The 72,089-nt window shown below is 36.3% G+C and overlaps 2 protein-coding genes across 2 annotated transcripts; one reads left to right on the top strand and one right to left on the bottom strand.

The window, feature by feature from the left end:
• Positions 1-16,892: 16,892 nt before the first annotated feature.
• On the bottom strand, positions 16,893-45,281 carry LOC140171976 (translation initiation factor eIF2B subunit epsilon-like). Its single transcript, XM_072195324.1, is given in 16 exon segments — positions 16,893-19,434; positions 20,274-20,441; positions 21,159-21,239; positions 21,697-21,914; positions 25,657-25,782; positions 26,982-27,048; positions 27,050-27,188; positions 27,873-28,017; positions 28,509-28,609; positions 29,860-29,955; positions 31,435-31,520; positions 32,348-32,503; positions 34,290-34,461; positions 35,734-35,919; positions 36,378-36,502; positions 45,103-45,281. Coding segments are annotated over 16 exon segments (2,055 nt in total). The 5' UTR covers positions 45,229-45,281; the 3' UTR covers positions 16,893-19,371.
• A 111-nt stretch (positions 45,282-45,392) lies between these two features.
• Positions 45,393-63,215, top strand: LOC140171357 (TM2 domain-containing protein almondex-like). The gene is made up of 5 exons (XM_072194599.1): positions 45,393-45,512; positions 53,151-53,422; positions 55,106-55,286; positions 58,051-58,126; positions 59,471-63,215. The coding sequence occupies exons 1-5, from the start codon at positions 45,419-45,421 to the stop codon at positions 59,634-59,636; spliced, it is 789 nt and encodes a 262-aa protein (XP_072050700.1). The 5' UTR covers positions 45,393-45,418; the 3' UTR covers positions 59,637-63,215.
• The last annotated feature ends 8,874 nt before the right edge of the window (positions 63,216-72,089 follow it).

The following is a 72,089-nucleotide window of genomic DNA, read 5'->3' as shown; positions in this document are numbered from 1 at the left end:
AAATCTTTGATTTCAATGTGCCGTAGCTTTTACAGAACTTTGAAATCAAGAATTTTATCGAGATTTTAGTCCTCGTAAAGTTGGCCTAAAATCGAGATAAAATTGAAATTAAGAATTTAAATTGATTTCAATGTTCCGTAGCTTTTACATAAACTTTACGATGCCTAAAATCTTGAAAAATCCTTGATTTCAATGTGCCGTAGCTTTTACAGAACTTTGAAATCAAGAATTTTATCAAGATTTTAGGCATCGTAAAGCTATACCAGGCCTAAAGACTAAAATCTTGATAAAACTGAAATGAAGAATTTTAAATAACTTAATAGCCAGCCACCCAGCATTTCCACTGTGTATAGATTAAGGTTACCTACATGCTGATGCTACAGTCAATGTAGGCTAGTGTATAAATCACTGTAGAAGTCCAGATTTAAAATAAAATAAAAAATAAAAACACTCGAAAATGTCTCAAACGTGTTTATATTACTAAAATTTGTGAAATAGTATGGCTATTCTGACACAAAAACCTAAACGGTTTCATCAATCATACGTGTTTGTATGCACTGTGGTGGTCTTTACACTGCGCCGTAACTTCAAGGGCTGCTTGTGACATACATAACACGCGCTGTACGTGAGATGAATCTGAATTGCCCGATACTATAATGGCGATTTCATCCGTAAATACTGAACAAATCATGCCAAATTTATTCATCTTGGAAGTTCTGTCCCGGCGCACTTTTAGTATTATTGGAAAGTGTGTAGTGTTTTTTCCATTTCCATACCACACATTCATATTTCTTTGTGGTTTTTCTTTAAATTGATGAAATTCTGTACACTATTCTCGGTAAATTGAAAATGTTAATATTTATGCGCGCTATCGGCGGAAAACACGTCTGTCAGCGGTATGATTTCAACGCATACAATTAATAATTTGTTTAACTCTTAATATTTATTATGTAGCAATTTTACAGCAAAAATAAAGTTATTACTACATGAAAATTGAAACGTTAGGTAATTATTTATTTTATTCTTTGAGTTTGATGCATTTTTCCATCTGCAATTTTGTGCTTTCGTTCGTCTTTGCTTGCGCTATGGGAAGCCCTTGTTTACGTCATTTGTGTGACGTCACAGTAGTGCTTTCGCGAAATCCCTTACTGGAGGAAACAATTCACTCACCAATAAATCCAAATACTTTATTATCGAAAATGCGTGTATTGGCGATGCGTGTCCCCACCTGACCCCCTCAGATTTGCTTTATATTTTAGTCATATGTTGTACCTGTAAAAATATTAAAACCTGCAAATTTGAGGTCTGTAGCTCTTACGGATTTTCTGTGGCAGCCATTTAAAGTTGGAGTATGGGGGTCTAAATTTGGATTCAAAAGTTGCCCTTTAAATAAATGTCATCTTTGGGAGTCTGTGACTTCTTTACAAAATAGAGAGAGGTCTGAAACCTTGTATACACACTAACTGCATAACAATTTGTCAAAAAGTAATAAAAAAAAAATCTGTAATTACTTGCGTTGTGTCACGGGGTCATTAAATATGCAAGAAAAATGTAATGTTTTGTAAACTGGCAAGTTTAGCCCTCTAAATTCACATTTTTGTCAGATTAATTATTTTTGTTGTCACTGATGCTAAATATAGGATAAATACAATACATATCCAAAAATTGAGGTCACAACTCATTCACATTTGAACAGCGCCCTCACGAAGATGAAATTTATTGCAAATTCAACATTTTCAGGGGTCCAAAGTCGATGTGGTCCACCTTCAAAATTTATAAAACATTTTTTTTTATATGACTACTAGTCTAAAATTACAACTTTGCAAAGTCCCAGGAATTGTCTAGGTTGACTTCATATAAAGCGACAAGCCCAAAGTTGACCATTTTCTTATGATTGCATGTACTGCAAATGTGCGAATTTGGAAGGGTTAAAGTCAAATTGGCCCTAATATTGAAAATAAAATGGAAATTAAAGTAAATAGGGCCAATAACTACGCATCTAGTCATTTATTTTCAATATTGTGGCCATTTTGACTTTTAAACCTTCCGAATTCGGCACATTTGCAGTACATACAATCATAAGACAATGGTCAACTTTGGGCTTGTCGTTTTATATGAAGTCAACCTATAAAATTACTGGGATATAGCAAAGTTGTACTTAGTCATATAAAAGTGATGTTTTATGAATTTTGAAGGTTGACCACATTGACTTTGGGCCCCCTGAAAATGTTGAATTTGCAACTTAAATTTCATCTTGGCGAGGGCGCTGTTCGAAATGTAAATAAATTGTCACCTCTATGTCTTGGATATGCATTGTATTTGTCCTATATATCGCATCAGTGACAACAAAAAACAATTATTCTGACAACAAATGTAATTTAGGGGCTAAAACATTAATGTTTTGTATACTGGCAAGTTTTAGCCCCCTAAATTCACATGTGCGAATTCGGAAGGTTTAAAAGTCAAAATGGCCACAATATTGAAAATAAATGACTAGATGCGTAGTTATTGGCCCTATTTACTTTAATTTCCATTTTATTTTCAATATTGGGGCCAATTTGACTTAAAGCCTTCCAAATTCGGCACCTTTGCAGTACATGCAATCATAAGAAAATGGTCAACTTTGGGCTTGTCGTTTTATATGAAGTCAACCTAGACAATTACTGAGACTTTGCAAAGTTGTAATATAAGACTAGTAGTCATATAAAAAAATGTTTTATAAATTTTGAAGGTGGACCACATCGACTTTGGACCCCCTGAAAATGTTGAATTTGCAATAAATTTCATCTTCGTGAGGGCGCTGTTCGAAATGTAAATGAGTTGTGACCTCAATTGTTTGGATATGTATTGTATTTATCCTATATTTAGCATCAGTGACAACAAAAATAATTAATCTGACAAAAATGTGAATTTAGAGGGCTAAACTTGCCAGTTTACAAAACATTACATTTTTTCTTGCATATTTAATGACCCCGTTACACAACGCGCAATTACAGATTTTTTTTTTTTTTTACTTTTTGACAAATTGGGCATGCAGTTAGTGTGTATACAAGGTTTCAGACCTCTCTCTCTTTTTGTAAAGAAGTCACAGACTAGACATTTATTTAAAGGGCAACTTTTGAGTCCAAATTTAGACCCCCATACTTCAACTTTAAATGGCTGCCACAGAAAATCCGTAAGAGCTACAGACCTCAAATTTGCAGGTTTTTAATATTTTTACAGGTACAACATATGACTAAAATATAAAGCAAATCTGAGGGGTCAGGTGGGACCTCCTTGATATCATATGGACTTACCCATATGTTACTTCTACTATGTGTTCAGTGTAAGGGATTGAATGGCCAATCAGAATGAAACAGCAATCAAATGCATTGACCATTTCTTTTGTAACCACATGCCAATCATCTGATGCTTATCAGACCATGCAAACCGGCGAAAAGCTTGATATCCTGCCGGCCCTATGCTTGCGCGATTTAGGAAAGAATTACGTGGACGGTAATCATTGGAACATGTCAAAATTCTCAAACAACACACTTCTTCTGGGGCATCCGAAAAGGAAGGTCAAGATATTTGGAGAGCGGCCTTATGATCATACTTCTCTCGGGCTTGGATCAATAATTTAGGTATGATTGGTTAATTTTGAATTAATTAATTTTGAATTAACCAAGCCGCTTGGTGGGAATTCCCACCAAGGAGGCTATTTTGCTATTTTTTATGGCAAAATAATTTATTTTTATTTTAATCGGATCGGATCGTCATCTCGTATTTTTGATATTGATTTGCTGATAAGCACCTTTCATTTGTTTTAAACAACTTTCATCTTCATCATCGCCTGCGATTTACGGCCGACAAAATCTTGTTGTGAGTTTTGATGATGATCACAATTTTTAAGGCTTTAAGCTTCCATAAAACACAAGATCTTTCACACTTGCAAGCATTGCATGGGGAACCGCACTAGATCAAAACAAGAACTATCCATGCATGAAAGGGAGTGTTCCCACAGCCCAAGATTCGAACTCCCTGCAAGCACATCTTCTATCCCATCTACAACAACTAGATGCATCTCACCAGTCCCCTTACAAACATCTACCTCCTGTCCATCCCCAATACCAATAGATCACATGATGTTTGAGGTCAATGAGGAAGACATGGAAGACCTGCTGACGAAGACAGAAGAGCCAGAAGTCAACACCACTTCAACTTCTTCTTCAGCAACACCACCACCTCACATGCCTCAGCGTCCAAATCTACAGCCCCCCCCTTCCCCCTTACACTCGTTGGCCAATTCCAAGTTTGATATCCATCCCCACCTTGCCTGGGGAGATCCACCATCTCCGGGCAGGAGACGTCAGGGGAAGGATGCGGATGATGAGACGGATGACCGACGAGGCGGAATATAGTTTTAGCGAAGGGCCACCGAGTAGATTTGGACGAAATTTATACCGATTGGTAACAGAAAGAGCACAGCTGCCTGATGGGACTTTACTGGAGGTGGTGACGGAGGAGCCAGTACAGCCACAGCCAAACTTCCAAAATTTCATGGACTATTGGTATAATTAGGCCTAATTAAAAATATTTCTCCATGTGAATCCAATCAGTCACAGGTGAGAAGTCTGGATTTAATTTGGTCCAGGAGTGAGGGAATGGGCATCCTCAACCGCTTCCAACCGTCACCCTCTTTGTTTTGAATGCCAAAGGCGGTTTTGTAAATAATGATTGTTACCAGCTGTTGTTGTAGGTCTAGGCCAAATTCTATATTATAATTGAAAAATTAATTTACAAAAATTTTGTGATTTTATTTTGTATATATTTTGGAAATTGTATTGAATTATAAGTTTTGGAATGTGATTTTGAAATCAAAATTTGATGATACAATGAGTGAAAAAAAAGGCGAATAGATTGTATAGGCCTAGGCCGGATTGTCCATTAGGCTGTTCATAATTTTTGCACGTTTATTTATTCTTTAATTCAAATTTTTCAGGTTTGGGTATCTGCCACCGATTTATTTATTAGGCCCGCTTTATGCAGCGTTGTCATGTTTTCAAGTCAAAATTAATCCATCCAAATTCAAATTAAGGAAATTAGGCCAATAATAAATCAATTGCAAATTCGGACAATCATACAACAGTTGAATTATGGTGTGCTATATTACAACATTGTATGCTAATTCATGAATTATAATTATATATTAATGCAGAAAAGAAAAGGCCCATATATTATATATTCTATTCTTTCAATGTCATAAATGTACCAGGTTTTCACATGTAACATACATGTGTATGTTTTTTTGACAAGGAAAGGAAGAACCAAAAACAATTTTGGGGCCATTTTGTGACCAAAGAAGACAGTCGATTTACTTTCTACATATATGGAACTGCATAAACAACTTGACTTGATTTTGGTTCTCAAATTAGGTATGATCGGTTAATTTTAAATTAACCAAACCCCTTGGTGGGAACTCCCATCAAGGAGGTTATTTGCTATTTTTAATATATATAATTTTAAATAATTTATCTTTATTTTAATCGGTGATCGAATTGTTATCTCATAATTTTGCTATAGATTTGTATATCTATAAGCAACTTTCATTTATTTTAATTAACTTTTGTTTTGATCATTACCGGCAATTTGCCTGTGTTTTACGATGATAGCGTTTTGATTTTAAGCTTCCATAAAGAGTTCCTTCCAATACGAGATGAAATGCCATCACCGATAACATTTGTTTTATACATGTCCCTTCATATACTTAGGTTTTGCATCCATAATATATTGTTATAATAAGGTCTTTTAATGAACATGCAATTGCCGTATTTTTGTTTTGGAAACACTATTTGATGATTTCTCGATAGTGCACGTATACGATCTTTGACCGGGTGATAGGAAGGCGGCCAGGTCACAAAAATGGTTTTGTTTTTATATAGTCTTGCTATGGGCAGGTTTTACTTTCGGCTGAGTTCATTTTGCAGGTTGGTCTGAACCATGGCATGTTTTAAAAATGACGAATTCCAGTTTTCTTGAATTCTATATTCATTAGTCTGTGTACAAACTGAAAAATTTCAGGTTTTTAATTTTTTTACCAAATTTCTATCATTTTTAAATATGGTATTGCACCATTTTCCATCTGAAATCGTCCACATGGTCAATGGCGGGGAAATCTTGCCAATCTCATTGCTAAAGGGCGCATATGTTTGCCCCGCGCCGGACGCAAAATGCAAAAAGCCTAACCGCGTTTCCCGCGCACTACTAATAACACGCGTGCGTTTCACCCTGCCCTGTACCTCGTGCGAGACTTCAAAACAACATCTCTCACCAAAGACATGGCCGGCCGGGAAATTCATACGGCTTGATGAACAATATTTCTCTTTTTTATGGAAAATATTGCTTGGATTTTGGTAAAACATGCGGAAGTAGTATCTTAATTACGACTACTATAATATTTACAGTAATTTCTTGGCCAAACTGGAACACTATAAACGCTAGTGGCTCCGCGATAAACACATGCGAATATAGCGTGGTACAGAAGTAAGCATAGACGCGCCTTACATTGCGTACACGCTTAGTACGCTACATGGACGCAACGCGCATGTTCCAGTTTGGCCAAGAAATTACTGTAAATATTATAGCTGCGTGCATTGCAGGAATCAAGATGATCACATTTGAAAACAAGGGTTGTTTGATAGCGGTCTACTGCCACTTTTGATAGAAAACAGCAATTAAAACATGTTCATTTTCGTGCATGTTTTCAATTTTTCGTACAAGCCTTTTCCTCTGGGAGCCGTTTTTTTCATTTTTTTAAATTTCCGTCAAAAAACAAGAATTTACACCAGTATTTGACAGCCATAGCAGTCAAGTTAGCTCAATCGATAAGGCGTTCGACTGTGGTACGAGAGGTAGCGGGTTCGAACCCTGGCGGTGCCTATACGCTCACGTGGAAAAATTGAGTTGGCTTGAAATTCCCCTGGACAAGGAACTCACTGCTAATTTGTCTCGTTGTAACCCGTACGAAACTCGGGGAGCTGATCCTGGTTGCGATGGTTATTTGTGGAATGTCTAGGGTGTGCGCTCTTGAAGCAGCTAAGTCCCTGATTTGTTGTTTAATGGTTTGTGGAATGATGCGGGGCCGTAGTGGTCAGCGACAACCTGTAAAGTGTGCTGAGGCTTGTGGATCAACGTCTAGGCGTTGTGCCTGTGCGTAGCGCACTATAAATCACTGCGCTTTTTTTTTTTTTTTTTTTATTGCCTACATTAGGCTGAAACTGTCAAATTTCCACCATTTTTATCAAATATTTCTAAAAGATGGTCAAAATTCAAAAAAATAAAAAAACGGATCCCAGATTTTCATACCTAAGTTTTTGAAAATCAATAAGATGAATCTTTTTTACTGAAAATATAATTAGTTACGGTGTACATCAAATTTTGGGTCAAAATCACGCTTTTTGATGATTTTCTCCAAAAGTAAGCATAGTTACATAAATCTGATGTCACCGTTGGATTTGTCAGGTCATTTCCATTCTACTTTTATACACTTTAGATCAACAATTTAGAAGGTGCAAGACCAAAACGTTTTTCATAATTCCATGGTTCAGACCAACCTTAAGGTGAAAGCACCTATATTTAATCACTTTAAGGTGATGATTCTCCCAAAATTCTTAAGTCTCAAAAATTATATATAAAATGTGCACTTTGGATTATTGATTTTATTTTAATCATGAAATTGATAAATGGTTACCAATGACCGTGCCAAGTCGCTGTATATCATCTCGGTACATGTGCACCGGCAAATACAAAAACCTCATCATCAATTGTTTTACTATTTCATGTCATTTCAAATTAGCAAATTTGTGCATTTCAAAGAACGAAAACGTTTAGTTTGGGTCAAGTAGGATTGGGTCAAGTTTATCATAGCCAAAGACACAACTATCTAATGAAAATTAAAAAACTAAGACCTACCGGTTGTCCATTTATTTATTTAGATGAAACATAGATGAAACTACTTGCCTTGAGTTGCTGAATTTTCAGTGCAGTGGTTGTAGTCCTTGCCCCTATAATATACATATCTTACTTTTCACCAATGCGCTATAATTTTTGAGAAAAATGCAAAAATAGGCACAAAATTGACCAGAGGTGTAGTACCCCCTTAATGCAAATCACAGTCAACAAATGCTGGCTCATTGGTGGTGTAGGTGGATTCCATATCCCTACAGGTAACATTTTACTCCATGCTGGAACAAGAGATGGTTTCATTGATGATGCGCTGCTTTGTTTCCAATCAAAAACTGGGAGTGAAGATTACCACGATGAAATGAATAGTGATGTGTCAAATGGTTTCAAAGTCAACTTTTACCAAATATCCCCAATGATCTTACCAATTAACATTATCTCTGTTGTACGCGCTGTTTTCTTCCACCTCTGTGGTATTTCAAAATGTCATTTTAAAGTTGTACATCATTGCTCTTAATGCTTTCAGTGTTTACAAATTATTTTATGGTGCAAAATGTTAATACTCATAATTACCTTATGTGATGAGAAGTGAAAATGAAAAAAGTGATTTTACACTTTTCATTCAAATCTTGTATTTTTATATCGTATCAGTTAGTGGAGTGTGCCCTTAAGGCCAGAGTAATGGAAGACACATTCGTCCACGACCGAATTTGAGATTTTTGGATATTTATCAACACTAAGATGTATTCTATCACTTGAAACTGATAAAATACAACTTGCTAATATTTATACGTATTTTTGCTTGATTTATTTCACTCTTTTCAACTCTAAAAAGTCACATGGCTCAAGACAGCTTAGTAAATTGGCGGGAAATAATGAGTCAGAAATGCGCGAATGCGAAATATTGTGATTGCGATTCGCGTCAAGCGTGACAGCGTAACTTTATGTCCAACGCAGTCAAGACGATCGGTATGTTGTTAACGCCAGCAAATGTGGTGTAAACAAAACAAAAATTTGCAGTCAAAATGCCACTTAGATTTTTTAATTATTTTGAATTTTGGCGCACTGAAAGCAGACATTATAGATTCATTGGTGCAAAAAGATGCATATTAAGACCATGCACCAGATACAGCTTTTACAAGTGTGAAAGTCTTACCGTTTTAAAATTTAAGGACGTTTTGTGCATAATTTTGACATTTTTTTACTAAAACGTTGATTTCTCAGAGTTCACTTTTGACAATATTGCGCGATTTTTGTGACAAGATAACTCGAAAAATATGCAAGCAAATGGTAAACTTTTTGCACTATCCTTTAGAGTACATCAAAGTCTAGGGAAGGTTTTTTCATTTTTTCAAAATATTTGTTTTAAACAAAAATATACACCATTATGTGCAATTTTTAGCTTAATAGAGTGACAAAATGGGTTTTTACAAATTTTTTCAATATTTGAAAAAAGAGACAAATTTCAAAAAAAAATAAAAAACCTTCCCTAAGTTCATGTCTCTTCTTCATGAAAAGCTAACTGATTTTTTTTTACTCCGAACGGATTTTTTTCTAAGTTGTCACAAAAAAATTGGGGTAAAAAAGTGATTTTTTGTGATTTTTTCAAAAACTTGATATTTTTGAACAAATCTGACGTCATGGGATTCCTTGACTCATTTCCATTCCAAAATTAGTTTTTGATACTTTGGACATACAATTCAGAAATAATGAACCTCGAAAAGGTCCATGTTCTCTCCCATTACTCTGCCCTAAGTACGTTTCAAAACAAAGTGGCGTGATCACTTTGAAGCTTCGCGAACACAACACGTGCAGAAGCGCTATCTGTGGAAACTGAGATTCTAAAAACAATATTATTGGAGTCGAATTTGGGATTCGCCAGGAAGCGGGTGAAGTCAAATTTCACTCCGTTTTTTTGACCGTATTTGGCAATTCTTCGTATGATTTTATTATAAAATCAAAAACATCATTACTGAATGAATAAAAAGAACAAACTGGAGGCGATTGTTTGACGTGTTTGCTGAGAAACTTTTTCTAATACCGCTTGTAGAAAAAGGGGAATTCCCTCGCCAGGTCACCGCATCTTCTCACCTTACAATTTCATATTTAAATTGAACAATTCAATATATTTTTATTTTTGTTTAGAAAGTCTTTAATTTGTTTAATCATGTAATTTAATTATATAGATAGGGGTTACAACATTCACAGGCTCTGCTTATAGTTGTACTCCCCTATCTTGTTGTATTTTATGTGCCCAGGTCACAATAGAAGTGATCTAATATTTTGAAAGTGGTATTAGTTTATCCGTTCGTGGTGACTTTTGAAGGAGAGTGGGCATTATCAGCATGGTAACCACTACCGCTATATAAATCAACTACATTTGTTTATGATGACTTTCCAAAACTTCTTTTGTGATGACTTTCCGAAGATTTTAAATTCAAGGTAGGCCTAGGCCTATATTGGATAGCAATTTGAGTTTATTCATTTGTCATGAATTTCGATGGGGGGGGGGCATTATTACCATAGTAACCACAACTGCTATCTATATCTCAACAATGAAGCAATACTGAAAAAAACATAGACAACAGCTACTCTTAAATGTTTTATAATTTCATTCAACCTTATTATCATGTGTACTTGTAAAACATATACCGGACATTTAATTTCATTAATTTGCTTATCAGTTCAGAACTATAGCCCTCTGGGCCTAACTGTAATTCTGTCACTCATCATTGTATAATGAATTTTTATCATTTATTGTATATTATTCTTTGTATCTTCATTATGCATTATTCTTTGTATCATGCAATGAGTGAAAAGATAATAATAAATATATCATTAATATAATAAATCTTTCTACCAATCCATCATATTTCTTTCACTTTACACAGAATCATGCGTAAAATAACATATGATTCTGTTTGACAGAAAAAAACAAGACCGACTGTTGGATCTTGTATCCAAAAGATGCAGAGGGGAATTACGTGTACTGCACAAAAACTTCATGGAATTATGCTTCCAGGCCAAGTCTGGAATCATAGCATGCGTTCAAGGAGACAGAGAATCACGCTTAAGAAAATGTCACACATGCTATTTACATCGAAAAACAGACCAAGTTGGACTCCGAGATGTTTCAGACACACAGTATGTATCACATCTTTTAAATGCAAATACTTCATTTGTCAGGTGGTAGAAAACCAGGGTTACAATTTAAACACCAATAGATGAATCTTCACACCGTGAAGCGTGTCAAAATCTAGAACATTTGCAAGAATGTTAAAAGGCTGTGTGCATAGTGCTATGCATTCAATGTCATTGGGACATATAAGATCTATCATCACAGCCAATAAAAAACTAGGGGTAGGCAACAATACTAGGTCATGGGCATTCCATTCACTCATGAGACTTTATCAAAAGCGTCAGAATGCATCAGAGAGTGTTAAGAAATGCAAAATGAAAACGGATAACATACATGTATATTGAAAGACAGAAACAAGATTCACAGGACTTCAAGCTGCTGTATTCCAGAAGTTGAAGATGGAACATAAGAATTTGAACACCAACAGGTGCGAGTCTTCACACTGAACTACTCAGCCAAGTGTATTGAAATCTAGAACATTTGCAAGAACGTTCAAAGGCTGTGTGCATAGTGCTATGTACTCAATGTCATTAGGACATATAAGATCCATCATAACAGCCAATAATAAAAAAAAACTAGGGGTATACAACAATACTAGGTCATGGGCATTCCATTCACTGAAGATAAAATGTAAGTGTCAGAACGCATCTAAGAGTTTTAAGAAATACAAAATACAAAATGATAATAGTATATTGAAAGACAAAAACCAGGTTCAGAGGTCTTTGGACACGTTTCTGGCTGTTCTAATCCTGAAGTTGAAGATAAACATAAGAACTTAGTTTCCACCAGTTTATGGAGACAAGTGCCCAAGATAACATAAATGTGAAAGAGGCAAGTGTAACATTATTGATGCATATTATGTTACGTTTGTGTTTTAGTGTATGTAAACACCAGCAAAAGGGGTATACATATTATGAGAAATCTGTATGTAGCCATGAAGGTACATGAACCAAGGAGATCCACTGTTCTACTCCAGTTACTTAAGCTGCAGAGATGCAGGCAATCAAGCTTGAGCAGGAATTATGATTTTATGTTTAAATATTTATTTTATTCTATTCTTACATTTACTGTTATTATTTTATTAATTTTTATGATTTTTTCTATAGGTTGGGTAATTTGAAAAGAAACTTCATAAAAATAGTATAGCAGTTGCTATTTTAATACTATTTTAAAAATACTGAAGGCCCTAAAAGTGCCAATCTAGGCATGATAACAGTTGTATTAAGAAGCATATATGCCAAGCACTGCTTGGAGGCCAAAGCATGTTTCAAACACAAGAGAAGATGGCCCTTTCCTACATAAGCAAAATGAGGAAAATCTCCGTAAATCAGAAAATTGGGTCAACATTTGTATGATAGAAAATTTGTGATACTTTGAATATTTGGGTCAGTTGAAAAAGGATGACCTATTTCAGCATCATCAGTTCATGTTTTAAATCTACTATCCAGGCTGCTATCTATCCTAGACAGCATTACGTTGTACAGAGAGACTCTGGCCCAGCTCAGGGGACCGTGGTAGCAGGCAGGTGCAGTTTCATATATGCTCTCAACAATGTAATTCATCATCTACATTTAAATTCATGGAAATTAGTCCTGAGTTTGTTTTTGATCAGATACGCAATATGAAGATTGATAAATCAACTGGTCTAGATGAATTTAATGTCAAGCTGCTCAAATTAGCTGGACCTTACATTTCAAATTGTCTTGCATATATTTGTAATATATCTTTAAGTAAGTCTATTTTCCTGATCTATGGAAAAAAGCAAAAGTAACACCAATCTATAAATCAGGTGACAAAACTGATGTTGGAAATTATAGGCCCATTTCTGTTCTTCCAATTGTTTCCAAAATTATTGAGAGGGCCATTCATGATCAATTGTATATGTTTATGACTAATGCAGGTCTTCTCTCTGAAGATCAATCTGGTTTCCGTGCCAACCATTCAACTACCACAACTTTACTTAATGTAGAAGATTTTATACTTAAGAACATGGACAGTGGATTCGCTACTGGTGTTATATTTATTGATTTAAAGAAAGCTTTTGACACGGTCAATCATGAAATACTACTTAAAAAACTTGAAAAATATGGTGTTCAAGGCAAAGAGCTTCTGTGGTTTAAATCATATTTGTATAAAAGATCTCAAACAGTTAGTGTAAATTCTTCTTTATCTGACTTTGAAAATGTTAATATTGGAATTCGCAAGGATCAATCCTAGGTCCTTTGTTATTTATTATTTTTGTAAATTGTATGCCTAATGCTGTTAACTGTAAAACTATCATGTACGCAGATGACACAAGTTTAATGTGTAAAGGAAAGAATGTTTTGGAATTGCAAGCTAAATTAGAGTCAAGTCTTTGCAGTGTAGCAAATTGGTTTCATGCAAACAAACTTACTTTAAATGTTGATAAGACCAAGTTTAGGAAAAAAAAAAAAAATTGTTTTGTTGCCCTTGGTCGAAAATCATTCAAATCTCCGACCGGTATTTTTATTTTATTTTTATTTTTATTTCGTACATTTGTACATTTTCAAACTTTTACCTCTTTCTCAGTGGAAGAATAGTGTTTTACTCAGTTCAGAGCTCCATATATATCAAAATACATCAAGATTTCCAAAAATGCAAGACTGAAAATATGTTTCCAAGTCGTGAACTTTTTCACTTTCGCAAATTTGTTTACAAGCGCAAATCACGACGTTGTCAGGTCTGAGAAGGAGACTTCCGGCCCGGTCTGTGGATTCGCCGTGCACTCGACACAAATAGAAATGTTCTAAAATATCGGTAATTTTTTTGTTACGTAAAAATGTATTGTGATATTGGTGAATATTTATTCAAGAAAATATACGTGAATTTTATTAAATAAAATTCATCAAAAAATCAAACAATTTCATTTAAACTTTGCCCACGAACTATACGTTCTACGAACAAGGTATGCATGCTGTCACTCAGAACCGTGCGTATAGGCAGCTCGTAGGAATCGGGCATGCTGATCAAAATGGACGGCTACGCTGTTTGTTTGACAGCCTCCGTAGGCCAGAAAGTGCACTTTAGTCGAGTGGCGAGTATTTCTTTGGATGATGATTTCGATGCTCTGTTCCATATCCAAAAGGGAGACATTCCCTGCCTTCTTTTGTCCGAGGTAAAACTTCGCTTTCGCTGTTTACTGTATGTTCTCATTTGATATTGTCTTCATATATTTTGTGTACAAAAAATACATTTGAGCAGTGCAGTAATTCAATCTTAAAAAAAAAAAAAAAAACAAAAAAAAAAAACCGACCGCCCGACCCAAAATTCCAATTTTTCCACTTGAGGGCAACACAACAATTTTTTTTTTTTGGCCTTATGGTCTTTGGTACCAACCAAATGCTTGAAAAGTTTAATGATATAAATCTAACATATGAGGATACTTTTATTATTGAACATGTTCACGAGTTTAAATATCTTGGAGTAAAACTTGATTCTAAACTTTCTTGGTCAGCTCATGTAGATTATTTATGTAAAAATGTTTCTAAAAAAATTGGTGTCATTAGGCGTGTTAAATACTTCCTGCCTCGTCAAACCATTGTTATGTTATCAAATGCACTTGTTATGCCTCAATTTGATTATGGTAGTTCTGTATGGAGTAATTTTTCTTGTGAATCTCAAGCAAGGCTGCAAGTGTTACAAAATCAGCTAGCCAGGACAATTTTATCTGCTGATATTAGAACACCAATAAGTAACTTAATGAGTGCACTACAGTGGATAAAACTAAATGATAGATGGAATAATCAACTTCTTATTTTAGTTTTTAAGTGTTTAAGAAACCTGGGTCCATCTTATCTATCATCTAAATTTGAATTTGTTCATGATAGTCATATGCATATTACCAGGAATCATTCATCAAATACTCTTGTTGTACCAAAATGTAATTCAAATTCAGGCAAGCGTACATTCCATGCCAGAGCTGTTAATACTTGGAATGAAATTGCACCTCAAATCCGCAAAGAATTAAATAATATGTCTTTGTATCAATTTAAAGCGCGAACAAATACTTCTGCTAAATAATTTGGGATTTCTATTCCCTTATAAATTGTACTTTTTATAAGGACATTTTAGCTTTAGCTTGTATTTTGTATAATCTTTGCCATATGAGTTCAATACTATTTATTATGTTATTGATTTACCATGTGTAAGATGTAAATTTACTATGTATCAATATGTATTACAGTATTTTATAATTGTATGAGGGCCTGCTTGGAAAGCAGTGCTTGACACTGAAGTGGAATTACCCTCAATAAAGAAAGATTATTATTATTATATTATATCATATGACGTGCCATTTGATCTCGAAACACAGACTATCAGCTGATTCACAGCTGATTAAACAGTGGATTTCTATCTGCAATCTCAATTACTGTAGTTATGTGACTGCAAAACGGGTGCTAATTGGGTCAACTAAAACACTGATCTGTCAATTGAAATTACCTGTCGATTGTGCAGGGGGTAATTTTGTAATATTGTATATTTTACCTTCTAAATCATCAAAAAAATGACAATGTGCTGCTGTTGTGTAGTAATGTGCGTGATTAATTGCAATCGGCGCTCAAACTAGTAGGCCTACGCGGTGCGACGCGCTATGTCCGCAGATTTGCGTAGCGCCATGATTGCAAATGTATTTTATTATTGGAATTCACTTTTGAATGTGACGGGAAAGTAACAAACACGCCTCTTCAATAATGTCCGACCGTGATGTCGTAAAACTAGAAATTCAGGAATTGGAGAGGGAGGATGGAGACATGAATAAAGGACTCTAAGAATTATTGTAAAATCTACGCTTGATTGTGTGATTTTTGATGTCTAAGACTAGAAAAAAACTATAACATACTAAGAGAAAGGCCAGCAAGAACGTAACATGGTGGCAGCGGTGGGAGTGTCATGTAGTAATGTGCGTGATTAATTGCAATCGGCGCTCAAACTAGTAGGCCTACACGGTGCAGCGCGCTATGTCCGCAGATTTGCGTAGCGCCATGATTGCGAATATATTTTATTATTGGAATTCACTTTTGAATGTGACGGGAAAGTAACAAACACGCCTCTTCAATAATGTCCGACCGTGATGTCGTAAAACTAGAAATTCAGGAAGAGGAGGAGGATGGAGACATGAATAAAGGACTCTAAGAATTATTGTAAAATCTACGCTTGATTGTGTGATTTTTGATGTCTAAGGCTAGAGAAAAACTATAACATACTAAGAGAAAGGCCTGCAAGAACGTAACATGGTGGCAGCGGTGGGAGTGTCATGTAGTAATGTGCGTGATTAATTGCAATCGGCGCTCAAACTAGTAGGCATACGCGGTGCGGCGCGCTATGTCCGCAGATTTGCGTAGTGCCATGATTGCGAATGTGTTTTATTATTGGAATTCACTTTTGAATGTGACGGCAAAGTAACAAACACGCCTCTTCAATAATGTCCGACAGTGATGTCTTAAAACTATAGAAATTCGGGAAGAGGAGACGGAGGATGGAGACATGAATAAAGGACTCTAAGAATTATTGTAAAATCTACGCTTGATTGTGTGATTTTTGATGTCTAAGACTAGAGAAAAACTATAACATACTAAGAGAAAGGCCGGCAAGAACGTAACAGCTGCAGTTGGGTGCCCATAAACATTTTCAAATTTGACCAACTAAAACGTTACAAGTCACCAGATAATATATTTATGGAATAAGATTAAAAAATGGACTCAAATTTCCGCTGTATTTGTCTAAATTGCAATTTTCAGCAAGTTCAGACTTGCAAACTTAGCAAAATATCACAAAAATGAGACAATTAGTTACTAGATATATGTCTATATTAATATAACTGTTTCATCGTTTTTTGTTCTCAATTAAATTTTTCATGGTGGACCAAGAAATTTTGGTCAAAAAAGCCATTTTTTGAGATATTTTTAAAAATTGTACTTTTTGACCCGAAACTGATGTTCTAAATGGATATACGAGCTCATTTCCTTTCAGCAAATGTATACTGTTATATATACTTTCCATTACTAGTTTTTGAGATGAATAATAATCGATAAATAGTGATCCTGCAAGTTACCTTGAATTATTCAGTCATGCCTTATGAACTTTCATGACTGTATGTACAAGATTTGTACGAACAGTAGCAACCGACATAAATCTGCAGAATCTTGTAATCCTAAAGTGTTATTCCATTTTAGGTTAGAGTATTTTTCAAAGACCTTGACACTGCCCGATTTGGCACTGTTTACAGAAAGTAGAATTCTGATCATGTAATCATGCTGCGTAGCATCGCGTGACGCAGTTCTTTATATGCGATCGCCGATGATCAGGACAAGCGGTTGGCCAGGGTGGAAGGTCTTTTCAAAAATACTGTAGCATTGTCATAATGCATTTTGATGATTTAATAAAAAAAGTCATATGTCACTCTATTCTTGGTTGATGTTTTCTTGACCCTGTTATTTATTACATTATTTTGATATTCTTTGTAGATGAATATTAAATTCTAGTTTATTATTATCAATTCAAGTGACCAAAGATCTGTATCTTCTAAATCAATGAGATGAAATCTATGGCTTCCATTTCATGCATTCCTTGAAGAATGTTTTATCATTGTATGTGAGTGAACAAATACTGTATTTACTATATTAAATTCCCCTTCTATTCAATGCCCCCATCTTTTTTCAAAGAAAAAATGACCAAAATGCAGAAATTTCCATGCCACAGCATGTAAGCATCGTAAGTAAGCTTAAAATTAGCATGTCAAAGTGCATGGACAAATCCTATTCTAACCTACATTTTCATCCAATTCAATGCCACATTATAGTAGAATGTTCATATATTTAAGTAAATAAATCACATTCATGCATATGAAAAATGCAATTATAGATCTAATTTTGAGTTTTTTCATTGAAAATTCACTTCTAATAAATGCAATGTCCCCGAGGTGTTTAATCGAGTAACTACAGCATTAAAAGGAAGAACTTCTGCAAGTTCCTATATTAATGTTCTAGTCTCTCTATGTGCTTCATTCACATCACACAAATGGTGGAGGAGACAAAGAGACTTACAAAACCGATGGTTCAATTTCATCACTCAAGTGGGAGTGTCCATACCATGATTGAATTACTGGACTCCCACTTCTCCCATCTATGCTGTGTCATGTTGCCTTTTGCTTCATTTTAACACTGACAGTCAAAATTGTGAATTAAAATGCAATATGGAAAACATCTCATGATCAGTAAATACATTGATTTACAGCAAGGCTATCTCCAAAAGTGAAATCCAAATAATGCTGTTGTTGACATGTCGACATAAATTTGAAGATGCTGACAAACAAACAAAGTTGGGTTGACTACAAAGTGCCCAAAACTCTCAGGCTGCAGTGCTGCCTGGTATTTTTTTCCAACTTTTACTGCTAATGATCACTAGAATGAGTGCGATATTACACATGGTAGGCATAGACGACAGATAATTTTGTTTATTTTGTAATTAATGTGAACAAATTTGAGTAACTTCCGGCCTACTAAAAATCCTAAATTTATATTCACATATGCCTATATTGGGATTGAATAATTCTGATGTCGACATGGAACAATCAACACTAAATCTTAGCTTTTCATGTGGATTTGGGATAGTAAGTTGAAAGTTTCCATTTGTAACGTCCATTTTGATATGAGAAAAAAGTTGGGGTGTATAAATCAGTCTGTCAATTGGAACACCCTGTATCAACCATTCTGCTGGTCCCAAGTAATGAAATTGTTGTGATTTCGCATAATGCCGAATAACAAATTGCCATTTGTAAAAATTATCCCACATGTGAAGTGTTTTACACAAATTGTCGAGTAGCACGCAAGGTATATAGCACTGTAAAAGATTTGGTAACGTCACTCTACTAACAAAGGGATATGCAGATGTGAGCACAAACACAGGCCATGGCAAAAACAACTTTTGCATTGGGAAAAAGTTTTTGATAATGCCATCCTCTGCTGTCAGAATAATACAGAGAGATGCAGATGCAGAGGGTTCATAGGTCAGTGCCATTTGTCAATATGCAATGATCATAACAATATCAGCAATAAATAAGATATATGACTGTTTTGTCCAATACAACAGCAGAGTTTACACTGAGAATGTCTACACATAGCAATGGATAAACACCTGTCAAAATTGGCCATGTTGGCAAACAGAACGCAAAGAGAGCCAACATGGCAACATTTCAACACTACAATGCCTGGAACTGGAAGCTTTCTGATGTCCCTGACTGCACTTTGGATTGCACTTGGTCCTAACGTAACTCAGTCTTCTTCACTGTCACTCTCTTCTTCTGCTTCCTCAAGCCATGTTACAAATGCATTGGCCTGAAAATACAAAAAAATCAATATGCTAAAATTATTCAACCTATGCTGTTTTGGTCTGCTCAAGAAAACAACATTATACAAATTTGATTTAACCATTTGTTTATTAGATTTGTACAGAACTTTTTCCAGGCATCAAATTGCTTCTTTTTGATCAGAATGAGGTCACTCCTTCCAGGACCACAGCCATTACCACTGGTCATGTCTGCACTGATTGTAAATATCCAAAAGGGACGGAATGGGATGATCAGGGGATAACTCCCCAATTTTCTGGGAAAACTGATTGGGAATACATGTACGGTATGTAGGCGTGTGAATAAATGGAACAGTGGCTTTACATATATCCTCCAAAAGCCTTTCTTGAAATTTGCCAAATTCTAAATGCACCATGGAGAGAATAGAATGTAATCTACTGATGTTGTCCCCCATGTTAATACCCTAGCAAGTCACTACTGCCAGGAATTGAATTGGGAGCTCATGCACCAAAGGTGAGTACTCTAACAGTTGTTTTGCAGATTTTCTGTAACAAATTATGCATACTGTTAACTGTCCAGCATATATCATTTTGCAAAAATGCATATATATATATGCTTAAACTTAAAGGGAACCTTGCAAAAGATTATAAAAAATTTGGCTAATGCCAATGTGAGTGTATACGATGCATCTGATAAAGATTATCCGAATGACCCAGACCAAACAGCTCATCTTTACTGGACAGGGGCTGAGACAAATGACTGAAAATTGCTTAATACTAGGTCTGATCCTAGTAGTAATAGATTACTATCATGTAACTGTTAACAGAGCTGTTTGAAAATTAATCCATTATTTATAATTCCTCTTACCTGCTTCCTGATATTCTGCTGTTGGCTCTTCACTTCAGCATCATCTGTATTGGCTGGGTTTTTATGCCAGCGCAAGATGACCTCCTCACTGAGAACGTCCAGCTCGTATAAGATGTGAAGAACTTTGGGAAACACTGCCAAAGTTGTTGAACATTTGTGACAGTAATCCTGCAAAATTATGATATAAAATTGGATAGATTGAGCCCATATTTATTGGTCGACCTATGAGTCTCAAATGAGTCAAGTCCAATATTTTAAAAACTAACAGCGAGACCAATAAATATTGGAGCGTAAATCATCCAATTTTATCATTATGTTTTGGATCCAATATTTCCACCCACTTGGATTCGTCAAAACATAATAAATGATAATAAATTTGAATTCAACTCATTCTGACAGGATTTACAGCACTATTTTTTTGTGATTCAAAAAATATTATCCTGTTTTGCCAAATGAAACATAGTCCAATCATTAAGTTGGAACTAACTGACCATAACAGTCAAATTTTTATATTCTGGCTTTTTTTTGTGTTTATTGGTGAAAATGGGCAAAAACATGCAATTTACCACATTTTCTTACAACTGCCACCACAAATTCAAAGACTTGTCTAAGCAATCAGAATTTTACGTATAGGCTAGGATATTACTCTTAAGAACAGCTCTGATGGGCCAATCAAATGTTTCACTGCTACTCAGCAAGTTTAAGGGTTGCTGGCCCTAAACCCATTTGAGCAGAGGTACATGCTTAACACGGTCCAAACTGATAAAGAATAATCAGTCCCAGACAACTTTTGTCCCTATCCTACTATCCTTTACATGAGCATGGTTAATGTGTGAAATGACACATTTTTCAAGTCTGCAGTACAAAAAGCCTAGTGATACATACCTCTAATGATGTAAGGCAATCCAGTTGTGACTCTCCACTCTTGTAATAATTCCGTAGTAAAATAACAATTTTGGTCAAAAGCTGCGAAGCAAATGAAACAGGAAAATATAAGTTTATTTTAATTATTGCCAGTTTATTATTTTATAGTAGTACTTTTGAGCAAATTGTCTAGAATTAAAAAAAAATTTTAATGGCGTAGCAATCCTTTTATCAGGCTGGATTATAGTGACATTCAGGTAGACTAATATACGGTAGATCATCTGACAGGCTTTATAACCTGACCCCAGTTCATGCAGGTGGAATCCTGCCTCCTTTGGTGTTATCATCTCTACTTTTTGTGTTGCTTTTTGGAGAGCTTAAAGGTTTAGCCACTTTGAAAGTGACCTTTATTACTCTTTGCCTGTCCCTGCCAGAGGCTACCTGTCCAGCATATATTATTTTGCACAAGATCCTATGCACATGCTTGTATATGTGATGGATAACACTTAAAAGGAACCTTGCAAAGATTATACAAAAACATTTGACAAATAATAGTTACCTTCTTCAGTTCTAGTAGTAACTGCTGCGCTGACAACACCTGTGGTTTTGCCCTCATGTGTGGCATCTCCAGTATACCTTTGAAGACATGATAGTTAAGTTCTCTCATTGAAATATTGTAGGCAAACTTAGATGAGTTGATTTCTAACACCAGGTTCTCCAAGTTGACATTCTCCTCCGAGGCCCGCTGTAATGTCTCCACAACTTCATTGTAAAATACTGTGAACAGAAGGGTAATTTCAGTGTATCATCTAACGGAAGTAATAAAAATCTATTCAATTAATGCAGAATTTTCAATAAAGATGGTGCTCACCATCGAGTTCAAACTTAAAATTGTAAATATGGTATGTCATTGACACCATAGCATCTTGACACAACATCCTCATCTGCAGCCAATGGTTGCTTATTTGATAAAATTTTATTTATTTTTGTTTTGCTGAAGCATTGCAACTGATAAGTTTTTCTCCACTATTACTGCAAATTATGGCTATTGATATAAGTTGGTTTGGCTACAGTATCTCATCCAGATCCTTGCAATGGGCTATTCCAGTTGAAATCCATCCACCCCTTTGGAAAACATGGCTTTATCTCTCACACAGGTGGTGTAGATTCTGTCGCCTATTCAGGTAACCCTACTTGAAATTCACACTGCCTGTCAAGGCCAAGTCTTCCATAAGGGATGTATTTCAACTGAAATAGCCCAATAAGGACAGTGATATCTCTCAAGTGGGGAATTAGTTATCATTCATAATGAATAGGCCCAAGCCTGCCCTCATGCCAACCACATTGCATTGTGCACAAAGGTGTAACTACCAGTGATATACAATGGTTTGCCTCAAGTTTGGTAGTGACGTAGGTGCATATTTTGCTGCGGTTGCAGTATCAAATCATACACATAAAGTTAACTGTGCAATGCGTACACCAAGGTTGTCGGCACACTTGCAGTGCAACTGTGAAAAAGCACTGAAATCACAACCGAACATAAGGCGAACCAAAGAATCAGATCTGTAGGATCTGGTATTTACCATGCATCTTTCACTTGGTTTGGGACCCTCTGCTCATTCTTATATGTTCTCCATTCCTTGTGAGGGATGTTTGGTGTAGCCTAATTATGTTGTTTGTATTTTAAGGTGTATTCTTTAAGGATTTTTGTAACATTTAGTTTTTACTTTTATGTATGTGTGCTCTGTAAAGCGTATCATGCAGAAGTCTCGATGTGCCATATAAATCTCTTTTATTATTATTATTTAATTGTACACCTAAACATAATTTTGAAAGTATAAAAAGCAATTTTTGGGAGTCATAGATGAATAACAATATCTGATTGTGTCAGATTGCAGTCCAAGCATGTCTGTCAACCTCGGTCCACACAAAATTGGGTCAAGTTGGGATGAGGCGACAAAAATTAACATTTCCCCTAGTATCATAGGGAATCGTCGGACCTGGGTAGAAGTAAAATTGCCCCACAGGGCTCAACCTTATTTATGTAACATAATGAAATCAATTACAGGGATACAGTACAGCTACATGAATGACTTGGGTTTGTCATATGATGAACATTGTCATTCAAGAATACCAATAAAATTAAGCAAGCAGGTATCCAATATTTTTATTTTTTTATTATTATTATTCATTAGGCATTTCAACAAAAATATACAGCAAAATTAGACCAGCAAGCAAGGGCTGCCAGGGCCCAACAAAAGTGGCAAATAAAGCACTGACATCTAAAAGATGAGCCGACCCCACCCTTGCAAGCTGGTCATGAAAATAAACAAAGTATTGCACTATAAATACACATAAAAATTACAAAGATTATTAACACATTAAAAGTACAAACATTTTTTAAAAACAGCACTATGTTAAAACTAGAAGCATGAAGCCCCAAGATACAAGAGACACAATATATTGCACTTAGCCAAGCAGGAAAAAAAACACACCACAACATAATGAGATAATGCCCCCCCTCCCACCCTATCACCACAACAAAACATAGATGGCACCAAGGATTAAATTTCTTGAATGGACTGAAAGTAGTCTCTCAAGTGGGATTTGAAGCAGTTAAAGCTATTGCACAAATAAATATCAGTGATGAGACGGGGGAGGTCAGACCATTTTTTTGGGAAGCGTTGGATGGAATGATAAAGAAAAGCATCAGTTTTGGCTTTGAGATGGTGAAAAATAAGGTGATCGGGATGCCTACTATTTGAACGGATTTTATTTAAAGCAGGCATAGCATTGCAGCAGTCAACATTGAGGAGGCATTTGGAAACAAGTGAAATGGACATGTATTCACGTCTTTGGGACAAATAACTGAGGTCAAGACGCGCCTAAGCGAACATTGTACTCCTCCTCGCGACGCTTCTGATGGAGAATAGCCCTGGTGGCGGTCCTTTGACGCGTGCAAGAGCATTTGTGAGACGCTTTGTGTGGGGCATCCAGACAGGGGAGCAATAATCGAGGATGGGCAAGACCATGGTCCGATATAATTGGAGGAGAACCTCTGGGGGAGATTCTCCGGCCACATGGCGAATAAAACCAAGAAGTTTGTTGCTTCTTGCTATAACATCCTTAACATGAGCATCCCAATTAAGCTTATCTGAGATGATGACACCCAAGAGGGAAGATTATTTACCTGATCAAGATTGATGTTGTTAATACTGTACACTCATAGATATAAAGTACGTTTACGAGTGATAGATATAAAATTACATTTGGTAGGATTCAATTGAAGTGAATTACGAGATGACCATACTGAAAGCTTGTCAAGATCCATTTGTAAATCCCTTACATCATTAGCATTGTAAATAGCACGATAAAGAAATGTATCATCAGCAAATTGCCCGATACCAGAGGTCAAGTGCTGGCCTAGATCATTGGCATAAATGGTGAAGAGCAGGGGCCAAGAACAGAGCCCTGAGGAATTCCAGAAAGGACCGAGACCCAATCAGCACTCTGCCCTCTAAAAGTAACCCTCTGAACACGACCTAAGACAAAGGAACTGATCCAGGCAAGCAGTTGACCTCTGATACCATAAGTTTTTTCAAGTTTAGAAATCAGAATGTTATGTGATATACAGTCAAATGCTTTGCTGTAGTCTAGAGAAATGAGGTCAACTTGAGTAGATTTACTGTCCATTAATTCCAAGAGTTCATTTGTTTTATCAAGTAATAGTGTACAGCATGATAAACCAGGCTTAAAGCCATGTTGACTTAATGATAAGAGATTGTTGTTACCTAGATGGACACGAAGGTTGTCAGCCACGATGCTTTCAAGCATTTTACAGACAATACTAGTCAGAGCGATGGGCCTGTAATTGGCAACATTTGAGCGGTCCCCTTTTTATAAACAGGGACAATATTGGCTTGTTTCCAGCCGCTAGGAAGGTGACCAGAACTAAGAGAAAGATTAAATAATTTTGTGAGAATTGGAGCAACCTGGTACATGCAGAGCTTAAGCATCCTCGCTGACAAACCATCGGGACCAACAGCACCATCAGTTTTAAGTTTTTGATGCGGTGTATAACTTGGTCTATGGTTATTTGGAGGGAGCATAAGGGGGTCACAGGTAATAAGGGAGATGTGATATCAAAGGCTGGAGAGGTGGGGGCAGTAAAGTAACTAGCAAAAGTTTGGTTAAAATTGTCAGCAATAAGGGCCGGGTCAGAGCACAGTTTGCCGTTGACAACAAATGATTTAACATCAGGTTCTTTTTTGCGACCACGAACAAAAAGACCAAAAGCGTTTTTACTGTCGTCAGCAGTGAGGAGAGAATGAAGGTAGTTACTGTAAGCAGCTTTTATACCATTGGATACCCTGTTACGAGTTTTTTTAAATGCAGCCCAATCAGTTTGTGATTGAGAAGACTTCGCCTTGCAGCCCAATCAGTTTGTGATTGAGAAGACTTCGCCTTGCGAAAAAGGGCATGTTTACTGTATATTGTATATCTCCAAATGGTAACTTACATATGACATCATTTGGTGGTGGTGTTGCTCCTCGTTGGGGTATATCTTCCTCTGCCTCTTCAAACTCATCTGATTCATCTTCACTGCTACTTTCTTCTTCCATTTCTGGCGATGTTATTGTCAGCCCTGAAAGTTCATTCACAGGTCATGATATTAAATTACATTTTACACTCAAACAAGAGCCCATTATTCATCAATTTGTGACACTGTAATGTTTTAACCATACCTTGGAAACTTGGCATGTTGCCCATGGGGATTGATGCTAACCCAGGTACTGTGTGAGCAAACTCAAAAATAGTGCAAATAGCGCGAGCATACACAAAAGAAACTTTGCGCCATGTTGCCAGGTCTGAACGCTGCACAGGCGTCAGCTGAATTTGAATACGCTTAGAGGGCACAGGCATGGAAAATTCCAATCTGTGTATTTATTAATCTAAGGTTTTAACAATACTGAGAAGGAAGTTGGATACCACTTCCTACGAGTGTGACTGCACTCACTAATTGGAAAAAATAGCTGCTAGAAAATTGTAATTTTTCTACGTTTGACAATTGGAAGGGCAGTGAAAACATTTATATATATTTAAATAAAATCCCATTCCTGATAAAAGTTTACAAATAGTTACTTTTCTTTTCAAATTCAACAGACAAAACGATAAATTTAGGCTCTTAACCAATCAAAAATGAGATTATCATAATATGCACCGTTCTAAGGCTATGTTATGTTGTTTAATTCAGTTGGTACGTAACACATTACGGACAATTGTATGCTACCCTTGCCTAAACAGTTGCCCAAACCAAACTAACTTTAATAAGCCAAATCGCTATTGTAACTTCCGGTTTTTTTTAGGACACTTTGCCCTTTGACCTATCTGGAAAATTCGGGTTTTGTGCGTACAAAATATAATTTAAAACTTGTTACTAGAATAAAAACAAACTTAAAAAACATTATTATTAAATGAATTAATTATTTAAATATTTTTAATGATAACATTATGACAATAATAAATAAATTATTAATAATTACAGCAATTTTCCCGATAGGTCAAAGGACAAAGTGTCCTAAAACTGCAAAAACTGTCCCACAATGCATTGCAAACTTCCAATGCCGATTGGGCTTATTGCATCTTGCCACATCAAAATGATGCAGTTGTGCTCTCAGAAAAACTCTAAACTGCTTAGTCTGAGAACTGCATACTGCATTATTTTGATAATTATGAAGGGCAAGCTACAATGTGGATTACATTATGTGACTGAATCTTGCCATGAGTCAGTTCCAATTCTTGTGACGTAACTATTAATAAGTTTAAAAATAATATCAGACCTACCTAATACCTGTTGACAAAGATCCAGCTCCTCATCATCCTCAGGTACAGGTGGTGTCCAAACATACCCCTAATCCATCTTCTCCAACAACATTTCGATCAATACCCCTACTTGCTTCATCGTCCTCATCATCATCTGCACTGGATGGTATTGGTTTGCTTGTCAAGAAAGTTTCCGCTGGTAAAGATACATTACACCCTATTTTCACCTGTAAAGGAGCAATGCAAAAATAATGCAGAGGATTTAGTAAAATATTTTCAATAAATTTACCTTCACACTACCTTGCCATATACCGCTCCGCTGCACATAATTTTGGAATATTGTTCACAAGTTTTGACTTCCATCGGTAAGTGATGCGTTGTTGAATTACAATTATTCGTAATTAAAATTACGCCAAATAACAACTCGACTGAACATCCTAGCTCTCCTGCAAATTAAAAGCAAGTGATGCTTGTGAACATGAAGGAAGTAAACTGAATGTGTGAACAACTGTTTGCAGATTTAAGGCACTCCTACAACCTCAGGTAATACTAAGGTTAGAATTACTACTAATTTTACCTCATTATCATAATATCAATTTAAATGGGTTGCAATCAATTTAATTTTTGTATCACTAAATTCAGAAACTTGTTATTTCAGTGACAATTCATTCGAATCCTCACAAAACTTTATAAATAGTCCTTCACACACAATTGTAAACAAACACATCTCTGTATAATGCATCAATTGTTAAATCAGTAGAAGTCACTTATACTAAAAGCAGCAAATATGGATGTTACAAATTTAGTAGCTAACAAGTTGTACATTTTTACTACCATGGCCTTAGCAGCCAATCAGAGACAAGTGCGTTCAAAGTATATACGCTGATGTATCTTACAATTAAAGTTACTTACCCAAATGAGAGTATAGACCCTGATTCTACTGTAACTCCACTACTAAGGTGAACTCCATCACATAACATAGCCCACTTGACCTTGCAATTAGAATCTATTGTAACATTATTCCATACATACACATTCTCTAATACCACATTTTCACCTGCAAAAAAAAAAAAAAGATACAACCTGATCCGAGTACTGTTGTGTAATTTGTCCATTTCATTGTTGGTCAAAATCAAATAAGAGAAAAGGTATGAAGGTTTACTCAATTAGGTGAAAATTCCTGAATATGTCTTTGGTAACCACAGAATTAGAGACAGAGAACCAGGACTCGACCTTCATCTTGATACAGGCATGGAGCAAAAATTAGGGTATTCGGTTTCCCTCGGAATTCTGTGTTGGTAACAGATGACTGCATTTGAAATTTTACTTCAATCTGTGTACTTCAAATTTGTGTTATTTGTGGGAACAAATTCTGCATGACAACTCAAATCAAATAAAAAGAACCACACACTTTTTTATCCAGTTGTATGTTATTAGCAAAACCCATTTCTGCTCATGGATGTATTATTGGCAGTCTAAACCGCTTTATAGCCTCTTTGTTCATCACAATTTCAACATTGCTTTCAATTTTATATTTTGTACACTTACCAATCTTACAGTTGTTTCCTATGACTGAATGTGAAATGATTGTATTGTTGCCTATGAGTGTACCTTGTCCTATGACAACATCTTCTTCTAGCTTACTCCCACTGAAAAAAACACAACAATGACACATGGAGATATTATCACCTGATATAAATGCAATTCACATGGACATAACTGGAGGGGAGGATTACCACAATTGAAAACTATTTCATGTAAAATTGCAACAGAAAAATAGATATTTTTATTAAATTTTTGGATGCTATTTCCCCTCTAATTCGGACCAAATTCTCAGTTACAAATGTATTGGGCTTTCATTCTGTCAGAACTCTTGAGCTGTTTATGCCTCTAATCATCACATCCTCATAAGTCAGACTCTGCTTCATACATGTAACTCCATGACTGCCAAGCTAGTTTTTACCTATCAGAACTGGTAAGGATACATTAAAAATACAAGTTCACTAGCAATGAATGTTTGAGGTCTTTAACTAATGGTTTGATGAATCAAAATGGGTAACACATTCTCACTATATCACATAACTTTTATCCCTTCTTGCAAAGATTTAGTTTAGTTTAGTTTTTATTTAGCTTTGCAACATATACAAAAATACAGAAAAATGGTAAGACATCAAGTACAAAGCATCAAAATTTAACAACAATAATAAAATGTGCACAAACCACAAAATGCCATCCCAGATTAGAACGGCATACACGCCACAACACCAAAAGTTGCAAGGCAAGGATAGCCCATAAAAGCCTGGCTACGTATGCAGGCTTATTTCCAATGGGTCCCAAAACAAAAAATGGCTGGGGACGTGGAGGAAAATAGAAAAAAAGAGACATTTGGACATAAGCCTACATACGTATAAATTCTGCAGATTCCTGCTTCAAAGCACTATCAGCCAGGTGTTTTTTGACAGCCTTTTTGAAAGCCATCCTGTTGCTTATGGACTGAATTTGAGGCGGCAAGTCATTCCAATCTAAGATGGCATTATAGTAGAAGGACTTGTTGGCAATGCCTTTGACTCTGGGCACAAAGAAATTAAAATTACTAGATCTGGTACGATGGGTATGAGCACTTGAGGTTCTAATGAAGTTGTTTCTGAGGTATGGTGCACCAGTATCATTGAAGATGTTGAATACATGGTTAAGCCTTAATTGTTTAGCACGGTCCTGAGAATTTAGAAGTTTAATGGAGTTACGAGTCAACTGATCAATGTGGGTCCTGGGAGACAAATTTAGAATAAAGCGGACTATTTTGTTTTGGGTGATCTGTAATTTGTGTTTAGCTCTGGTACTGATACCAAGATTTGTGTATTCTGTGCAACAGATTAAAACAAAATTAATTAATTAGTACCTTTCTAACGTGATGTCTTTTGAGAGGTAGATGTTGTGCCGTCTGTATGAGGTAGATGTTGTGCCGTCTGTATGGAAATCTACAAAGTAACAATCACTAGAAAAATAATTATCAAGCACAAATCACATGGTTTTATTTAAAAGTTGTCTGGATATTCAAAACCGAAATTTTCTAGAGCACGCCATGGTTATTTGTGCTCCGTCACGTTCATTGAATTATCTCATTGCTCTGTAGGGATTTTGAGGATGGCTGTTTTAAAATATACTTTGTTTTTAAAACCATGTGAATGCTTGAAATTATTTTTCTACATATAAACATAATGTTGTGTTGCGGACACTTCCTTTAATATATATTTTTTTACATTTAGTCAATGTTCTTATGATAAAATAGCATTGAGCTATTCCATTTAAAATACACACACACAATGTGAAAGATTTCACTGTCATCTCAATTCTACTTCAATCCAAACAGACATTTTTGCTAGTTTTATGTTGAATTCCAGTAGAAAATGGTTGAAATTGATAAAATCTAGATAAATTTTACACAATTTGACCTGAAATAAGACAATTATGTTTGGAATTCTGAAATCTTCCACACTTCTTTCATTTTTTATTTATTGATGAAAATGGCTGGATCTGGAATTATTTAAAGTATGGAATTTGCTTGGAATTTCAAAATTTTCCTCAATAGAGGCCGTCAGCGTGACGTCATATGCTGCCATCTTGTGGGTACACACTGCGACGGCCGTTCAATCTCCATGCGTGAACAGCAAAATCACCGCATCGATGCGTGATAACAGCTGCGTGGCAAGCTGCGCCCTGCGCGCTGTGTCCGATGCATGAACACGCAGATCGTTTGTACCCACAAGATGACGAAAGGCTGACGGCCTCTATAGCGGGTGTCATGTGGCTTTCAAATAAATAAGCCCATTATAAGAAAGCATTAATTTCACATATTGTCCAAGCCTAAAATCAATATTGAAAAGGTTTGAACTCCCATTTTTTCACACACATGTAGTGGTCAAGTCACAAATGATTTTTTTAAAACTACAAATGATTAACCAATTTCTCATGTCTGTCAAAGGAGACACTCTCACAAAATCCCTCTTGGTTTGTACAGGGCCTTTCAGTTCAGTCAGTTTTCTCTGTATAGAAAATATCAATTTGAAGTTGATTTCCCTCATTCAAAAATACAAACTTTTGGAATTGTTTCAGTAAGAGGTATTTATTTTATGGCATATTTTGTGACTTCCCCCATTGGGAGCAAGCATCCCCTTTTTGTCAGAGGGTGCGAGACGGAACAACCAAATCACACCAAAAACAACCAATGCGATTTATTGCGAGTGACATCATGCCAACCAACTGAATGAAACTTACCTTCTTTGCCTTCCAGATTTCAAAATGATCAGAATATTTGTCTGTTATAATTGGTTTAGTTTAATAGCACAACCCATTTCTTAGCCATTCTCTTTCCTTTCTTTTGTATAGGAATATTGTGTGTTTATTTTCTGTTACTCAACCAACATTTTATTTATTTATTTGTATTTAAAAGTTACCATCATGCAAGTGTTCTCACCTTACAGCATCATACATAGGTAAATTGGAAGAACGGGCTGCATATCCTTTATCCAAGATGTGAATGTGTAGCATGTTGCCTTCAATCTGGTTATGTACAATGAAAAAGCTCAATCAGCTAGCAAAGTCTTGTAATGTCAGACTGTCAACAGACTGTGTAAATTTCACTAAGCTTTACCCATCATATCAAAGAAAGCCATCATGAAATTAGCAGTATGTTACGCTGTAATTGTTGATAGTCTATTGCTATAAATCCCAATTACTTATATCATTCCTGCATCACAGCTCGCAACACCTGGTAACTATTTGGCGGGAAAATTACAAATACACATGCAACATCTTTGTATTCTAGTAATTTTTTGTGAAGCAGAACCCTATACTCTGGTCAGCTCGTAATAGGAGGGGGGGGGGACTCATAACATCGTGGATTGATACAGAATGGCTTACACTCAGCTGGGCGCAGCACCTACGCAAGCTGGGTTTTGCATGACTGATGTGTGCTTTTGTGAATTTACGCAAGCGTAAGTTGGTACTTTTTGGACTTGTGCAGTTACAAACAAAAACCAAATAATTCTCGCCTATTACGAGCTGATCATAGTATAAACTGGTCCTCCAGTGTTGACAGTAATCCCAGTATTGTGGTTGACAAAGTATCTGCATCTCTTGCGTACAACTATCACAAAGGTGAAGTTATAGTGAGTCAAGTCACTTCATGGTCGATTCAAATCATTTCTAGCAATATCATTTGTCACTGTGCAGTTACTGCATAGAGAATTTGAATATCCGAGTCGAGATTTCATTTCTGAGATTTGATTTTCGAGTCATGACAAGTCTGAATTGATGTACAAAACAAATCATCCAATAATAATTTTGCATCAATAATTATAGGATTGTTTCACAATTTGTTTACCTACCTCCTCATTGACTAGCACTCCTCTGATAAAATCATCCTGCGTTTGGTAGTCAAAGTTATCAACAAACAGCTCCATGACTCGAGGTGAACATATACCGACGTGACAGTCCAGAAGATCAAAACGTACCTGCAACTCAGAATTCTCTTGGAATAATTCCTGGACAGGTAAAATTAAAATAAACGAAATGGGTTACTTGAATAATTAACATCTGCATATCATGCCATGTGCATCAGGGGAAAAGTGGTTTAATGAAATTTGTAGACTTATTCTTTATAGCAACTCAGACAAATTTCCATTTTTTAAAACTGCATATCATGCCATGTGCATCCCAACGTACTAGTTGGACGATACACACGTGTTAGAAACACTGGACACATACACATGGAGGTTTACATTGCCCACTGCATATGATGTCGTGAGGGATCACACGGAACAATGATTTCTGAGTGTATCCTATGTGAAGGAATGGTTCAGTCACACACAATCACAACGCAGAGGATGTTTAAAGACATTCCCATGGCCCAATGGGGTTTCTGACCTTGGTATGTCTGGTTTTTGTACACATGTGGCAAGTTGACCATACTTTGCATTGGGATTGTGTGAAAATATCTGATGTTTTCATCCTATTATTTAACATTGAAAACATCGAGACTTAGGAATAAAATTAATGCAGTGGGACAATATGAATGTTTCCTGTAAGAAAATCAAATATCAGTCCTAAGTCTCAACTATTAGCTCGTTGGCTGCAGTTTTAAAATGACCATTTTGTGTGTGTGGCAATGGGGACTTTGCCTCTAAAATTAGGTTATATTGGTCAAATTTCCCAAACATAGTGCATTGTAGGAATGCCTTTAAGCCTCCTCTGATCACAACGGGTCTTGCAAGTAAATTTGCACAATCTGCATCATTGTTTTGAAAACATGTCTTACATTAATTATCACAGAAGTTTGGACAGGTTCTGATTGGCTGATTGAATCATAGCATGAATTATTGGCAACTCATTCACTTTTCAACAACTCCTCCTATACCTTTGTACAGGAGCCAACCGTTGTTAAACCGTGATGAATCCACACTTTTACTGAAGCGATACGCTGAACGCGAAGCGAGACTACGCGTTCTACGCGAGAGCGCGTAAATTCGTCATGCCTGGAACCTTTGTGCGTATGCAAGCTTACACGTTGAATTCAGTATTTTTCAGGTAGCGGCTAAACTTTGCCATTTTATTCTGTAGTTTTATTGCTGATATTAACCATGTTAACAGAGAAATCATCGAAGTTCTTGTAAGACTTAGTGACAATGATTAACTGACATTTTCTCCTAATCGTGAATTATACGATCTTTAGCTTCTTTTCGTTGTTGAAAGGGATTCAATCATGTTTGGCCGTTGTTCATCACCGTTTAACAACTTCGTGTCGGTAGCGTCTGCGTGGTTTACTTGCCAGCGAGGGCAGCTAAAGCCCCTCAAATAAACCACGCAGACGACGCTGCCGCATCGTTGTTAAACGGTGATGAACAACGGTGAAACATGATTGAATCCCGAAATCAAGTTGTGCAGCATAGTGTGACGATGGTATGATATGTGATAACAAGGTGCATGAGGCAGCAATCAAGTCACAAACATTCCTGCTCATTCTAGGAGTTTGAATCTCACTATCGTCAATCTGCATAGAAAATTCCCACTGCTTCAAAACAGGGATGAGTTCTGCAAATAACAGGCATGCTACAAATCGCACTTCTGAAAATGTTGAGGTGGTCTGTTAGGCGTGGTATTAAATTACACTCAATAAGAAGTTAAGAAATCGAAGTGTTCTATAAATTCGTACCCAGCAAGGCAATTTAAGTTGCGCAATGGTGTGTAATCACACTCTCACACCTTAAAACTCAATCCCCGCATAAAAACAAATAAAATCCCCGGCAAAATCTGCTCGGCAACGCAACATACCAATGGAAATCGAATCCTGCTCTTATCTTTGATTTTTTGATAGCTAAGAAGTCTCTGTTCTTTGTCTGCTGCTATTAGGAAGTCATCAACCGCTGACCGAGTCCTGTGTCCAGGGCATGCTTGCTTGTAAACCAAAGTCATTACAGATGACTTATTTTTCTGGTATCGATTTCTGTACAAGAAAAACAACAACAATATATCATCAAATCCTTCCCCTCTTGTTGCATGTTTCTGTTTGCATATTAATGTGCATATACATGTATACGGTATGGTACATCTGTGATGTGAAAGATAAAAAAAAAAGGTACATCTGTGAAGGCAGTGGGGTCACCAGGTCTTTCCTATGAAAATGATAAAGCATGTAAAAAGTAGAGGGCCTTTCAAGAAATCCAGTGACCCTCAAACAAAAGTAGGACCCACCTTATTTTAATGTGTGCATGATTAGCTATTTCAACAACTCTTCCTATACCTTTGTACAGGAGCCAACAGGTTGTTAAACCGTGATGAACCCACACTTTTACTGTAGCGTATACGCGAACGCGACTACGCGTTACGCGAGAGCGCGTAAAATTCGTCATGCCTGGAACCTTTGTGCGTATGCCAGCTTACAAGTTGAATCCAGTATTTTTCAGATAGCGGCTAAACATTGCCGTTTTATTCTGTAGTTTTATTGCTGATATCAAAAGAAAAATCATCGAAGTTTTTGTAAGGCTGAGTGGCAATGATTAACTGACATTCCTCGTAAAGTAATCGTGAATTATACGATATTTAGCTTCTTTTCGTTGTTGAAAGGATTCAATCATGTTTCATCGTTGTTCATCACCGTTTAACAACTCGCGTCGGCAGCGTCTGCGCAGTTTGCCGGCCGGGCAGCTAAAGCTGCCCTCGCGAAATAAACCACGCGAGACGACGCGCCGCATCGTTGTTAAACGGTGATGAACAACGGTGAAACATGATTAAATCCCTAAGTGTACTCCAAAATGGACAATACAAACTGCAAATCTGCCATGGCCAACACATTCATATTTCTACACTTTAGTTCAATGGAGCATATATGGTTACAACCTGTGAAGCTGATCGAAGTATTTCTGAACAATGTTGATCATACCAGTATCTTATAAAATATGGAGATATAATCAAGCTTTGAAATATTAATTATGCCGAGTCTCAAATATGGAGATATAATCAAGCTTTGAAATGTTATGCAGAGTCTCAAATATGGGTATAATCAAGCTTTGATTGATGTTATGCTGAGTCTTCAAAACATACAAGTTTGTTATGTTCACCTCAGCATCATGTGGATTTCAATCAGTGGTTTTCAGCTGCATGTTGCAAACTAAATCTCCTGAATACAAAAAAAACATCAACAAACAGTGGGACTTATAGCCAATGTCTATGGGGTGTACACAGGATTTGGTTCAAAGCTCATTTAGGATCATCTTACTTGTGGATTTCAATCAGCGGCTTCAGCTGCATGTTGCAAACTAGATCACCTGTTACAAGAACAAAATGACCACGTAGGAGAGATTTCCTCTCAATCTCCCTCAATGCATCGCCTGTTGAGTGACAGCCTTCTGACAGTATGGGAGTGATTAACACTGGTGATGTCTTGGCATTCCATTTCGATGATCTGTACAATGAAATATATCTATCAGTTATACAATTGAACTTAAAATGGTTAGAAAGTGGGAGTTTGTTAAATGATATAGACCTTTTAATCCACTGATATAGCGATATTAATGAGATTTCCTTGAGTGAATAACTTAAAATTACACAAATGTATCTTTCTCTCGACACCACACAGTTTTAACATTCTTTCATTTACTATCAAATTCCTTTTCTAAAAACACAACTAAAGCTCTTTTGGGCAATCCATATGCATCTTTAAGAATTCCTCTCATTTGATCAAACTTTAATTCTGAAAATTCTCTTAATGTGTATCAAACTTGTTGACAAAGACCATATGAAAATCAGTATCGGCACATGTTGGGCTTATCTCAAACAGTTTTAAAATGGCATATATATTAAATTGTACTTACTCTAAATGTGACTTTATTTGATCTGCATGGGTTACTAAATTGTACTTACTCTAAATGTGACTTTATTTGATCTGCATGTGCACAACAGAAGACAAAAACTTCTTGGATACCAGCGGTTGCCAGACATTCAATAGTGTAGTCTATCAGTGGTGTGTTAACAAGTGGTATCAAAGCCTGCAAAATATGAATGAATTTCTTCATGATTATATCATCAACATTCAAAGTACCGTACCGGTACCATACTTTTAAGGTTGGTCTGAGCCATGGAATTATGGAAAACGCTTTGGCCTTTTAATGCCTAAATTGTTGATCTTAAGTGTTTATAATTATGATAAAGAATGGAAATAACCTAATAAATAAATCAGAAAAATATGATTCGAAAAAGAAGCTGGTGATTTAATGTAACTCAAATAACCTCAATATTTTAACCTTTTTACAGAGGGTATGACAGAGGTATTACTGCAACTCTGTCAAATTTCAGCTCAGTCAAGGACTTAGGACAGGGTTCGAGATCTGACCCCGGTTTCACTGCCAAAAGTGTGAAAAATGTATTTAGGGGTGAAAATAACCATAAAAAATATTGTATTAAGACATTTCTAGGGTAAAAATGTCTGTAGTTTATGAATTGTTTTATTTAAACCTGATATCTTGAACCATAAAGCCACAAAATATGGATTTATGGCCGATTTTTCCGAAAAAAGGCCATTTTCGAGTGACAAAATTTTTCACCATTCAACTTTGTATACCCACAGACCCAACATTATATGAGTTTTTGCAATATAAAAGCATTAGGTTATGATCATAACTTTTTAATTCATCAGTTTTTTTGTAACTTGTCAAGTTGTTGCATAGTTTTTGCAAGAGATTCGTTGAAATTTGACATTGCATGTGACAAAAGTTACTCAAAAATTGCAGTTTCGGACAAATGATGAGCTTTGCACCAATATATCTTCTGATAGGAGTGGTGTATGATGATGATTTACTTGTCAGGTTATGCAGAATTTTATACGCTGCAAGTGGATACCAAATTTATGTAATTTTAAATACATCAACATTGATAAAAATAATAAAATATTACCCCTACCCATTAATTTTTGTAACGTGAGAAAAAGTACCTGCATTCATTAAAAATGCAAGGACAGGAGAAAACGAAAATAGCTACAGGCTTGAGAATCTAATCAATTATGCCTAATACAACTTCTAACATGACCAAGGTGTTCATTTTTTGTCAAACTGTTTAATTTTTTAGACAAACTTTTTTTTTTCACTTTAAGCTTTTCGAATTTCATGTATTTTCGGTCTTTTTTAGACCCTGTGAAAAAAATATGAAGCTTGAAAAGTTGATCGTTAATGCTCAAGATATATTACAACAACTAGATGGTATTAAAATTGGGTTAAATTGTATAACATTTTAAAAAAAAAAATTTTCAAATTAAGTTGCACATCCATTTTTCTAAACCTTCAAATCCTGCCTAAGACCCTGTCCAACGGTGACGCCAGATTTAACTAAAAATGTTCAGTTTTGAAGAAAATTGTCAAAAAGGATGATTTCGACCAAAACTTTTCCAGTCACTGTAACTACAGGTAAATTAGTCCAAAACAGAAATCTTTTGTAGACTCCAACACCGGATGCAGGCCTGGAAAAACTGGGTAAAAATTTGGGGTTCGCGGGAAATCCCGGAAAAACAAACAAACAAAAAAAACATTTTAATTTTTTAAGTTTTGGAAACTTTGGAGAACCACAGGACCTATTCTGATGCACTAGGATTTTTGGCGATTTTTCTTGGAACTCTGATTATTTTATCATTCAATAAAAATATACTGTAAGTTGGAAGAAGCCCCACGCTTTTTATTTTAATCCACGCTTTATATCATTCCACGCTTTTTACCCAAAAAGTTTAAACCCCCAAAGTTTAAACCCTCAGAATTTCGAACCGGCACGTATTAAAAAGCGTGGACTGCCGAAAAGTGTGCGTACTCCACACGCTTAACCTTGATTCTGGCGTCATGTATTTTCGGTCTTTTTTTAGACCCTGAAAAAAATATATGAAGATCGCTAGAAAAGATATATTACAAACAACTAGATGGCTAAAATTGGGTTAAATTGTGGCAATCCTGACTTTTAGACCACCTCGCTATTGAAACGGAGAGCCAAAATGCGATTTCAGATTTTTGGCCTGTTTTTAAGCTTACCTCCCGTGTGTTGTCAATGGCCGAATTCAGCTTTTGTCAAATTCATATTTAGAGAAAAGTCACGATGCTCACGTGTTCGTGGTAGTTTTTGATAGTTATTATACATTTTTGTAAATATTTGTATTTGATGACCAGTCCGGTCGTCCGAGAGGTCGAGTGTTGAAAATTTGTCATGTCGTGCGTGTGAATTTGGCTTCAAAATTGCACTTTTCTGCTAGAAGTTGTACGGAGATCTTATAATATTGTGTAAATAATTTTGTCAGGAACAAAATAAGGTATTACATACCGTCTATGAGTAAATATTCAGGACAAAATTCAGGTTTTTCTTGTGTTGTGTACAGAATTTTGGATTTGTCATTTTGAAATTCCCCGGCCAGCTAGAAATCGTCTGGGAACGTAAACAAGTTTTCCTAAAAATTGTAAATTTCCTTAAAAAACGGCTTTTGTTGATCAAACTTTGGATTATTTAAGATGCAATTGTTTAAGGATGTAGACAGTGTTCGAAATAAGCACTTATCCTCTTGTCCTCTTGTCCAAAAATCACTTTATTGAGCTATGTACTTATCCCTGACAACCACAATATTTTACCAAAGTATGACACATTTTGGGGACAACCAAAATGTATTGAGGACAAGCAGAATTTATGCTTAGTTATCCTCGGGATAACCTTGATTTGGACACTGAATTTAAAGATATTTTTAGTATTTTAATGCTTTACATGGTCAAAAAGGGGTCATCAGTTTGATTCCTGATTTAAAAACACTTAACAGTCATGACAGTTGTTCTAGTTATTAGATTGCTGAATTTCGAAAGTGAGCGCCTGGCGCGGAGTGACTGCGCAATATCCATAGTAACGGAGCTTAGCCTACGCTTTGAACGCAGCCGCCAAAAGGTTCCATGAACGCGTTCAGGAGAGTATAAAAGGCCATGTACGACGCAAGAAATTTCAGTTTGCCGGGTGGGCTCAGTCCCACCCATGCATGCAAGGGCTATGCAACAGCCGGAGTAATCTAGGCTAGGCTCTAAAATTGCATTGCATTGGCAGCCTGGATGCAAAGTTGGGCGTGAAATATCCCCAAAGTCCAGGAAAGGCACCATGGGCACTGTGTTTTGTGCATTACGGCATGGCAAGCTCGTATTTGGTGTAGGCCTACAGGCATGGATACTCTGTAGTATAGGCCTTGGCCTAGCCTACGACTATGTCATGTGATGAGAGATTCTGTTGATTAAATTGTATTTTTATGCTTCTTGATTATTCAAGCAGATAGTATATTCGCAGCATTTATTTGGATTTAAAAGAGAGAAATAAGGAAATATCGTCATGATCATCAACAGAGATTGTGTATTTGGGCTATTTCATTATAAATGACAACATTGAGTCCCAAAAGGGGTCAAAATTCAAACTCATTTATTTCATGCAAATTCATTATCATTTCAAAGTTCAGATGGTGTGTCAATAATTCTCAAAATATTAGAGCGTCAAACCCTCAGGAACCATTAAAAAATTAAATTGAATTTTTGCTGTGTAAAACATAGCTGCCGCCTGGAGGGACATTTTTTAAACAATTTAATACACAACTTTGAAAGAGTATATGTAACCAACATTGGGTTCATACTTATTCATATTTAGTCTGTAATAATTGTTGTATGTTCCTTTACACTTCAGTGTCTTAAATATGCCAGTTTCAATATAAAACAATTAGTAAATTGATACTAATCCAGATAAATGGTGCAAAATTACTACATATTTTAAGGATAAAATCTTCCAGAAAAATTCATGAAATAGTCATTTTGTCCTGCCCAATAAATGATGCTACAGTATTTTAAGGTCAAAGCTAAAATTAGTTTCTCATCATGAGTAAAATTCATGAAATAGTCATTTTGTCCTGCCCAATAGCTACACTGATGCATAAGTGAGTATTGTCATTAAGTGCCAATCTGTTGTACTAGTCATGTAAAACCTAAAATAAAAGACCCCTCCTGTGTCATTTGTTCTGGATAGGACACATTTTTTAACACATAATAAAGCATACTTTTAAAACTTTAGAAATAGCTGCATCAATATTATTGCATCAATATTATTGCATAAAAGATCCCCAGCATTTAAAATCCACTACAAACAGGGTTAATATTCTGGTTAAATTAGGAATATTGCAATTTTTAGCTAACCAAGTTCAATGCAGAATAATATCATATGTGTTCTCAACAACTGAACAATAATTTGAACACTAAAGTGGTTTGTAAGCATAATTTGCAATAAAATGCAAAAAATTTCTTGTGGGTTTGGCTCTTTGAAATTTTTATTTTTAGTTTGTTTACCAATTCATGGAAATGACATAATTGTGCTGGAGAGGACATTTGTTAAATTGCAAACAGAATCGTGGATACAGGCTTGCAAAAATGCAACAAATACCAAATCATGTGCCACCTTGGTAGAAGGAAGACCACTCTTCCTCTACAAATTTCACATTCTATGATATAATCCTTCTTATTTCAACAATTAGTAATTAACTTCAGTTCTGGAGAGGACAAATTTTAACGCGGAACTGTGGTATCAAGAACAAGTGGTCTACTGTATGTAAAATAAATGAATTCCTCAATCAGTGCCCTGTCCCATCAATTGGTAATATAACACAGATTATACAGGTAGGGTAAGGGTTTATATTTCCTCTTTAATGTTTAAAACAAAAATGGAGGCATGAATTGGAGAGGACACTCATTTTTTTTATTTAACATAAAATGCCAATTTTGCAAGAATCTCTGAATTTTAACATTTTTGCACCAATTTTCACCATTCAACTTGCATGATGTTCCACACATATCATATTTTCATTGCAACAAGCACATTGCCATAGAATGTACCTAATTTTTCAAAGAATTTATTCAGAATACATGGGCAAAATGAAATGGGACTCCAAAATTGGGTTAAAAATGTACCTTTTGGCAATTTTTTTATACAAAAATAGACAGAATTCTGTAAAAATGCTCATGTAGCTTGTAGTTTGTGGCATACTTAGAATTAAGTTAATAACACTGCATTATCACCCTAATTATATCAACCAGATATGATAAAAGCCATTTTTGTGAACGTGTCATTTATAATGAAATAGCCCATTTACCAGTGTTTACTTGTAGTTATGAATTGTGATGTGATAAGACAAATATGAAAGCAAAATAACAATACAAGATATAACAAAAGAAGCAAATATAAAACAGAATTGTAAAGTCTCATTTTTACCTGTTACTTCTCCTTTCATGCATCACTGATTCAACATGTCATGGGGAGAATTCTAATCTTTGATACTACGCTACCACTTGTATGTTTTAGAAGGCTAGTCTTCTCCATCAGTCGTTTACAAAAGTATTAGGGGCAAGCTCGGTCCCGTTACACTATATAGGGCTCAAATATTACTATTTCATCAAGGTTTAATATTCTAACAAGCTTAAACTAAAAGTTTCATCTTTACATGTAGGAGTCAAGCTTTAAACTACGGTATTAAGGGCAGAGTAATGGGAGAGAACATGGACCTTTTCGAGCATCATTATTTCTGAATTGTATAGGTCTCCAAAGTATATAAAACTATACATTTTTGGAAAGGAAATGAGTCAATGAATCCCATGGTGACGCCACATTTTTTCAAAAATCTCGAAGTTTTTGATAAAATCACAAAAATCACTTTTTACCCCCAATTTTTTGTGACAACTTAAAAAAAAATCAGTTCGGAGTAAAAAAAAAATCAGTTAGCTTTTCACAAAGAAGAGACATGAACTTAGGGAAGGTTTTTTTTATTTTTTTGAAATTTGTCTCTTTTTTCGAAATATTAAAAAAAACATGTGAAAAAAGCAATTTTGTCATTCTATTCAGCTAAAAATTGCACATAATGGTGTATATTTTTGTTTAAAACAAATATTTCAAAAAAATGAGAAAACCTTCCCTAGACTTTGATGTACTCTAAACGATAGTGCAAAAGTTTACCTTTTACTTGCATATTTTCGAGTTATCTTGTCACAAAAATCGTGCAATATTGTCAAAAGTGAACTATGAGAAATCGACGTTTTAGTAAAAAAATGTCAAAATTATGCACAAAATGTCCTTTATATTTTAAAACAGCAAGACTTTCACGCTTGTAAAAGCTGTACCTGATGCATGGTCTTAATATGCATCTTTTTGCAACAATGAATTTATAATGTCTGCTTTTAGTGCGCCAAAATTCAAAATAATTAAAAAATCCAAGTGCCATTTTGACTGCAAATTTGTGTTTTGTTTACACCGCATTTGCCGGCCTTAAAAACATACCGAATGCGCCTTGACTGCGTTGGACATACGCGCAGAGTTTGAGAGCGACATTAACGCCATTTCGCATTCGCCAAGCATTTCTGACATTATTTAATACTAAGCTGTCTTGAGCCATGTGACTTTTAGAGTTGAAAAGAGTAATCACAAAAATACGTGTAAATATTTCGCATTCTCGATCATGAGAGGATGTACCATTTCTGACTCATTATTTCCGCCAATTTACTAAGCTGTCTTGAGCCATGTGACTTTTTAGAGTTGAAAAGAGTGAAATAAATCAAGCAAAACGTGTCTGGCTCTCATGATCGAGAATTTAATATTAGCAAGTTGTATTTTATCAGTTTCAAGTGAAAGAATATATCTTAGTTTTGATAAATATCAAGAAATCTCAAATTCGGGCGTGGACGAATGTGTCTTCCATTACTCTGGCCTTAAAGGGGCATTTTCGTGATCCACAGCCTCATCCCCCCACTTTTCTCAAAAAAAGTTAAGATTTTTATGTCACTGGAAACTACATAATGTATTTTGTACAAAATATTTCTTGCAGATTAATTCGTTTTGCAAAGATATCGTGAAATTTGAATTTCGTTCTGGTGCACCAGAACGAAATTACAACGCATTGTCTATGGAGCAGTGTAATACACATAATCATGCATATTACTCGCAAACGCAAAATCGGAATCAACTGGAATTTTGTGAATAGGCTTTTTTTGTGGATATGTACTGAAATCATAAAAAGAGGATGCTAGGATCACGAAATCCTCCTTTTAAGCAAAAATATCCAACAAGCTAATTTAAACGATTTTTTTAAAAGAAGCTTAAAACATTAATTTTTTTCATCGTAAAAATCATCTAAAAATCTTTAAAAATACAGTGACCTAAAGTTGTTTTCTTTAAACTTCCGTGGTCGTGCCTGTCAGCGTATCGCGCATACGCAGCGTAAACACAAAAGCAATAAACAATCACGCTGATTGGTTGATCAATGCACTTGACAACAAGCCGGCTGACCCATTGGTCCTAAGTTCGGCGCCGCGCGTAGTAGGCGACCTTGTCACTTCTACGCGATCGCAATTCACCAGCGCGTACCCGGACCACGGAAGTTTAAAGAAAACAACTTTACCTAATTTAATAATCTATGTTTCCGATGATATCCAAGAAGCTAAAATATTGTGACGAGGGCAGGGCTTTGAGTAATGGGGGAAATTACGGGGTAAAACACATGGGTCACGTTGAGAAATATCGCCATCTTGAATGAATGCAAATTAATCACGCAGTAAAAAACGCGCTGAAAGTGCATGATACGCTAGCGTAATTGTGCCGTCAAAACAAATTAGCGCACATCAAGCGCAGTGTTGGCTTGGGAGCTGGCATCACCTGTTTTGTTACCAGCTTTTTACCCAAAAATAGCAGAAAAAGCGTGAATTTTGGAACAAAATAAAGCTGTTCGATGGAATAAAAGGTATGTTTGTTCAGTTGAAATCATGTATGTTTAACGTTGCGAAAGTTTAATATGATAAATTTGCAATTTGTACCTATAATAGCATGAATAGCGCGGGTGGTCGATGGTCTAAAAGTCAGGATCGCCATTTTCTAAAGTTTAATTTGATTTAGAGCAAATTCAGCAAAAGTTCTCAATCAAACATGTCAAATGGACATGGATGATGAAATACTTCGAAATTGTGAACACAATTATGCAGCTATCAAAAAATGTAAGCTTTCCTATTTCTGCAATCAAAGTGTAGCCTAGTCACGATTATCGCACTTTCAGTTTCCCACGCGTTTGAACGGGAATTGGATTGCCTACTTTTTCGATGTCTAGTGAGCAAATTTTTTCAATATTTTGAGAAAATGATGTCAAATTTTCTATTCTGTATTGTTTGGTAATAATAATGTCTTTTGCCAATAGTATGTTTAAAGTTGTAATTTTGTGTTTTTGATCGCAAAGATCGGATATTTTCGTCCGATTCAAATTTGAACCTTCGCAAGGGTGCCCGCAGAATTTATTTTTGCCTTTTTGGACACTAAAATGTTTGATTTAATTTTGTTTCAACGAAGTCTTAAATTAGCAACACAAACGGTTGGTACCACTTTTATATACATTTAAAATTTTAAAGATTTTTTTCAACTTTTTAACCGCGCAAAGCGTTATGTGTATTTCCCATTGACATCCAAAATGGGAAATACGAGTCTGATGGACATAGGAACGGCGTCCATGAGACTCAACGAGTCTAGTGTAGCCGGTAGCCTATAGTATCATCATGATCATCATGCTATAAAAGCCACTTACCCGGGGCCTTTCACGTGTTATTGGTGCAAATTGTTCATTAAAACTGTCTGCTATTACAAGTGCTTGCAAAACTTCTTCCTGTTCCAGAAGATTTTCTGATTTTCCCTTCGATTTTTTCCCTGACATGTTGTTGTGTTGTGTTCGATTCGCATGCGTCGTCTGCGCGAAAGTTGACCCTGACGTGACCTCATATGACCTGTGAAATAATTTACCACAAAGCAGCTATTGCCGTACATACAAAGTGATACTCAAATAGTACAATTGACCATGTTTGTTACATAGCTGCCGTTTGCAGTTTATTTTACAAGAAGTAAACATGGCGACCTACATGGGAAAATTTGGTCGGTATTTATTTTCAATATTTTGGTCTGTTTTACTGCTTTCTATGAAACTGAGCGTCTTAGGACAGGGTGAGTTTATACAAGAGGGAAATACTTTTTAAGTTTCAGTTCAGTTTCAGTTTCTGTTGTCGTCGGTAGGGTAGACAAATTGGGCGATCTTTTCTTTTAGACCACCCGAGCTATAATAGGTCAAAATTACTTATTTATCAAATTAAACTTTCGCATCAAGGTTAAAAATGTTTTTAGCTATACAAACATACCTTTTATTTCATCAAACAAGCTTTATTTTGTTCCAAAATCGATGTTTTTATCGCTATTTTTGACATAAAAAGAGCCAGATGCAAAACCAGTGATGCCAGCTCCGAAACGTTGAAAGCAGTAGCAGCTATCAAATTTGATGAAGTTTGTTTTGACGGTAATTACGCTAGCGTATCGTGCATTTTCAAGCGCATTTGGCAGTTTTTTTTATGCGTGACTTAATTTTGCATTTATCATGTTTATTCAAGATGGCGAATTTCTCGAAAAACGTGCTGTATTTTTCTAAGAAAATTCTGTCATTTCGCGATTTCTTTTCCACTCTCCACTCATCTGATCATCTTTTCATGTGACGGAAGTGATGCTGATTTTATGAAGGTATGTTTTTTGCATTTCCGATTATTTTTAAATGTTTTTTTGAGACAACTTCACAGCAGAATAGTCGTTTTTGCTTGTTTTAAAAAAGTTGTTTTGACCTTGTTTTTTACCCCATAATTTCCCTCATTTATCGAAGCCCTGCCCTCCTTCAAAAACATTAAACCTTGACTTCAAAGTGTTTGGCAACTGTTTAACCTTGAAAAAGAAAACCTTGATGCAAAAGTAATATTTTAGTCCCTATATAGCGAGGGTGGTCTAAAGGAAAAAAGATACAAATTGTCCACATTTAGCTGCCAACTTCAGTTTAGTTACGTACTATTATTACGCTGACTTTCGACGAGGAGGACGATTTCGACCTCCTGGTTTGTTTACAAAACGTTCAAACCTGACTCGTACATTGTAGCTATGCCTGCCACTTCCACATACTTGTGCATAATACGGAAGGTTGATTTGTGCCCATAAATGTTTAGGCCTATGTTAAACTGTATGTTATACAAATTGTACAGCTATCATTTCTACCCTATGACGAACCGACATACCTGTAAATTAAATAGCCCACAAAAACTGGTCATCGCTGGTATTTTTCATGAAGAAAAACAACACTTTTTTACGCCGTAACATGTCCAAAACACGTCAGCTGACGTACAAGCCTCCCCACGCATGTACATAAACAAGCCGTGTTCATTGTTTAATTGTCACCTGCAGCTGTTCGCAAGAAAACTTTTGCATAAAATTACCTTTCGTTATCAGGCCTGAGACACACTGGCGTTTTTAGTTTGAGGACAGTCACTATGAGCATCTGATTTATGAGTTACTAATGTCGGCACATGCAGAAAATCGATGATGGGTCGCCATTTTTGACTCAAAAGAGCAAATAACACAAACAAATTATTGGACTTAATAATCTTTTCAAGTTTTAATAAAACGCTTGCATCTATCATGATAATATTTTTATTTTATTATTTTATTATTTGAATTACATAAGCTATGTCAATTTTGTGTCCATGGTAATTTTTAGATGGATTTACCTGTGTTGATTTTAAACTGTTGTGAATGTGGAGCTATGCAAATTGGCAGGCGTATTACCCACCATGCAATGCGAATACACGGAAACGATCCAGTTTAGGATGCATCGCATCTTTCCTGTTGTGTAAACCAGGCGTAAACCGCCCATCCAACCTGATTTTGTGCACAGGATTTGTGCTGGATAGTTAATTTGCACAACCAATGCGCAGAAGAAGACCTTGATACTAAAGCTTATGTTTCACAAGAAATTGACAGCTGTGAGTAAGTGAAATTCTGTTCTGTGATTGGTACAAAAATATGGTTTTATAAATGAATATATTATCCATGGCTTCAAAATTAGGAACCGTTGTTCCACAGAGCCCTATATAGGGCTCTATGGTCTCTACTCATTTATCAGAAGATCTGCCCTTGACACGCTTGCCAATCAAACTATTAAACGGGCGTGGCCTCTCATCCTTTTTATTATCTCTGGTCTTGTCACGCTGGTAGATTCGCCCACCTGTGATTACTGACCTGGATCTGACAGAAGATTGTGGAATTTGATTTTCAGCAGCAGGATTTTAGTGAAACTGCCAATATTTGCAAGTATTCTGAAGGATCGGTAATAATTAAAATATTTTTCATGGTGTCGGTAGTGCAAGTTGAATTAGTGAATTGGCCAACTTGCAGTTTAGTGTTTTCAGGAAGCGTATTAGGCAGGCTGACTAAGCTTCCATCTTATATGCAGGAGGCGACGACTGGACACATCTGGTTGTGTTTCCAAAACCTCAAACCTATACATCGTACATTGTAGCCTATTGTTATTATAATTTATAAGTGGGATTATTTTTCCTCCATCACATGATTGCCACCAATCTTGTGTCAATAGATTGTGGCCTATTGACTTGTCCATAAATCAATACCCATTGATCATCTCTGACAAAATGTTTATGGTCATTGTCAGTTGTCACACATACTCATGTTTGTAAGACTAGAAGTTTCAAGTACAGGTATCATATTCTTGCAAGGAGTAAATAAATATTGATAAATAAATTAATAAATGAATTTATAAATGAATAAATAAATTCAGTTAGATTAAGATTTAGATTCAGTTAGATTGAAATACATAAATAAACAAATAAAAAATTAATAAGCAAAGTTTCAAGTACAAGTATCATAACTTGTAACAAGGCTGCAAGGAGTAAATAAATATTTATAAATACATTTATAAATGAATTTATAAATGAATAAATAAATAAATAAATTCAGTTAGATTTAGATTCAGTTAGATTGAAATACATAAATAAACAAATAAAACTTGATTAATAAGCAAATAAATTAAACAAACAACTTAGTTTTGTAGAGTAAGCCTACCTGTAGAGTAAGCCTACCTGTATTTAAAAAAGGCCTATTGATAATAATAAATAATAATGGTATTAAATAAAACTAATATTGAATACCAAAAATAATCATAAAGAAACAATACAAGCCCCAATAGGTGACCCCGGCCATCCGGGTACTTATTTTACATGACGCTACAGTGCCTACACTTACGCTTTTCAACCCACAATAGACTGTGGAGCTGTGCGACTAGTTGAAGACTTGTAGCAGAGGCTGATTCAGAATGTTTACATTTTGTTTTGACTCGAATCGAGCTAATTTCTGGGCCGATTTCGGTAAAATAAAGGTTAAATACTTGGCGAAAATTGCATTTTATGTGAAGCTGAACACATGAACATGTAGAGGAGAGTCTCTATTTTTTTTGTTGGCTGGAGGTCCCATGTCGAGAAGTTATAGAAATGGTAGTATTTTGGCCGATTTGAAAAGGGACAAACCACAGAAAACTACAAATTTGACTTCTGAATCGTATTTGTTGTCAACGGAAGTCAACGGCTTGTGACGTCACTCCGGGGTCACCTATTAAAAACAAATTAACCTAATAAATAAAAAAATAAACTGATAAATAAATAAATGCATAAATAAATAAATAATTTCGCTCTTGCCTGACTCGACGCCCGGCCCACACATGCGATGAGTCAGCTGATCATCACTGATCATGTCCATGCATCAGAGCTGACTGCACTGCCTGGGGAGCTGCGTTCTCTATCGATACGATCAATATAACGGTAAATCGTAGAGTTGGCAGTCCTTTAAAACTTCCTGTATTCACCTCTTGTCAGGGATTATCTTGTGAAGACTACTTTATTATAATATGAAAGGATGACATTATAATAACAATAGGGTACGAGTCAGGTTTGAACGTTTTGTGTTTGTTTACAAACAGAGAGGTAGACAAAAAACCGTTCCGTGTGTCCAAACACTCAAGTATCAGAAGGATGGTCCACAATAGCGTGATTCACGTAACCTGAATAGGGATTAAAAAGCTGTCACGTAGAACCATGTGCTTCTATTGTCCAATTTGCCATCAAGATTTCATATGGAAACAGTTCAGACCCAGTACAAGATCGTGTCAGAAATTAATATTTTGTTCTGGGTCTGATTATTCGGACTAATTTATACTATCATGAGTATTAGGTGATGTACTTACTACTTTGTACTTTGCTGGTTTCCTCCTGAATCTTCCTCTTGGGAGCTTTGCTAGGAGGTCGCTGGGAGTGGTTGTCTAATTCTTGTCTTTAATAATGTAGTCCAAGTAGCTGTCTCTGAAGGTCTTGTGGGTAGGGATGTCAATGATGTCTTGAGGTAGGTCGTTCCATAGTCTTGTGGTCCGTGGAAAAAATGAATTGCTGTACGCCGTAGATGTGAAGTGTGGTATATCAAATTGAGTGTTGTTTCCCTTCCTGCTTCTTTGAAGTTTTGGTTTGAGGTGGTCGGATGAATCTATGTCAATGTCTTGGTTGATGATCTTGTAAAGTTGAGTGATTTGGTGGGTTTCCGTCTGTCTGTCAGCCTTTCCCATCCCAAAGAACATAACATTTCGGTAACACTGCTGACTCTCTTGTAGTCACCTTGAACGAATCTCGCAGCTCTACGTTGATGCACACATAAAGTTGTGATTGACTATATTCAGTGGATCAGGGCTGGTAGTACAGGGTTTAATTGGGATTTGGGGATTTTTTATTCCTACATTGCCTAAGTTAAGCCTTTTTTTTAGGGCAAGCCACTATTATAGCTAAAATAATAGTTTCTCGATCATGAGAGTATGCACTGCGTAATGCTTCTTCTGCTTCTGCTCTATACTGTGCAAACACCGCCGGTACTTGGTGGTTATCACGCACAGGTCGCGTGATACGACGGCCTATATCTTGAAATGAGCTCTTTTACATAGTTCGTTAATGTCCATTTCATCCAGTTTACTTTTAAAAATTCTGACTTCTGGAGCATCGCGTGTCGACGTGTCTCTGCCGGCAGGAGATTCCATTCCTTGTAGTGCGGGGGTAAAGCGAGTATTGGTAACAGTTCTTGTTAAAAGCCGGAATGTCTAAAAGATGTGGTCCATGAGAATTTCTGGTTTTGCGATTGGTTGTATTGCTTAATGGCTTAACATTTGATGGCGCCAAGTTGTGAACTTCCTTGCAAATTGTAGTTAATGTGACTAATGTCGCAAGTTTAGTGGAATGACACAATAGCGCGATCGATTGTGCACGCACAGGAAATGCAGCGCTACCCAAAGCGTGTGTGTGGTAGGCGTTGTATCTCCCTGGTTGTACGCCGACGCAATTGTCATTGCATGCCTACCCCGAGGTACTCGCACCTCCGTCACTTAGATTTCCACTGGCCTTCTCCGTACGAAGGTCTGAGACTCCTGAGCAAATCTGGTCCAGGGTACACATAAAATCCCAGCATAAAATACCACTTTTTCTCATAAATTAGGTATTCTAGGTGAATTCAAATTTGCCATCTAACTGCATCATTTTACATATCAAATTAAAGCCCTTTAGTAAAGAAAGCCATTTAACTGAAAACATTTTTGTCATAGCATTTTCCGTACGGTAACAAAGTTACATCTTGTCAAAGATTGACTATCATCAAAAAGATTCTGCTAGCAAAATTCCCCAAAACGGCATTTAGGGTACGTGTTTCTAGATCTTAGTCTCATGGCAATAGCAGCTTTTTTTAATGGAACTGCTATCAAAATCCCTCTAAAATCCCATGTGCGACTTGATTATCACCATAAAAAATCATATATTTGGGTCAAGTATAGAAAACATATTTATGTAGGTTTCATTCACCGACCTATTCTCGAAAAAAATTCAAATTTCTATGTAATGCATTGTGTTTGAGCCCCGGTTTCAGCGAATTTCGCTGACTAGCAAATGTGTTAACTAAAGGTTTGCCTGGGATACCTACATAAATACCACTTCCTACCATTCCTCACATGAAGATGAGACTTAAACAAAACATATTTGGTGCATGTTCGAAAATTTTGAGCACATTTGAGGATGTAAAAGACCAGACTTGTGATTCTTTCTTACATTTCCCTTTTAGCTTCTTTTTTTATTTGCTGCTTGTGATTTCCCGTTTTTTTATTTTAATTCTGTTCTCATTATTTTAGCTTCTTTTTATTCTTACATTTCCTTCTTTGTTTCGTTCCCGTTTCATTTAGTTACTTTAACCTGTTGGCCTATTACTCGTTTATTTTTCTTTATAGTACCGCTTCATGTTGTTTATACAACACACATCTTTTTCCCGTATTTATTACGTCCTCTCATAACGTGTCTGCGGACGTTCACCCGTTATCCCGTCACGGACCCGTCCTTGTTCCTTTTTGTCCTTTATTTTTCCTTCTTTCCGTATTATCATGTCCACTGGTCTCTGGCTCGCAAGTCGTGTGGCTCTGCGCGTTTACACGCGCCTTCGCGTAGTTCGCATTACGCACGCGGCACCGACGCGCTGCCGGACAGATGCAGTGACGCGTAGTCTGGCAACCGATTTTCATAACAAAAACCCTGTTTTTACCCATATTTTCACTGTTTTTGTAGCCAATTCTTGACCGTTTTCAACCAAATTTTCGCATTACCCTCTCGGTATATACTTCGATGTCCTGTATGAATTTGGCGACATGTGAATCGAAACTGACGGAGCCTTTAACTTTCATACCCGCACACACCCCCACAACATTCCCCTATTTATAGTAAGATATAATCAGTATTATCTCAATAAGACAGTTAACATCTAATAATCTCATTTATTTATTTTGCTGATGACTGATGACCCAACAATTTGAGACAATAGATTTAGAAAATACAATTTGAAAACAAACAAAAAATGTCTTGCTCTCAGAATCCATGAAAATATTCTGTGCTCAACATTATACATGTACACATTGTACATGTACATGTAGGCCTATATGTATGTGTAGACCTGTATATAATTATAACTTTGTGCACATCATGACTTACAAGTGCAATATACATGTACCTGCAGTAGGGCCCGAGTAGGGCCTGAATGGGCAAGACAAGAAAATACAGTCAGATCTTATGTGATAGTTTAATAGTAACAACAGGAAAACTATCATGAGTATTTTCGACGAGTACGAGTATTTTTTCACGAGTACGAGTATTTTTTCATGAGTACGAGTACGAGTACAGCAAAATTCCAAACCATGAGTACACATGAGTACTTGGTCACGAGTACGAGCATTGATGCACGAGTACAAGTACGAGTACCAAAAAAGTACTCGTACTCGAGTACGAGTATTGTACTCGAGTACTACAAGTCTGCTCATCTACATGTAAGATATTGATAAGGGAACATTTTATGTCTGTTGACTGTAAAAGCTAGTCTTGTAGCTACATGTAGGCACGTTGTCCTAACTGAAGATTGGGATTTATTTGCAGAAATTTGGATTAGCGAATGAGCGCTGATGCACTGATAAAAAAAAACCAATCAGAAGCAACAACAAATTTCCTTTAAAATCACATTGTATTGCATTGCATTGAACAAAACACACTGGTTTACAATGGCTTACAGCCAATTTTTCAAGAGAAAAAGAATTATGAAACATAGGGTAGTTCTCCGTTTTTATCGGCTTGCGCAGATAAGACACAGTGCCTCAGGACTCTAATGGAACTTCCTTTAATTTTGATATTTTATTTTCCCCTGCAGATGGTACCTCAACAAATGTAATGGTTACAGACGGAACAACAGCAAACATCACTCCTTCACCCCAGGACAACACAACATTACCTACCAAGAGCACAACCACCAAAGCTGCACCCACATCAAAGTCTCCTGACAGGGGAGACCTTCCTTGTCCAGACAATGTCAGATGTGAAGACTTAGAAGCACAGTGTCTTGAATGTAATCTGAATGAAACATGTATTTATGGAAGAGAGTACAATGTTACATGCGGACCTATGCCAGGCATTAAATGCATTGTAAGTTTGGTTTAAATCAGTTGTGATGTTATATATTCATGTCTTCATTTGCTTAAATTTGTATAAAGGTGAATGGTCTGATTGTAGCAGATGATGTTTTCAACACAGGGCCTAGATTTCATCTAGGTTTGCGAGAATCAAATCCATCATAGTCACTGCACTTTACTGAATGATGCAATGATTTTCGCAACTGAATCTTACGAGAATCATTACAAGAATCTATTCTGTGATTCTCGTCAAAGTCTAGCCCTGCAACATGTATCTCACATTTATGCCCATCACCCAAACATTCTTATTCCTAGTGTTTAGTTATTCCAAGTTTTTGCTCATTACGTTTGGACCTGTCAGTTTGGTATGGCTTGATACTTCTTCAGAGTCTAATCATCCTCTCTGCTAGTGGTATAGCAGCTGAATCTTGTGGTGACATGTTGTCATACCATTCAAGTCATGTTAATTATGGCTCTCACTCTGTCCTTAAAAACACCCCCACCATGATGAGATGGAGCAGTTATACTACAGCAGAGAGGATGATGGGACATCAATAACCTAGAAGAAATATGTGTCAACATTTGTCAAAATTTGGTTTTTCAGATATTTGATGTTGATTATCAATAAACCTGATGATCTCTTCATGAAGATTATTATTTCACTTTGTATGACATAATCTACATAACTAATGCCTCTCTATCTATCATAATAAACCATGAGTGTTGCGTTTTGGGATGTTTTCTGTGTTTTCATGTTCATCGGCTACTTTATCGGATCACATGTATCAGGTCAGATGTTGCTAGCACACCTCAGCATCAAATCACTTCAGTTTACTTCAAGGCAACTTTCTAGAGACAGTTGTTAGCCTGCCACAATTAAGCACTTGCAGCAGACTCATTACTCACGAAGCCTTTGCAGCAGACTCATTACTCACTACGCCTTTGACCAGAGCGTATTTTAAACGTACATCACATATTTACTGCATTGAAATGCACTTGTCTCTGATTGGCTGCTGAGGTGATCTGTTGTTGCTGAGTGGAAATTTATGAATGAACTTTGCGCAATACACATTGTTCTGACTCTGCAACATCACCGTAGTATGTGCTCATCAAAGATTTATTGCACAATATTAGGCCTATAGCAATTTTTCTTTGAAAAATCTGTGACCAGTTGAAAAATCCATCAACAATTGGTGTAGGATTACAGATTTTTCAACGGAGCACATATTTTTGTCTCTTAGTGACCGACGTTGATCACTAGCGATTCTGTCACTCGCTGCGACTACTGGTATAGACGAATCCGACGAGCCAAGTGATGGGCCATCCGTGTCAAACTAGCTTAGTTTGTTTGGATTGCGATCACTATTACGCCCACTATCGCGAGCGTGTAGCACTTGCGCCGTGTCAGAGGAGCAGTAAAGGCTACATGCCTATGATACTGTCGTCGCGTAAAATTGATGGATGGCCCCCAGCTATGGCCGCCGGTGAGGTGTAGGAATGTGGCTCGTCAGATTCGTCTATAACCTTTGTGCTGTGTTAATGAGAGTTCTCCTTCTGATGCAGGTACATCTATCTATCAGCTCAGTTCATAGGAAAACTTTACAGTTACCTGTATCCTATGGGGGATAATTCAAAACCAGCCCCATAGATTTGATCTGTGTAACATGTATGTATCTTATTTTTCTGAATTCCGCAGGGTGATAACAAATTGCAGCGCATGTTTAAGTGTAGATATTGCTATCAAACAGATGATGAGATTCAGGCATGTACGCCAGCTATCAAATCTGATGTGACCTCATCAAGATGTAGGGTCAGTGCTAGTCCACAAGAAATAGTGACAGTCAATTGTACAGTCAAACATGATGTTATATGTTTAGGTAAGAAAACGGGTATTAACTTTGTAATTTTTTTTTTTTTTTTAATTTGACATGATTTGGTCCCATGTTGACCAGACCAAAATGCGTACTTTTTAGTTAGTCGCGACTATTACTGATAGTCGCGACTACGACTATTGAAAACCAAAAGTCGACTAATGCAAGTATATTTTTGTGTTAAAAATTACTTTAAAAGTGCCAGTTATTCGCACCAAAACCAACCAAATACTAACATATAAACTGCGAAAAATGTGAAAAATGTTAGTCATTGTCTTACCAATAGTAACACTAACCAACAAGTAATCATAATGTCCATAAATCATCATTAAATTGGTGTTATTGACTTGTTGTCGAACTACTTTCCCACAAGATAAAAGCCGTTAAAAACTCAAATTACTTAGAACTGTCGAACATCTCATTATGATTATAATTTATGCAGCGATAACAGGTGTAGCAGCGTCATAGCGTGCATGTACAGACCCAGGTTGGGTGTTTGTACCAACTACTGAAGGTATGAGATTATTTCAACTTTGGAAAGAAACAGCGAGAACTTCCGAGAAGTGTTTTCCAAAAGGGAAAATTTAGGAAAATATTATTAGATTAGAAGTACTTTTCACGTAATTTCAAAAAGCTATGCTTATTGTGGTAACAGAATATTTAGAAAGCAACAGGAAAATAATTAGCTGACAAACAGTCGTAATGTTGCAATGCCACCCCTGTAGCGATAAATGCAGTAGTCTAGATGAGGTCAGGTGATGTAGGTCGGAGGTGAAAGTTAATCGTACATGCACGATGCAACACGTTCAGGGGGCGCAGCACTAATTCAGCGTCCCATAGGATAACGTGTGAATTCGGCCTAATTCAAGCGCCATTTCTGGCGTCCCTGCAATACTTGGCAAAATAAATTTGGTATCAAATTAAAGCTCTGTTTCTCTAGATTCCAAAACTTTTGTCGGCATATATCGATGACCATTGACTTTTTTCGCTATTTTGCGGTGCAAAAAAAATAGCTAAAAATATACTAAACTCACCACTCGCATTTCAAAATCGGGTTTTCTCTTAATCCGCCACAGAGAATTGCTTTTGAGATCAATTGTCCAGTTTTTTTCTGCATGTTATCATTAAAGACACTTGTCGAATTCATATGAGCCAATATTGAGTGATTTAAAGTGAACATGTCGGTAGATATGGTCGGTACAATCTCATATTCACTATGGACTATATTAGCCGAATTTCGTTGTTACATAAAATGCGGAGTGATTTAGTGTTGCGCCCTCTGAGCATACCATGGAAAATATGCACTGCCGTACCGGCAGGGTCTTAGCTAGAAATTGAGGGTTGCCCGTTATTTGAATAAAATTGCCTGTCCTAATTTGACCTTTAAAAACATTTAACAGACATCTATAGCCCATTGGGGGTTCAAAGAGTTCAAATATGTGCTGATATGGCCTTGTTCTACAACTTGGGTCTGCTAAAAAGGGCAATTAGCTTCTCAAAACATACAATTTATAATATAGCATCTGTCAAAGGCATTAATTTGCCCATCCCAGGAGCAAACTGGCCGTCTAAAATGACGGCCAGACGGGTAGCTAGCTAAGACCCTGCGTACCGGCATGTTTACATATTTTCATGCACAGCAAAACATGGAAACGAACGAAGATCGCTATTGGAATATTGAAGGTTTGAGAAATTATATGAAGTTTCTTGTGCTGTTGCTGGAAAGTGGCAAGTGAATTTAATTGAACAGAAAAGTTAGGCCTATATTACAGCATTTTACAGTCAAATATTTGCATCGCATAAGCGTGCGATACAGTGTAGCAATTTGTATCGCAACAGTGCTGGTTTGTGTAGCAAACTGTGATGCGAGGCGGGCAATCAGGGGTCCTGTAATCATGCATTATAAATACTAAATTGCCACCAATCTTTCACCTGATTTTTCAGTCCAATTTTAACCACAGATAGTCGCGACTATAGTCGTAGTCGCGACTATTTGCTGTCGACTAGGAAAAAAGTGATAGTCGCCCAACTCTAGTACTTTTGACAGCTGAGTTATCAATCTGCCAAAACATGGTAAAATGGACAAAACACAGAAAGCCACTTGTAAGAAACTTAAAAAGCATGAAAACTGATATATTGATAAAATGGAATTTCAAAAGTAGAACACAGAAAACTTTGGCTTTAAATAAGCTGTCAGGAAGGTTTCACCATTCAAATTGAAGACAAACTAATGAGGAATGTTAAAAAAACACAAAAAAGCACACTTACATGTACTATATATTGACTGCTGTGTGAAGGATTTATTATTTTCCTGTAAATATGCCAAATCATCAGGTTTGGTAAAAATGAAAGAAAATTGCTTCAAAAGATCCTATTATTATGGCTTTCAGGGAACATTGTGAATTAGTTTGCATGAAATACATGTATGACTTAATTTGCTTGATTATATGTGACATGATCACGGGGAATGAGTCTGATGTCACTAATATTGTTTTTGAGATATTGGCAAAAACAGTGTTCAAATTCTTTTGTTTTATCTTGTTTTCAGCTATTGATAAATTGCTCATAACTCGGTAACCAAATGTCAGATTTTGATAGGGTTTGCATCAAAATGTAGCATTTGTAAACTGCCAGAAAATGATGTAAAAACTTTTAATTGAAAATTGCTGCCATGTGACTCATTCGCCTTGATCATGTCACATGTAATTTAATCTATTTTCAGAATTAATGATAATATCTTCTTCATTATTATGGTTTGTTTCGATTGCAGGTGGAAGAACATTTTACAAAAGAAAACCTTGCAATTGGACATCAGGACATAAATACTCAACTGCACTTATATTAAGGTTAGTGAATACATTTTTTGTCTTTTAAATTACGGTTCCATAATTGTTGTAACCATTTAGCACGTGGTCACCAACTTACGTGAACAGCATTTCAGGAATTTTTACACTGGAAATGATACCAAAATTTGTCATAGTTTTCTCCCAAAAGGTTGCCAAGAATAGCAATTCTTCAATTTGAAAAATAAGGGGGAGGGGGATATGAATATGTATTGATATGATGTCTTAGGTATTGTAGTCATAAGCACACAATCAATAGTAGGGACATAATTTACACAGTGCGCCTGCTCTGCACGTTACATAAAAGGGGTTTGTGAGTGAGGGGGTGAGATAGGGGTGTTTTAATGTGTTATACTTAGATTCCTTGTGGGAACTTGCAGGTATCCATTTATTTGAAGTATATTATTGTATGAACTGGTTGCCAGAGTCTCCCACAGATGTTCAGCCCTGGGGCCTAAAGCCGCCAGTGCTTGATTATGTCACAACCAGATAAAATGTTGCCTGTAGTTCTCGCATGCATTTGATGTTTTTCCAGTGTTGTTTTTATCACATACCCTTGTACAACCTGTATTAAACGCGAACCGATTCTGGATGCGCCTATATAGAGCTAACATCCCTAAATGATGCTAAATGGTTTATAAGGTGTGTCTTGGGGCAGCGATGGTCATTATATGTGTAGGCTGATTAGGGTTCTGCACCTGTATAGAGCTGCATCCCTGAATGATGCTAAATGGTTTATAAGGTGTGTCTTGGGGTAGCGATGGTCATTATATGTGTAGGCTGACTAGGGTACTGTGCCTGTATAGAGCTGCATCTCTGAATGATGCTAAATGGTTTATAAAGTGTGTCTTGGGGCAGCGATGGTCATTATATGTGTAGGCTGATTAGGGTTCTGCATCTGTATAGAGCTGCATCCCTGAATGATGCTAAATGGTTTATAAGGTGTGTCTTGGGGCAGCGATGGTCATTATATGTGTAGGCTGATTAGGGTTCTGCGCCTATATAGAGCCAACATCCCTAAATGATGCTAAATGGTTTATAAAGTGTGTCTTGGGTCAAAGGGGTAAAATGTTGACCTAATATTTTTTTCGCCAAGGTCCGTGGTGTAACAACACCCTCAGATCTACCGACAGCAATAAGGGGGAGGGGGGAGGTACGCCGCTGTTACTGCATAGGATCTAGCTATTAAGCATACACAAATAATGGATGACATTGACAAGCATTTCATACACTGATCTTCCACTTTATAAAACTTTAGGGCTTTTTTCTCTCACAAGTCACAATGAACATGCTTAAATTATTTCACACAACCTTAATCCATTTCTTTTTTCTCTATTCCATTGACAGCATCACACTAGGTGGATTTGGTGGAGATAGATTCTACCTGGGTTACTGGCAAGAAGGACTTGGTAAATTATTTAGCTTTGGTGGCATTGGAGTATGGACACTAGTAGATGTAATATTAATAGCAGTAGGATATATAGGACCAGCTGATGGATCACATTATATTTAATTTAAAAAAGGGGTTAGGCAACAGAAAAATCTCTGTTCTATGGGTGGACGGACCTTTCAAGTAGGGTGGGTCAGTTGTGTAGTTTAATGGTGGGTTTTTTGCAAATTGTTAAGAATCTGTTTAAAACATTCTGAAGTTTTTTTCAGTCAAAATCAGTCCACTTTTTCTAACAAAAACCGCTGATTTTGTATACAATACAGAAAAAACACACTACCAATATGCAAAATCTGGGTATAACGCTCATTCTACAAAATCCGGTGCCAATCCGCTATAAAAATTGAAAAAAGGCTATTGGCACCGGATTTTGTAGAATGAGCGATAAGCCTGTAGAACAGGGATTTCTTTGTTTCCTTTAGGGTGGTTTTATATTTGTATACATTATATTTATATTGTACATTTTATATATATTGCATATGTTGTTTTTATGGAACAAGTGTTGCTTAATGGTTAGGTCCAATTTGTAAGCAATTTTGTTTTGGTCAAAATAAATAAGGGTTCTGGGTTTTGAATTCAAAAGTACGATGTGAGCATTGTACGCCATAAGACACAAAGAAATGCGCGCTTGTCTTTCAACCAGAAATTAATTGTTAGTGGTAGGGGTCATTCTGTAGTTCCAAAGATATGTAAAAACTGCTTTAAAGCCATAATGTAGGATCTTAAAATATGAAATAAGTTTTTTCGAACTGCAAAGATTATAATGTGGGTATCAATTTTCAGGAATGTGTTATGCTATGTTTTTGATGTAATGTGTCTGGTTGCTATTTTAATATGGTTGTATAGACTTTTTGCTTAATGTATAATTGAATAGCTACTGAAGCAGAGTAATATCTACATGTATATAGTTTGATCAGATCGTAATCGGCGGGTCTTATGACATCGCGGATTAATATCAATATATTTTATTTTGCGAATTGTCTTGTGACATCTTGCCAGAAGCATCACAAGTTATTCATTGAGGTCATAAACTTTGTTTACTTTCTTTAACACGCAAAATACATAGACAAATATGTCAACTATATCACTCTTACCATGGATCTACTTTTCGTAGTGGTAAAAGCCTTACAATTCCCGCCGATTACGAGCTGATCAAAGTATAGGCTATATCAAAATGATTGGTACCCATCAGTTTCCAGTGATTATGGACAATCCTGAGATATACCAACTATTATTTGTTCTAAATGTAGTTCCAAGCGGAACAAATTGAGACCACTTAGATCAAAATCTGAGCATTTTTAATTTTAATGCCTGAGACCAAAATTTGACATTTTACCTTTATGCCAATAACTCAAGAACTGTATATCGGAGATGGGTCAAACTATACTTTTTCTGAATCATTATGATGAGAGAAATATAATTAGATGGTTTTTATCCTTATTCACCAAATTATGAAATTTGAGTCCTGCTTTAGCAGCCATTTTGAATATATGCAAATTACCATTTTTCCATATTTCCTTTTTTGATATGTTGTTCAGGAGAGTGTTAGGAGTCACTAGCAAGCAAAAACATTGGTGTTTCAATTTTGTTTAGCTCAAATGCGAAATTGACTCGTCTGTTGCAGTGGCGTAGCTAGGGGGCAGGGGGGATATGCCCCGGACGCTACCACTAGGGGGGGGTGCCAAATCGGCCTTACTTTCCTTATCCAAACTATTATCAGTTGGAACCTCTATATTTATAGTTCATCTTTGATGGCGTTTTCAACATATAGAGGCCGTCAGCCTTTCGCCATCTTGTGGGTACAAATGATACGCGGGATTCTGCGTCGGACACTACGCGCAGCTTGCCACACATCTGTTATCACGCATCACCACGGTGATTTTACTGTTCACGCATGGAGATCGAACGACCATCGCAGCCTGTACCCACAAGATGGCGGCATATGACTTCACGCTGACGGCCTCTATTGTAGCCCATTGAATGGGCGAAGAATGTTAAGGGGGTACTACACCCCTGCCCAATTTTGTGCCTATTTTTGCATTTTTCTCAAACATTATAGTGCATTGGGGACAAGATAGATATGTATATTATAGGGGCAAGGACTACAACTACTGCACTGGAAATTTTATTTCAGCACAGACAACAGTTGTGGAGTAACAGTAAAAAATGAGGGAAAACCATTATTTGATAAATAAAGCAATAACTACTTGCTTTGAGTTGCTGAATTTTCAGTACAGTAGTTGTAGTCCTTGCCCCTACAATATACATATCTTACATTGTCACCAATGTACTATAATTTTTGAGAAAAATGCAAAAATAGGCACACAATTGGCCAGGGGTTTAGTACCCCCTTAAGTGATAAATAAAAATTGATAAATAAACATTAATTTGATAGAGGATATGTTTTACATTATCCTGTCGCATGTTTTGTTATGGATTGTCATGTGGATGAAGTTGGTCCTACATGTATTTACAATATGTTAGGAAATATTAATGGTCCCTAAATGTATTACACCGCAATGTATTACACTGCAATAATTGAGTGTGATGACGGTTCAGTGCCCTAGGTAGAAATGCAGGATTACCTGTCACATGATTAAAATTGCCGGTCTTAAATTTGACCTTAAAATATGATCTAGGCTTTAGACTAATGTGAGTTCAATGAGTCCAAATGTGTTGCTATGGCTTTCATTTATGAAAAGATGTACTTGCAACAGCCATAATCAAGAATTAGAATCTGTCGGAAGCAAGCGCCCGGTCTTAAACGATGAGCTCAGCAGTATCATGCTAAGCAACGACACAGAAGGGTACAATCAAAGAAGTGGCATTGATGAGGGTCCTTTTCTTTTGGGGTATATTATTCAAGTACATGGTTTGATTTGATTGGTTCATTGTCCATAATTGCAAAAATGAGCAACACATGGTGGCATTTGGCTCTTTCATCCATACACCGCTTATGGAAGACATTGCCTTAATTTTCCAGACATGGAGTGTGAATTTCTAATGGAATTACCTGAATAGGTGACTCCATTTGAGATTGACACCCCTGTGTGGAAGATAGGGGTGTATGGATTTCAACTGGAATAGCTCATTGCTGTGTTTTGTATAGTTACGCTATGAGACAGATGCTAAATTTAAATTAAGCTGCTGAGAAAATCTATTAACAAATATGATTGTAGCAACACAGATTTGAGCTCTTTTAGCCACCAATAGATAGACTGTAAAGCCCGATCCTGACTCCACTTCGCAGCGCGATGCGATGCTTTTCAAACATCGCAGCATCGCGCGATGAAATTCAAAAGCATTCAAAAGCATTAAAAGCATGTGGTGTCTGCATATCTTTTTAAGGTCATTCTACCGACCATGATTTTCCAGCAGCCAATCAGAAGCGTGCACGGCTGCGATATCGCAGCACGGTGCGAAAAAGTTGAACATTGTTAAACTCCATCGCGGACCGAAATTTCCACCGCGCGATGAAAATTTTCACCGCTGAGCTTGTAAAAACCTGGCTCAGATTACAGTTTTTATAGCATCGCAGCATCGCATCGCTCTGCGATGTGGAGTCAGGACCGGGCTTAAGTCTGGTTAAAACCATTGTTTTACCTGTTAAATTGGGATAGGCATGTTGAATGATACACAACCCCAAGACATTGGTTACATATCAATTTTATGTGTGACTTTTGTGGTAGATCATGGATGGATAAACATTGGCGCTCCATCTTGATGTAAACCTTAAATAGCTGAGCGGAAAAGCTGCCAGTTTCTCTGTAAATCACTCCATTTTGAGATTATAGAATATAGATAGAAGGTTCCCTGTATCCTTATGTACTATCAGTCGGCAAAAAGTAAAAAATAATGGGCCCAGCTGTACATGTATGCTGCCCTTTGTTTCCATGTCTTTTCATTCTGAAAGGAACAATATTAATAAGGATACTGCTCACCCTGGCCTAATTCATAGATCCTGGGTTTCCCTACCAGAAGTATCAAAATTCCTTCCCACAATGTTACATGCATTATTGCATAACAAAAGACATGGATCATACTCTGGCAATTACATTTAAGCAAAACACTGATTTGTATTTATGTGTGTGCAATTGATAGATTTTCACATCTGATATTTTCAGTCACCATACTCCCTCTGTCTAGCTTCCCAAGTGGACTACTTACTTTGGGTTGCGGTTAAGATTCTTAACACGGGACTCTATGGAGAGTTAGGCCAATTTCTGGCCTAACTAAAATTGGCCATGATGTAATGCATCTTTAAATGGATCTGGCTTGTGATTGGTCGCCCAGATCACGCTACTTTTTAAATCCTCCGGGCATGTGCCATTACCATTAACTACATCGTACACAACAATCTATGGAAGTTGCGGCACCATTTGTGGTGGCGCGAAAGTTAAACTCTCAGTAATGCATGGACGTACATTTTAGCGCGTCATATAATACCATGCTTAGCACTTGCGGTTAATTGGATTGATAAACAAGTATGATTGACAGTGTGTTTTAGAGACCAAAGTCACAGGGTAAAGTTCTGCTTAAAGTACATAGTCAGATTTTTCACTCTGGCTTTCGCGGTAGATTCCAAAATTAGAATTGTTTAGTATTGAATTGAGCCATTATAATAATATGCAAGATATTTTGCATTCAATAACTTTTATTGTCACTAATAATCTAATTATATAAACTCTTTATGACCATTTTACTATTGAACACTTAATTTTAACATGTTTAATAAACATCAGTATAATTTTGAGCTCAACAGAATGCATTCATCATGATTAAATAATAATAATATATCAAAATTCAACTATGGCATAGTCTATGTGGGAACAAGTGACAAATTTTGGTACCAATTGACGTCTGGCAGAGAAACCCAAAACCTATGTATTCAAGCTTACTATACAAATTGAAAGAAAACTACTGAGGGTGATGAGATTAACAACCTTATCCACACTTTGCTCCTTCAAAATTGAGATTAGTATCAGTAGAAAGCTATTTTTTCCCTCATTGACCCAGTGCTAAATGATTTTGTATTTCATGTAAGCCAAAATATTATTCACACCATATATTCTATGGGACCTTCAAAATACATAATTTAACTCTCCTATCATGGTGGATTGGGATATACTGGCATGAAACTTCAAAGATGGGGAAGAGTATATACCGTATTCACTCGATAGTTAGCACATGTGCTTACTATCGAGGGCTTTTGAAAACGTGCATAAACGGAAAAAAAATGAACAGCGCCATCCACAAAAGTGACAAAAGTGTAAAGGGTTTTGAGCAAATCATCGATACACATAGCTATATACGAACAATTAAACCTACAAATTTGTGTGTTAACTACATTAGCTCAGTTGGTAAAGCAACAGACTTTGAATCATCTTAAGAAGAGCGAACTGAGCAGGAGTTCGAGGCTCGTTGTAAACTTTTCCGTTGCTTTATTTTTATTTTGGGGTTTGAGCTTTTCTTGATAAATTTAATCTTTGTTTTTCATTTTGTTTCTTTATTGTTTTTTATTTGCTTTATTTTGTTTTGTTTTTTCTTTTCTTTTTTTTTTTTTCTCCTTTCTTTCTTTTTTGTTCTATTCATACTGGGGTCATGGGTTATTTATTCAAAACATACCTATATATGAACAATTCAACCTGCAAATGTATGTCTGAACCCCATTAGCTCAGTTTGGAAAACGCCGGACTTCGAGACTCGATGAAGTTCAAATCTGTTCAGTATTTCACTATTTAAATTTTTTTCTCTGCCATGTTTGTTTTACAGGTCTTTTTTTTTAAACTACGAATAGAGGCCTACATATGACAATTCTTGAAGGTTTTTTTGTGGGCTTTTTATTTATTTATTTATTTATTTATTTATTTATTTTTACCAAAGGAACAATTAGAGATCAGTTGGATTAAAAGTGGAGTGGTTACATAACTCCTTGGTAACTGGATCACGCACCTTTTTGAAGGCAAATAAATACGCTCATTTCGTGTCTAATAGACAAAGTGATAATCGTATTACACGTAACACTTCGCTGGCGAATAATTGGATCAACTTTAAAATTTCACCCCTACATCCAATTTCATGCATTTCTACACCCATGCATGCTACACCTCAATGGCAGACATAGCTGCTGGGACACAACAGAACAATAAATGGCGTTGAATGCCATAGACTTTGTGTTGCGATCATATCGATCGTGGTGCAGAACTCAAAAGCGTGATCCAGCTGACAGTGATAATCGGATTACACGTAACATTTCCCTTGCGAATTGTTACGCATAGTCGTGCTAAAAGTCGGTCGATACATGTTGAACTCAGCACAATTCAGAAATACGCGTTTTTGCTTTGAAAATTCTCGGTCAAATAAAAAACTTTTTATTTCAGTAATGTTGAATAAAAAATGTTGAATAAAAACATTCTTGGATATATATACATTTGAAAAAATCCCGGTGTTAAAATTAGGCACGAAATTGTTTCCTGTTTGATTTTGATAGGACTCGGCTTCACCTAGATTGCGGAACTTAGTCCTCAATGATAGTCAGTCATTTATCTTTTGGTCTTTATATGACTATCATGATACATCTCCGAGGAGCAATTTCAGACAATTGCTTGGGATTACTGGGGCAGAGGTTAATTGAATCCTTTCATGACCACTGATGCATAGTCAAGTCTGACAAGGACACTCGGCACGAATTGAAAGACCATGTCACTCTCGACAAAAGAATGCATGCATGTCAAAGGTCATCTGACACCAATTATTGGTGTTTGTTATGCTCATCGAAATATGTACAGTAGTAATGTCCTTCCATACTTCTCCAACCCACTTGGTGATCAGAATTCGTCTTTGGCTTGCTGTTATGTCATTGTTGGCGTATTTTTGGCCATTTAATCAGGGACTGGAAACAGATTATTGTCAAGCTATTGTTATCAGATTATCTTTTCGACCTTCGATTGTATGCGAGTTGCGCCTTGAGTGCGCTATGTTTGAATTTTATTATTTACTCATGTTGCCCTACTAAATATAAAAAAACATCAAAATATTCCAATATCTTTTTTAAGTTATGTAAAATTGTGTAAAATGTCTATCCTTTGTCGAACACAATTTCTGTGTAGCATGGAAAATCATTTACATAGGATTTTGAAGACAAAATGTGATAATTTTGTGGAGATACAGAATGCTAGAACAAACAAAATTATATTTTTTCTGGAATGTGTACACCGTACGCTTGGTATTCCTACTGATTTTGATACTGAAATAATTCTTTGTAAGATGATGTTCTTTGAAGATTTATGTTGGCATTTCTAGAGTCTGTCATTATAGGCAAACATGTAGGCTCATTTCGCAATGCACAAGACCAGCCCCGCGCTGTGTTGTAACTGTGCTTGGATTCGTACCAGGGTCTATTGATCAACGTATTATTCATGCTTGCTCAACTGAGGATAATTTGTAAACCAGCAACTCGCATGGTACAATGGGTGGAAGCCGTTTACAGTCCCTCCATATAGAGGCCTTGCATGTGACATATCATCCCGTAAATATGGCGGACTACTCAAATGCATTCAATAAAAGCATGATTGCAATCTACCGTGACAGTTCGTCTCACACACATAACCCTGCACTACGATCAAATAGGTTGATGACAACATTTGATTGAATGGACTGCACTCCGCTATAACTACGGTGAAGGACACCGGTTCAAATCCTTTGTCTGGAGCCAATCGATAATTTCATGCAGGGCCTCTATACAAAGTCCCTGATTCAATAAAGCACACAATGTAACAGGCACAATTGAATCGGAGCGGATTTTACATGTTACACAATGGCGTGTTTATAGTGAGACAATCTTTCCGTTATTTAGCTAAACTACCGAGCAGTCTAGATTTGCAATGGTTAGTAAAACATAAACAAATATAGACTGCGTGGCAGTCCAGCTAAATACCGCATAATCTGGCTCACTATAAACACGCTCTTTGTTTTTTTATTTTTCGTATTGCACAAAATCATAAAAGTATAATGGATAAGGTTAAAATTATAAAATGCCAAAGATTTCTTTGCGGTTAAAAAGCGTGTCCATATCACGTTTAAGTCGCAGTTATTGTGTCCTTCTTGATGTAAAACGAAGTCAGTATTTTGAAATAGACTGCGGAACTCAGTCTTCAATGATAGTCATTTGATAGAAGGGAACCATCGTCAGAGAATATTGAAAAATATGGAATTTCTGTAGCTTGTAATGGCAAAGAGGACCATGACCACCTCATTTTAACATTGAGGGCATACCCAACTACATTGTTGAATAAACAGCCCATGACCCCAGTATGAATAAAACAAAAAAGAAAGAAAAGAAAAAGAAAAGAAAAGAAAAAACAAAACAAAATAAAGCAAATAAGAAACAATAAAGAAACAAAATGAAAAACAAAGCAAAAAAAGATTAAATTTATCAAGAAAAGCTCAAACCCCAAAATAAAAATTAATCAACGGAAAAGTTTATAACGAGCCTCGAACTCCTGCTCAGTTCGCTCTTCTTAAAATAATTCAAATTCTGTCGCTTTACCAACTGAGCTAATGTAGTTAACACACAAATTTGTAGGTTTAATTGTTCAGTATATAGCTATGTGTATCGATGATTTGCTCAAAACCCTTTACACTTTTGTCACTTTTGTGGATGGCGCTGTTCATTTTTTTTTTGTTTTTTCACGTTTTCAAAAGCCCTCGATAGTAAGCACATGTGCTAACTATCGAGTGAATACGGTATGTTATTCAATCAAGGTGGAAAACAGCATGTGATGAAATTGGACAATCCTTCTTTTAAAGGTGGGTAACCTGACTGACAGCCTCATCCCCCACTTTACCCCCATCAAAATGCAGATATTGGTATCAGGTGAAAGATCATATTTTTCTCATTAACATATTGAAATTAGGCATTCTAAATCGGTATATTTCCAAAGAAATCATCAAAAAACTGTCGAAAATAGTCTTAACAGTGGTATACCATGTTTGAGACTAATTAGACAGGTTTTTGATATGGCCTTACCCCGTAGAAGTGCCTTTTGGCCATCTTGGCAAAAATTCAGACTTAAGTTCGGTTTGACCAATATGTGACCGGGGTTCTAGATGTAAAATATAGCGCACCATTTTATTTTGAGTGATTTGAAGTTTGTTTTAAGCCGTTGACTGAGACCGGAATACCATGAAGAAGATGAATAATCAAAGTGGCATTGAATTAAAGCCGAACACAGAATTTTGCGACAGTTTTGGTTGAGACAGCTGCCATTGCGATACATAAATTTCATCCTGGAATTTGCCTTTTGAATAATATTGTTTGCAATTGCTTCCCCAGACACAGATTGGTCAATGTTAATACCCAGATATTTCACAGACTCCTGGCCTTTGATAATCTGGCCAGAGCATTCAACAGAAAAATTGTCAACATTTTTTATTTTCCTTTTGGATCCGAAGATAATACTTTCAGTCTTGCCGAGATGTAAAGACAATTTGTTGTCTACCAGCGGAAGAGGTGGCGGAAAGGCTGTTAGTGTTCGGCTGGGTTTTTTTTTCCTTCAAGATTTTGCCAAAATACTGGAGGCTGGATGGAACCCAACCTTCCACCCACTGTTATGCAGTGGGACTGTAATTTTGAATAGGCATTATGCAGAGTGACTGTTGGGTGTGGAATCGAACCACAGGTAGCAGAAGCACCTTCCATTAACCAACTTTACTGTCAAGACATGCCCAAATTACTATAAATATTTGTTATTTATTTGGAATGAAAACAATAATAAAGGCTCAGGATTGAGTCCTTAAGGTGGGTGGGTGGAGCCCATTGTTGACCTACAATCCTGGAGATAAAGGTTGGCATGCTTTGCCCAGGGATATGAGACAACATATCCCTGCTTTGCCTGTCTGTTGGTATATCTCTGCTCCTGCTCTCCACATTAATGTTGGCCCGATCATGTTGTCAACCGGTCTATGAGACCCGGCATTAAAAGATAGGAGTAGGGAAGGATGAGATACATGGGCAGTCTGTGCTTCACATATATCTCATGCATGTGTCACTTGCTTTTTCAAAGTGTACCAACTTTTACATCTAATTACATATTTTGGCTTATAAAATACAAACCAAAAAAGGTATATATATAGATGAGTTGACATGTGTTTACATTTGATACACCCTCTGTTGATCTGAGATCAAAACTGCCAGGCAAAAACACTATAGTTTACATGGAAGAAGTTGATTTTTTTTTTAATTTCAAAGCAAATACTACTAAAAATTTTATCAAACTTGTTTACAAATACATCAAGCTATATACATAATATCACACAAAACTTTTTTAAAAGTTGGGTTTTGAAGAGATTTATGTGGTCTGCCATAGACACTCCTGTGTTATTTTGCCTGGCATGAAACAACAGAGGGCGGTCTGAATGTAAACATGTGACATCATAGGTCAACTCATCTATATGGCCACCACATTTTCAGGTTTTGGTCCTCACATTCATGTCAAGTCAACAATTTAAGCATATTGAAATATTTGGTGAAATAAGGAAGAAGTCAAAACAATAGTATATGATTGCCTATTATTTATAAACACATTTGTATGCTTCTTTTAGTGACAATTGCATTGCAATAATAAACCTTTTCTTAGAGATGAGATCATTGTTGATTGATTGATTGATTGATTTTATTTGGTTCCATAATACAAAATACATAAAAATATTATATTGCATAGTTTAAAATACATTACATAAATATAACACTTGACAAAATAAGAAATTAAAAGATATACAATGTGAAGATAAAAATACACTAGGAACCAGGATAACCCATCAAGCCAATGTTTCAGGCTTATTTCCAATGGGGTCCTTGAAAGAAAGATTTTGGCAAAAAAGGCAAGAGAAGAAAGAAAGCACACAATGGACAACAGACCCCACTGGAAATTAGCCATTACTGAAAAGTTTCCTGATTGCACTCTTGAAATGATTAAGATTGGGGATATTTTTGATGTCATTTGGAAGCATGTTCCAATCCCGAATTGCACTGTAATAAAAAGTAGTGCCAGCTGAACTTTTGATTTTAGGCACATGGAAATTAAAAAGCCGCCTTCTAGTATTATAGTTGTGAATTTCTGAGGTTTTGGTAAAAAACTGGCACAGGTAGGGGGCACTTGACCCATAATAAATTTTGTGCACATGACATAATTTTAAAAATTTTACTCGACACTCTACATTTAAAAAATTCAGACTGTTAAGTTCGGTTTGACCAATATGTGACCGGGGTTCTAGATGTAAAATATAGCGCACCATTTTATTTTGAGTGATTTGAAGTTTGTTTTTAAGCCGTTGACTGAGACCGGAATACCATGAAGAAGATGAATAATCAAAGTGGCATTGAATTAAAGCCGAACACAGAATTTTGCGACAGTTTTGGTTGAGACAGCTGCCATTGCGATACATAAATTTCATCCTGGAATTTGCCTTTTGAATAATATTGTTTACAATTGCTTCCCCAGACACAGATTGGTCAATGTTAATACCCAGATATTTCACAGACTCCTGGCCTTTGATAATCTGGCCAGAGCATTCAACAGAAAAATTGTCAACATTTTTTATTTTCCTTTTGGATCCGAAGATAATACTTTCAGTCTTGCCGAGATGTAAAGACAATTTGTTGTCTACCAGCCAATTGCTGCAAGACTCAAGAACTTAGCCTAATTTTTGTGATATGACACTAGGATCTGTATGAGAAAAAAGGATTGTACTGTCGTCTGCATACAACATCAATTTACAGTCTGGGTCTATACTAATGATCATATCATTAATGTAACATAAAAATAAGAGTGGCCCCAGTATGCTACCCTGGGGCACACCACATGAAATATTAAGGGATTTAGAATTAGCATTGTTAATTTGAACTATTTGCTGCCTATTTGAGAGATATGAATGAAACCATTCAACAGATTCAACTCCCATTGCATTTAATTTCTCACATAAGATTTGATGGTTGACCGTGTCAAAAGCTTTTTGGAGATCAATCATGATCATGCCTGTATATAAACCACGGGAAGATTGAGTTTTGATATGGTCCATCAAATGAATGAGACAAGAATCTGTTGAAAACTTGCTTCTGAAACCCGATTGGTGTTCATACAAAATGTTATTTGATGTCAAAAAATCTTCCAATTGAACATAAATTGATTTTTCAAGAATTTTGATATTGCACTCAAAACACTTACTGGTCTGTAATTACTTACATCAGTATTTTTGTTCTTTTTGTAAAGAGGAGTAACTTTAGCCAATTTTAGCTCGGTAGGGACAGTACTGGTCATAATCGATAAATTAACAATGTGGGTTATAGGAACTTTCAAAACTGAGGCACCATCCCTTAAAAACCTTGATGGAATGTTATCAAGCCCAGTGCTCTTATTTGGGTTGAGATTGAGCAGCTCCTTTTCAATAAACTCTTCACCAACACACCTCAAGGAGAATGATCCGACAGATTTGTCACGATAAAAATTCTGAAAAACTGCA

The sequence above is a fragment of the Amphiura filiformis genome, chromosome 15, assembly GCF_039555335.1.
Source record: "Amphiura filiformis chromosome 15, Afil_fr2py, whole genome shotgun sequence".
NCBI classification, from domain to species: domain Eukaryota; kingdom Metazoa; phylum Echinodermata; class Ophiuroidea; order Amphilepidida; family Amphiuridae; genus Amphiura; species Amphiura filiformis.
The sequence above is the reverse complement of the archived record's forward strand: the minus strand, read 5'-3'. Positions and strand labels throughout refer to the sequence as shown.

Coding starts and splice junctions, on each gene's coding strand:
- LOC140171357 (XM_072194599.1), top strand. CDS start 45,419: ATGGCGACCTACATGGGAAAATTTGGTCGGTATTTATTTTCAATATTT. Junction 45,513..53,150: donor ACTGAGCGTCTTAGGACAGG/GTGAGTTTATAC, acceptor TTTCCCCTGCAG/ATGGTACCTCAACAAATGTA. Junction 53,423..55,105: donor TGCCAGGCATTAAATGCATT/GTAAGTTTGGTT, acceptor TGAATTCCGCAG/GGTGATAACAAATTGCAGCG.